General features: G+C 45.8%; 1 protein-coding gene across 1 annotated transcript; it reads right to left on the bottom strand.

The window, feature by feature from the left end:
• Window positions 1-38,937: 38,937 nt before the first annotated feature.
• On the bottom strand, window positions 38,938-43,591 carry LOC123408493 (ATP-dependent zinc metalloprotease FTSH 1, chloroplastic). The gene is made up of 5 exons (XM_045101591.1): window positions 42,261-43,591; window positions 40,393-40,639; window positions 40,126-40,309; window positions 39,853-40,024; window positions 38,938-39,338 (listed from the first exon to the last, which is right to left on the bottom strand). The coding sequence occupies exons 1-5, from the start codon at window positions 43,500-43,502 to the stop codon at window positions 39,117-39,119; spliced, it is 2,067 nt and encodes a 688-aa protein (XP_044957526.1). The 5' UTR covers window positions 43,503-43,591; the 3' UTR covers window positions 38,938-39,116.
• Window positions 43,592-72,089: the final 28,498 nt, after the last annotated feature.

Here is a 72,089-nt window from a genome sequence, read left to right as displayed (position 1 = left end):
ATCTCATGAATGACGACACCGTCGGATATCAGTTGTACTGTTTGGCCAGGCCACCATCTTCGACTATATGTGCTTTCCAAGGGTATGAGATAAATGGGAATACATTTTACACGGTTGCCTAAGATAAAAAGAGCACCAACCAAAATAGTGGTGTCCGCTTTGATGCAACAGACGAGAATGGGCACTGTTTGGAAACATATTACGGGTACATAGAGGAGATATGGGAACTTGACTATGGACCTACTTTTAAGATCCTTTTGTTTTGGTGCAAATGGGTGAAGCTGACAGGAGGCGGGGTAGTTGTAGACCAAAAGTACGGCATGACAACAGTGGATCTCAACAATCTTGCGTACATGGAGGAACCATTTGTCCTAGCCAATGATGTCGCTCAGGTTTTCTATGTGAAGGACATGTCTACAAAAACGAGAAAAATAAATCAGCAAAAGAAGATATCGTCCGATGAGCCAAAATGCCACATAGTTCTTTCAAAGAAACATCGTGGGAGTAGATGACAAGATAGACATGTCAGTAGATTATAATAAGTTTCATGAAATTCCGCCCTTCAAAGTGAAAACTGACCCAAGCATCCTACTGAATGATGAAGATTCTCCATGGCTACGACCCAGAAGAAAACAGAAATAATAGATAGGAATATTGGTGCAATAATGTAATAATGTATTAAACCTTTTATGTAATGCATGTATGGAATGTACTAAACCTTTTAGTTTTGAATTATTTATTCAATTTCAAACACTTTTCATTATCATAGTTTTGTCAAATTCTCAAATATGCAAAAAGAATTTTAATAAACATAGTTTTTAATTGAAAATAACAAAATAGTTAATAGTTTGGATAGTCAAAATAATTAATTTTGAAAATAGAAAATAGTTTTGAATTATTTATTCAATTTCAAACACTTTTCATTTTCATAGTTTTGTCAAATTCTTAAATATGCAAAAAGAATTTTAATAAACATAGTTTTTAATTGAAAATAACAAAATAGTTAATAGTTTGGATAGTCAAAATACACTTTTCATTTTCATAGTTTTGTCAAATTCTCAAATATGCAAACAGATAACTATTTATATTCTCAAATATGCAAAAACAAATAAAATAAGAAAACAGAAAATAGGCCTTTAGTCCCGGCCTGTACCACAGACCGGGACTAAAGGACCGAAGCAACCCTGCGACGACATTGATGTGTACCTAAGGGCATTAGTTGATGAACTTTTGCAGTTGTGGGCCCACCAGGTGTACGTGTGTGGGATGAGCACAAAGAACTGGAATTTGACCTATGAGCATTGTTGTTCGTAACTATCAATGATTGGCCTGCTCTTAGTAACATTTTAGGACAATCAAACAAGGGATACAATGCATGCACGTACTGTTTAGATAAGACTAAAGGTACATATTTGGGAAAATCTAAGAAGGTTGTCTACCTGGTGTGTCGTCAATTTCTTCCGACCAATCATACCGTAAGAAAGAAAGGCAAGCATTTCAACGGTGAGGGAGATCACCGGAAGAAGCCTAACCTCCCTACTTGTGATGAGTTATTGGCTATGGTCAAGGATTTGGATCAAATAGTAAACTTTGGAAATGGTACTCGCGGTCAATCTGTTCCGAAAGACGACTTACCGGACACGTGCCCATGTGGAAAAAGAAATCTTTATTTTGGGAGCTACCCTATTGAAAACACCTAGAGGTCCGGTCTTCAATCGACGTGATGCACGTGACGAAGAAAATCTTTGCGTGAACCTGCTAGGCTTCCTGGGAGTGTATGGAAAGACAAAAGATACAAGAGAAGCACGGGAGGAGCACCAACGTATGAAAGACCCATACGACACGAAGACTGATAAAGTGCGTCAATACTTAAGCAGCTACGCTCTTACCAAAGCAGAGAAGGAAATCTTTTTTGAATGCCTGAGCAGTATGAAGGTCCCCGCTGGCTTCTCGTCTAATATAAAGGGAATAATAAATATGGCAGAGAAAAAATTCCAGAACCTGAAGTCTCATAATTGCCACGTGATTATGACGCAGTTGCTTCTGGTTGCATTGAGCGGCTTCTATCGGAAAATGTTCGATTACCCATTGTGAAGCTATGTGCATTCCTCAATGCAATATCTCACAAGGTAATCGATCGAGAACTTTATGTGATGTGTACTAATGTATTAAACTTTATGTGATGTATTAAACTTTATGTGATGTAGTGCTTTTCAACATTTTCAGAGTTCATTCGTAGTGCTTTTCAATTTCAGGGTCAACTAGCTCAACAAAAATAAGTAAATGCACGAAAAATACCAAATGAAGTAAGAAATTATTGAAAATTTGTGATGTGCCTTTGAGTGGTGCATTTTGAACACACAAAAAGTATGGAGTTTAAATAAGTTCAAAAAAATGAAATCCCTTTGTAAGAGATGAGTTCTCGTTCGAAACCCTGATACTTCGAGAGAGATTGTCCGTTTTGTACACGAAGTGCATCCAGTTTTTGTCGTAGCCCTCTCAACTTTTTAACACATGCTATGTGGGTGAAATGATGATAGCATGTCAATTTTCAACATTTCCAGAGATCATTTGTAGTGCTTTTCAATTTTAGGGTCAACTAGCCCAAAAAAACAAAAGTAAATGCACGAAAAATACCAAATTAAGTCAGAAATTGTTGAAAATTTGTGATGTGCCTTTGAATGGTGCATTTTAAGCACACAAAAAGTATGGAGTTCAAATAAGTTCAAAAAATGAAATCCCTTTGTAATAGATGAGTTCTCGTTCAAAACCCTCATACTTCGAGAGAGATTGTCTGTTTTGTACACGAAGTGCATCCAGTTTTTGTCGTAACCCTCTCCACTTTTTAGCACATGTTATGTGGGTGAAATGATGATACCATGCCAACTTTTAACATTTTTAGAGTTCATTTGTAGTGTTTTTCAATTATAGGGTCAACTAGCTCAAAAAAATAAGTAAATGCAGGAAAAATAGCAAATGAAGTCAGAAATTGTTGAAATTTTATGATGTGCCTTTGAATGGTGCATTTTGAACACAAAAAAAGTATGGAGTCAAATAAGTTCAAAAAAATGAAATCCCTTTGTAACAGACGAGTTCTCGTTCGAAACGCTGATACATCAAGAGAGATTGTCCATTTTGTACACGAAGTGTATCCAGTTTTTGCCGTAACCCTCTCAACTTCTTAGCACATGCTATGTGCGTGAAATGATGATACCATGCCAACTTTCAACAGAGAGTTCATTTGTAGTGCTTTTCAATTTCACGGTCAACTAGCTCAAAAAAAAGTAAATGCACGAAAAATACCAAATGAAGTCAGAAATTGTTGAAATTTTGTGATGTGCGTTTAAATGGTGCATTTTGAACACACAAAAAGTATGGAGTTCAAATAAGTTCAAAAAAATGAAATCCCTTTGTAACAGATGAGTTCTTGTTCAAAACCATGATACTTCGAGAGATATTGTCCGTTTTGTACAGGAAGTGTATCCAATTTTTGCCGTAATCCTCTCAACCTTTTAGCACATGCTATGTGGGTGAAATGATGATACCATGCCAACTTTCAACATTTTCAGAGTTCATTTGTAGTGTTTTTCCATTTCAGGGTCAACTAGCTCAAGAAAATAAGTAAATGCACGCAAAATATCAAATGAAGTCAGAAATTTCATAAAGTTTTTTTGTTAAAATATTTAATAGAAAACAAAAAAAAGAGTCAACTAAAAAGAATCAACTAAAACATTAACTAAAATGAATGAATTAAGAATAATTTACTAAAATTTTCGAAGTGCTTATTTGTTAGAAAGAATCAAGTAAAACATTAACTAAAAAGAAACAAAAAAGATCAACTCAATAGAAAACTAAAATAGAAGAGAAAAAAAATATTGAATAGAAAAGAATTAAAATATAAACTAGGACTAAAACTTATTAAAGTAAAATAACAAATGCCGCCTATTGGGCCATCACGATGTGCATACGACTAGAAACCCTACCCGATAGGTGGACCAGGATGAAGGCCCGCGGGCCCAATAGGCCCAACAGGCAGCGAGATGAGAGTTAGGCCCACAGGCCTTCAATAGAGAGAAGCTCAATTGAGCAAGGCGCGATAGTGCTTATAAAGCACTGCCAGCGCCCCTCGCTAGGCGAGGTGGGACTAAAGGTTGCCTTGCGTCACCCCGGAGCTAGCTCAGGTCTTTAGTCCCGGTTCGGGGCTCGAACCGGGACTAAAGACCACCTTTAGTCCCGGGTGGAGCCATGACCCGGGACTAAAGCCCCTCGTTTCCCGCCTCCTCGCCTGCAGAAAAGGGGTCTTTAGCCCCGGGTCGTGGCTAGACGCGGGACTAAAGGGTGTCTTTAGTCCCGGTTCTAGCCAAGACCCGGGACTAAAGGTCCTTCTATATAAAACGACACTTCGAAGTTTCCAACCCCTCTCCTCTCGTTTTCTTTCTCATCTCGCTCTCGCCTGCGCACCGGACAATGACGCGATCGACGCCGTCAGGCTGCCGGACCTCCGCCTCGCTATCGCCGTCGCCGACACCCGCTGTCCTCCTTGCCGACACCGGATCTACGCGCGGGCCCCTCTTCTCCCCCGAGGTGAGCCACTCTCTCCTCTCCCTCTCCTCCTCAAGCCCATGGTCACCACGTTCGCCGTCGACCAGGCCGCCTTCTTAGACCAGTTCGTCAAGTCCATGGTGAAGATGGGGAACATCAACGTGCTCACTGGCAACCAGGGCCAGATCCGCACGGACTGCTCCGTGCCCAACGCCCCCCGCAGCGCCGGTGACGAGCTGCCGTGGTCCGTCGTCGAGACCGCCGTCGAGACCTTAGTGTTGTAGGTAGGAGGTCTAGTGCATGGATCTCAAGCTTGTTTTATGTTTGGCAAGGTTTGGACTTTGGAAGCCAAGCCAGAGTGCATGCGTGTATGGTTTGTTGAGCAAGACCGAACCAGTTGAATAATATCCTTCGTATGAACATTTGGTTGATGATTTGCTTTACGAATTTTTGGTTGATGATTTGTTTTAAAAGTTTACTAGCCAATTGCTCGCCACGCATGGGGATTCTGAAAATACCCATCAACATTTGATTGATGATCTTTTCTGAGGAATATTTCGTTAATGATATGATCTTTAAACACTTGATGGTTTTTTATAAGTTGTCATGTGTCAGAATTGATAATTCGTGCCTACCTTTTTTAGGAAATTAATTGCCACCATTTTTGTGTTAGTATAAAATCATCTAGCTTTCTTTTTTGAAATTGCCTGGAAATTCAATTTGGGTTAGTCGAATTTTAGGCCATTGATTTCTGATTCAAGATACATGCTCCGTTTTTGTTGTGAATCATGTCATGTTCCGGGCCTAATTGGAGGGCTTCGTTTTTAGATGTGTTTTTAAGTTTTGTTAGGGTTTGTGTCCTACTGAAAAAGATGAGGCGGCGGTAGCTTCTTGAAGATGGAAAAAGGTTCTTCTTTTCGCCTAGGCCCAGTTCAAGTGGTGCATCTAGCGTCGTTGGTATGCGTGTGGACGTGTGTCTATGGTGAATCTGACTTTGATGAATTTGTTTGGATCTGTTTATCGTTTGTCTACGTTCGTGTGTCTTCAGCTTGAATTCTTACGATCTATGCTCCTTTTCATCGGCGGCGATTGATGTTCTGGTGCGTGTGTCTATTTTCAAGTGCGTCTGGTCTTATGAGGCCTTAGCATAACGTCGTGTGTCTATTTTGAAGTGCGTCTGGTCTTATGGGGCCTTAGCATAACGACTTTCAAACTGTCTATTACAACAAGTTTTGCCTGACTCCCGCGAGGGAGTGACGATGACAGCGGCCCGTCTTTGACTCACTTCTGTGCTTGTAGTCGTCGCAAGGCGGTCTATGAATCTGAATTAATTTTTACTTAGAATTATTTAGTTAGAATTTATTTGCAAACAGAAATAGAATTATTTTGCATCATATATAGTTTGTTAGTTTATTAGTTAATCAAATATTCGTTTTTTGCAGAACTATGGATCCACATATCAGGAACCTCGAAGAGGAAGAACTTCTCGAAGATATAATCAAAGACGGCCCCGACGTTGAACCAGCTGAATCTCCGTCGTCATATCTAAACCCCTCCGGAGATGGAATATAGGTCGACTGACACGAAGATGAAGCCGATGGGGCAGGAGATAGCTCCAATGACGGAGAAGGTGATAGCTCCACTGATGGAGAAGCCGGTGGAGAAGCCGGTGGAGAAATAATAAAGTCCGGCGAGGTATACATATGAAGTTCGACAATCACTTGTAATATGTGAAAAATATTGGAGATAGCTTTATATTGTATACATATACATTCATTTGACGAATGTTTCTCCCTCTTAGGCCTCCGCATCGAGCAAAGCTACGAAACGAGGCCCGACTAAAAAGTTGGATGCACGGACGCATTACACCTTTGAGGTGATATTGCATACGGGCGAACCCAAGCTTCCTAAGAATGTTGCTGACACATTCAAGAAGCAATGCGGAGTTCTCGTTAGGGATAACGTCCCGATCAGCGTTCGGGAGTGGAACAAGCGCAAAGGGGCAGCCGATAGTGACTATGTCGCCGAAAGGTACAAAGATAATCTTTGGAATGATCTCATGTCACTTTTCAACCTGCCAGAATGTGAGAATGAAGACGCCGCAAAAAAATTGAGGGCCAAAGTCAAGCAGTGGACTCTAAAGAAGATGGCCGAACTGTTCCGTAGCTGGAAGAAGAAGCTATGAAAAAACTATCGGAAGACAAAGAAAGTGCCAGTATTCGAGGGGTATCTAGCCAAGCAGGCGAATCACTGGAAGGCATTTCAAGAGTACAAGGAGTCAGAAGATGCCAAGGCATTATCAGAAAAGAACAAGAAAAACGCCGACAAGAAGAAATATCACCACACACTGGGGCCAGGGGGCTATGAGACTGCCATCCCAAAGTGGGATAAGAAAGAGCAAGATCTGTTAGCTAAAGGCATCATACCTGAACCCATCCGTGATGAGTGGGAATTGAGAGCAAGAAATTGGTTCCTTGCGCATGGTGGTTCGTACGACGAAGAAACAGGGGACCTCATCTGCAGTGATGGTCTTAGGATACCCAGGGAGAATTGGAAAAAGATAGTGAAAGAAATTAAGGAGGGAAAAAGACAGTTCACTGCAGATAGAGAGAAAGATTTGCTCACACTGGTCCTCAGCAATGACGAACATGGAGGACGAACGCGAGGCTTCGGTCCTTCTTACCCGTGGTGGCTTGGGTTTGCCAGAGACCAAGACACTTACAGAAGCCGAGCGAGAGCAAAGAAGCTACAGCAGGATGAGGAGAATGACAAGTTCAACCAGTTGCTTGCCAGGCTTAACGAGCAAAAGAAGCAGATTGATGAGCTTAGAGGAGTAGCGCGCCAGGAAGATCCTGCACTCAATATTACCGGCGCCCCATCTAAGCGGAAAAGCAGTGTGGCTGAATCTGAGGCCCCGCCCGACGATGCACGAAGAATGATAGAGGGCGGTCCCGGCTACCCCGTGGATGGAATCAAGGAGTCAACATCATGTGAACTCCATCAGAAATTCAAGAACATATCCATGAAGGTGGCCGTTGGACAAGCTTTACCTTCTGGCCCTGATGCACGCTGGCATGGCCGTGAGATTCCAGCTGGCTTTGCTAAAGTCGGGGTGGATGAAATCATGGCGGGGTTTCATGATATGGAGCTCGACATAACTGGACCCGAAGATGAGAGGACACTCGGAGAAGTACTGGGTGGAGTCATCCTATGGGACAAGAACTACATCAAGCTACCAGGCTCGGCCCCAAGGACAACACCGCCTCCGAGTCGTTGCAGGTCACCTACACCTCCATCACCTCCAAGCCCTCCACATGACGATGGCCAGCACAACACGAGTCCATCTCGATCACTGCCGCCGGACTTGGGTCGTCCGTCTCCGCCGTCGCCCGCTAAGGATACTAAGCGGAAGCGTGCCAGCAAGAATGCTCCGTCGATGAGTTCTAAGCGACGGAGCTCCCCAAAGCGCAAACTGTCGCCCCTCCCAAAGGTACCTCATGCTAATCTTCCTATCATACCTTATGACCGTACCGACGAGGAAAACGCCAGGATAGCAAAGGAACATTATGATGCGCAGATGGAAAAGAAGGAACTCGAGCCCCGCCCGGAATACACCGAGAAGCAAATAGCATATGCAAAATACTTCACGACCCGTCCATCACAGTATGACTTACACCATAAGCCTGATGACTATACACGCACATTGCAGAAGGAAGGGAAAAAGAGAAGATCACGTGCAAGTGCAAGTGGGAGCAAATCAAGTTCAACTACAAGCAAAAAAAGATCAGACATTCCTCAGCTTGGACAACAGGCCAAACAGTCGATCCCACCCCTCAGGGTGTTACCCGAGAATGTTCCCTCTCTGGTGCAGGGGCAAGATTTGGAATTAGCAAAGAAGTGGGTGGATGAATGGGGTATCCCGGTTGAAGACGTTCTGGCTTCCCAAGACGACAGGTTACCCAAGGCTGTGGTAGCCCCTAAGCCACAGTTTGTCATGGGAGCGCCTTTGGTCAGCAAAGATAAGTTTGATGATCTCCCAACAAATATGGGTTACTTGCATACATGGTACTTAAGTGAATCAAAGAATGGGAGAATGATGATCGTGGCGTGTGTCCCACGGGAGTACTACGGCCGCCCCGAAGAAATCCATATCGACTTTGATGAATTCTTCCAGATGTACAATGTCGACGCCCTCGACAAATCGCTTATGAGTTGCTATTGTCTGTAAGTTTTTCAATTCGTTGTCTACGTATAACTTGTTTAGTTATTTCAATTCATGGTCTACATATAACTTGTACTCTATTATGCAGAATGAAGATTCTGGAATGTAAAAGTAGAAACATCCTAAATATTGGGTTTATTGACCCAGATAAAATACATATAGCGACGCTAACTGATAAACCCAAGGAGACGGAGGAAAACCTTCTAAGGTTTCTAACAGATCAAAATTTCTGTCACCACATACTGTTTCCATACAACTTCAAGTGAGGGTCTTTACTCTGTTGTGTCCATTCACTTATAAGTGTAATTGATAAGTTACTCACACACACATATATATATACATGTGCAGCTACCATTGGATTCTGTTGGACATTCAAATTGATAAGGGAAGAGTTGATGCCTTCGACCCATTATCGAGACCCTTGGAACAGTTTCAAAGCCTGCAGGACATGCTCCAAGGGTAATTTCAATCATTCTTGCGCTCTATTGGTCTCTTTCGATGATTTTCTGATATACCAATTAATGAAAAACTTAGCAAATCATTTTCCTTGTCGGGCAGGGTTTGGAAGCGGTTCAAGTGCGTGACTCCCCGTATCAAGCATGAGAAGCTGACCTTTAGAGCGGCTCAGGTAAGTAGTAGTATGATATACTTTTATTTTCAATACATTTATGATGCTAGATTATTATTTTGATTATATATATTCTATTCTCGTAAAGTGCGACTAGCAGCCACGGGGGACGCATCTATGCGGATACTATGTTTGCGAGACCATTCGCACCTTTACCTCTGAGCACAAGGATTACAGATACAACGTAAGCAATGAGCATTCACACCTCTATTTTTACCCGTCATTCTTTGTTATCATGATTGACATTCATATTCATCTCCTCTTCTTATATAGTACACGGCCATGAGGGAGAAGTACCTACCAGAGCAACGCGCGATTGCTGTTGCAGAGGAGCTTGCGACCTTTCTAAGGACGGAAGCTATAGATGACAAAGGACGATTTAGTGTAGCTAGGGGCCATTACTGATGTTGGTCCATGTAATCGAATAGACGGGCTCTAGTCCCGATAATTCAGATTTCCATATAATTGTATATATATGCTCGCTTGTAAGATAAGTTAATCTTGTATATATATATATGCATAAACATGTATATTTAGAATTATATGAAAACTAATTCCCGAACACCAAACGAGGCATCACGTTAATCTCCCGAACACCTAAACCCTAAAACCCTAAAACCCTAAAATAAACAAAATATGCAGAAACTCTTTAGTCTCGGTCCGTGTTAAGACCCGTGACTAAAGGGCCTGCCCCTGAGGGCGCTCCGAGGCGCCCACGTGGAGCACCTTTGGTCCCGGCTTGGAACACGGCTGGGACTAAAGGTTAGGCCTTTAGTACCGCCTCTTTGGTCCCGGTTGGTGAACCGGGACTAAAGCCCCTTACGGGCCGGGACTATAGGCCCTGTCCCCACTAGTGAAGCTCAAGAAGGCACTATACGGGTTGAAGCAAGTGCCAAGAGCTTGGAACTCAAAGTTAGACCGGAGTTTGGTCTCGCTCGGGTTCAAGAGATGTCCCCTCGAGCACGCAGTCTTTACAAAGAACTCCAAAGGCTCAAACCTGCTAGTTGTTGTTTATGCCGACGATCTGATTATCACCGGAGATAGCGTACAAGAAATTGAACGTTTCAAGGCGCAAATGAAGAACAAGTTTAGCATGTGCGATCTGGGATTACTCACCTATTACTTGGGCATCGAAGTGAAGCAAAGCTCCAGAGAGATTTCCCTATGTCAATCGGCTTATGCGGTCAAGTTATTGGAAAAGTGTGGCATGTCAGATTGCTACGAGACACAAGTTTCAATGGACCAACGTCACAAGTTGAGCAAGCGTAGCTCAAATCCGCCAGTGGACACCACAATGTATCGAAGCGTTGTGGGCAGCCTAAGATATTTGGTGCATACCCGACCTGACTTGGCTTATTCAGTCGGGATCGTGAGTCGTTTCATGGAGAATCCGACAACCGAGCACATGAGCGCGGTCAATCAAATCTTACGCTATGTGAAAGGCACCATTAATCTTGGTTGCACGTACAGAAAGGGAAAGGAATGATTGATCCTTCGTGGATATTCAGATAGTGACATGGCAGGTGATGTTGATGACCGAAAGAGCACAATGGGCATGGTTTTCTACCTTGGCCCAAATCCGATTAGCTGGAATTCTCAGAAGCAAAAGGTGGTGGCACTGTCTTCATGCGAGGCAGAATACATAGCGACAAGCACGGCGGCTTGTCAATCAGTGTGGCTGAGAAGACTCCTAGCTATTCTTGCAAAGCGGGAGGTGCAGAAGGTGTCACTGAAGATCGATAACCAAGCTGCAATCTCGTTGTGCTAAAATCCGGTTCATCACGAAAGGAGCAAGCACATAGATACCCGGTTTCACCATATCTGGGAGTGCATTGAAGAAGGGTTGATCGAGGTTCCACATGTGAACACGAAAGACCAACTTGCCGATATTGTCACCAAGTCCCTCGGTCGACAGAAGTTCATCGAGATGAGTAGGAAAGTCGGAATGCAAGAAGTGAAGTCAAGAAACAAGATTAAGGAGGTGAATGTAGAAGTTAATCATGTTGCTCATGTAGGATTAGGAAAGAAAGTCAAACCGAGTCCTAGTAGTATTAGGATTCCTAGTCCTAGTCTATTTTCATATCCCTTGTGGACGTGTATAAAAGACATCCTAGGGGTGTTGATTGTAACACCAAAAAAACAAAAAGCAATACAAAGCAAAGGCTCGACACGGGCCTTTAGCCATCAAATCCATCGATCAGTTTTATTCGTGACGTTAGTTACGCAAGTTTCGTCAAGTAGCCGGCCAAAGCAAGAATCGCGTAGGCATGCCTGTACAGCTACATACGCGCGTTCAAAAGCCAACAACCAATACTACATCTAAGCTCTGTTCTTGCTAGCTAGGTAGTTGCTCTATTTTATTCTATCCAAGTGATCCAGTTGGGGCATGCACTTGCTGCTCCGATGATCAAGGCTCTCAAGTGTTCAAGTGGTAGTACTATCTAATCGAGCTAGCTAGTTATATTAACTCAACTAGCTTAGTTAATTTATCTCAAACTAGCATGTCCTATGAATGTATTACTAGTAGTAGTAGTGCTAGCTAAGCAACATGTACTCATCAAGTTGCTCAGTTATCAACGGCAACTGGATGAAGCGCCAAGCATGTACTATGAATGTATCGATGGATCGGTTGGGTTGTCACAACCATGAGATTTGCACATATTCGTTGCACGCACGCTTGGCGCTTGGCTAGCTAGCTTGGGGATCGACCTGTCATGTCTCGGGTGATGTAGCTCTGATCTGATCTAGAGGAGACAGGCTGTTTGAGTGTGGATCAGACAAAGAAGATATATCGAGTAGGTCAGCTACCTCCATGTGTCCATGGCTGCTTGCAAGCTTCCTCTAGCCTCCCTAGGTCAAATCCTTGTGGAAATGCACATACCCGTCGTCCCTCGATTTGTAATCGGAAAGATTCACTGTCAAATTAAGTTTGGACTGAAATTACGTCCTTCTCAAACTACACAAAAACCCAAGAGGGCTTTGCGATCCATCTATTGACATGCCGCCACGCTCTTAATATGCAGCTACTAATCAGCACTGTCAAATGCGACACTTGGAATCTAAACAGCAAAGCTACATACTGGTCTAAGGTCCATCCTTGCCACTAGTTGTTGGTTTACTTGATCCAAGTTAAGTGACAGAGTCAAAGTCTAGCAGTCTGTAGTCTTTGCTAGTTTGATCTACGGTCTACTTAGCTTACCCCCCGGACTGATCTAGGGGGTTTTCTGTCACCAATAAACTAAATTAATGTATGTATGTTCCAGTCGAGCTGTGACAAGATACGTTCTCCATTAGGCAAACTTATCCAAGAAAGGTGAAAGACTTTCTCGACCGATCTATTGACTGGTCATACGTCGTTTCGCCTAATAGTGTGGGTCGGTCTAGGGTCTTACAGCTGATCAACACTGTCAAGCTCGACACAAGGAATTAACCTAAACAGCATGACGAGTACTACATCTAAGCTATAGCCTTGCTAACTACTCCCTCAATTCCCTAAATTTAACTTTTTTTAAAGATTTTACTAGATGACTACATGCGGAGCAAAATGAGTGAATCTACATTCTAAAGTATGTCTACATACGGGCGATGAGACATTCTAAAGTAGGTAATTGCTCTAGTTAATTGTATCCCAGTGATCAAGTTGGGGCATGCACTTGCCCATCTCTCGAGTCACCAAGTTGCTCAGTTAATTATTCACACTTGGATCAAGATAAGCATGTGGTACTATGAATGTAGTAGTACTAGCTAAGGAACACAAGTTACTCTCAGTTAATGAATCGCAAGTGGATGAAGCTAATAAGCATGTCCTATGAATGTGCATCGATGGATCGATCGGTTGGGTTGTCACGGCCATGAGATTTGCACTTGCACACGCATGGCTAGCCTGGGGACCTGTCATGTCTCATCACCGTGGACATTGTGAGCCTGAAAGGTCGAGCGATGTAGCCATGATCTGACCTAGAGGAGACAGGCTGTTCGAGTGTGGATCAGACAAGCAAGACACAACGAGTAGGTCAGCCACCTCCATGTCCATGGCTTGTAAGCTTCCATGCGCACGCAAATGTACACATCCTCTGAGCGATTTGTAATCCGAGAGATTCGCTCGTGCTTCTTATTTTAGGCGGAGCGGTCACCACCGGCAGCGCGGCGACATCCGTAGCTGGCATGGTGCCCGCCAGCATAGCAAGCATCTCCGACGTTGTCGTCTTCACCAAAGTCGTCGTCCCTCTCGATCTCGGCTCAGATTCTCGGCTCGCAGAGATCTGGATCATGCCATCACTTCGGCGCGGCTGGCCTCAGATCCGACGGCCTCCAGACCGCCATGTTGGTTGAGCCCAGGCACCGCTCCTTCGCTGCAATGCCGATCTGCATGTGGAAGCCGATCTTGTGCGCGCGCACGCGTATGCACAGCGGCTGCGCTCCATGCATGTGAGCCGTACGTCCACTTCATCTTCACCGAAGCTTCCGTGTGCATGAGCTCGCCCACAGTCGCCACGAGCACGACACCTCATCTACTCCGGACGGCGACCGTACTACCATGGCCGGCGGCCTATATATACCCCGCACGCGCACACTTCCCCACTCATCGACGGACCGACCGACCTCTCTGCCTTCCAACATCACAAGACGAAAGCTCGCTAGACGATCGCCCATCGACAATGGCGCCGACGATGACGATGATGAAGAGCGGCGGCAGGGCGGGCGGGCACGTGCGGTCGGCGAGCGTGCCGAGCCAGAGGCACCCGCTGCTCACCCACGTCGACGACCAGCTGCGCGCGCTCCGGTCCTGGACCTCCCACCCGGGCCAGAACCCGCTGGCGCTCGCCCACGTCCGGGCGCTCCTCTGCGTCCTCGACGAGCTGCTGGACCACTCGTGCCTGCCGCTCGCGCTCGCCTCGGCCGACGCCCTGCTCGACGGCTTCCTCGCCCTCGCCGACGCATACGGCTCCTTCCTGCCCGCCCTGCTCGCGCTCCGCGGCCATACCGCCGATCTCCGCGCAGCCGTTCGCCGCCGTGACCCCGTCAAGCTCGCATCCGCGGCCCGCGCGCAGCGCCGCGCCGCCAAGGACCTTGCCGGCCTCGCCGCCGCCGTCTCCCGCTGCGTGCCCGTGCATACCCACGCCTCCTCCTCCTCATCCGGGCTAGAGGTGGCGCGCACGGTGGCCCAGGCCGTGGGCGACACGGCGGCCGCATCGGCGTCCGTCTTCCTCCAGGTCGCCGCCCTCGCCGACGCGGCCGCGGCCACGGCGCTGGCGTCCTCCTCCGCCACCTCGCCCAAGACGAGACTGACGCTGGTGGGCGGCAAGAGGCCTGCCGCCGCCGCCGGCGAGGACACGCACAGGGACGCGGCGGCGAGGCTGCAGGAGCTGGAGCAGTGCGTGGGCGAGCTGGAGAGCGAGAGCGAGAAGGTGTTCAGGAGCCTCCTGCAGACCAGAGTGTCCCTGCTCAACATCCACACGCCAACTATTTAGTTTCCATACACACGCATACACACAATATTAATTAAGAGATTTAGATTATTCGTTTAGAATATAATCAATAATCGGAGCTTAATTAAGCCTCCTGCCCAGCAGAGATCCCATCTCAGGGTAAAAGGATTACTAGCTGCAATATATTTGGCACACATCCATATTGGACATGTAACCAATGTTTTGCATTTCATCTTTCATGTTTTTTTTCTAGGAAGCTACGACGGGCCATTTTCATTGACTTACGCCGGCCTAAATCATTTTTATTATCGTAATTAAGACACAAATGTAGCATCCAAACCCCACAAGAAGGAAAAGCAACAACACAAAAGAACGAAAAAATGAGCTACGGCAAACAGCCAACACCAAGAATTTAGCACCGATCACCACAAGGCAAACCTGGAACAACCCAACCACACACCAAATAGACCAATCGCACTCGGGCCGAGAGCACCAACGAACCACGGCGGCTCAATGGCTACAAAGACAGCACCCTCAAGGGGGTAATGACGTCAAAGACCTCGTTGATGTCCAGTATACTGATGGATCTAGGCTTCCGCGGGGGTACATTAGATGAGGTAATGCGGGAGCTTCACGATGACGCCTCCAAGGAGGAAAAGGGCGGTCGAAGGTGTCGCCATCATTGATGCCGGAAAGGTTGGCACAAGGCTTTTTGCGTGAAGCATCGCACACCGAGCTTCTCCGCATACCTTCATCCTCCTGCAACTCCACGGCGAGCATCGTCACCGAAGCCAGCAGAATGTATCTTCATTGACATAGCTGCTCACCTCGATCACCGGTACAAACATGAGCGGAGATTGAGCCAGACCGCCACAAGTCCCCCTCCACCAACTCCAACCCCCAAATCTAGTTCCTCATCCTAGCTCGTGGGACTATGAGCCATCCCACACGAGCCAACGAGGTGAGCGCCTCCGATGCTCACCCTGCACAACATCACTAGAGCTTTCTAGCCCAGCATCGTGCTCCTGCAGCTGAAAAGAGAGCCAGGTGCCACTCCAACCGAAGCCCGTAGCTAGGGAGTAGACCAGTGAGGGCCCGAATCTTGTCCTCCCGTCTGCCCATGTGCGCCTGCCGCCACACACCCTTCCACCATGAGACCGACAAAGCCGCTAGATACGAGCAAGACGACACATTTGAGAGAAGCCGCCGCCGTATGGAACAACGGACCCTGCCCTAATGGGTGGCCGATGCACCTGAGTACCACCGCAATCGGATGGCGAAAGGTGTATCCATTCGACACCAATTGCGCATGCATGGGCTTCGTCGGCGTCCCTTCCGATGGTGGCGGCACGAATAGGGTTTTCCCCGATTCGGTAGAGAGGGCGACACGGTTTATGAGTTTTGATGTGAAAAAAGCCTGGGGGGCTGTGCCCCCCCCCCCCCCCCCCCCCCCCCAAAAAAAAACTTTGGACCAAACTGTGAAAGAAATTTTTGAGAGGAAGCTAGATGATTTTTTTTGGAGATTTACACCCTCAAACAGTCATGTTTTAACTTTGCCCCCCCCCCCCCCAAGACCAATTTCCACCTAGCTCCGCGACTGGTATTGCACATCTAAATCTACTATTATTGAATTTTTTTTCTACGGAGATGCTAATTATGAAAGCTTTGATGCTTGCTCCAAATTTTAGTGCCATCGTAATTTCACATCACAATAGTATTGACACAAGATTTGTATTATACACACACACACACCATGTTCACGTGGTGCTTATACTGTCGCTGGTAAAAGGGACCGCTGCAAGAGTACAACACATTGCCATAGCCAAGGAGCCCAGGTTTCACCGAAAGACGAAGCACATCAAACGCCGCTACAACTCTATCCAGGACCATGTCTAGAGTGGAGTGATAGATATTTGTAAAGTACACACGGATCTGAATATTGCAAACCCGTTGACTAAACCTCTTCCACGAGCAAAACATGATCAACACCACAATGCTATGGGTGCTCGATACATCACAATGTAACTAGATTATTGACTCTAGTGCAAGTGGGAGACTGTTGGAAATATGCCCTAGAGGCAATAATAAAATGGTTATTATCATATTTCCTTGTTCATGATAATCGTCTATTGTTCATGCTATACTTGTATTAACAGGAAACAGTAATACATGTGTGAATAGATAGATCACAATGTGTCCCTAGCAAGCCTCTAGTTGGCTAGCTCGTTAGTCAATAGATGATCATGGTTTCCTGATCATGGGCATTAGATGTCATTGATAACGGGATCACATCATTGGGAGAATGATGTGATGGACAAGACCCAATCCTAAGCCTAGCACTAGATCGTATTGTTCGTATGCTAATGCTTTTCTAATGTCAAGTATCTTTTCCTTCGACCGTGAGATTGTGCAACTCCCGGATACCGTAGGAGTGCTTTGGGTGTATCAAACGTCACAACGTAACTGGGTGACTATAAAGGTGCACTACGGGTACCTCCGAAAGTGTCTGTTGGGTTGGTACGAATCGAAATCGGGATTTGTCACTCCGTGTGACGGAGAGGTATCTCTGGGCCCACTCGGTAGAACATCATCATGAGCTCAATGTGACTAAGGAGTTAGTCACACGATGACGTGCTATGGAATGAGTAAAGAGACTTACCGGTAACGAGATTGAACAAGGTATAGGTATACCGACGATCGAATCTCGGGCAAGTTCTATACCGACACACAAAGGGAATTGTATACGAGATTGATTGAATCCTTGACATCGTGGTTCATCCGATGAGATCATCATGGAGCAAGTGGGATCCACCATGGGTATCCAGACCCCGCTGATGGTTATTGGCCAGAGAGGTGTCTCGGTCATGTCTGCCTGTCTCCCGAACCCGTAGGGTCTACACACTTAAGGTTCGATGACGCTAGGGTTATAGGGAATTATTATACGAGGTTACCAAAAGTTGTTCGGAGTCCCGGATGAGATCCTGGATGTCACGAGGAGCTCCGGAATAGTCCGGAGGTAAAGATTTATATATAGTACGGATGGTTTTGGATACCGGAAGTGTTTCGGGCATCACCGGTAACGTAACGGGACCACCGGGACCACCGGAGGTGGCCCCGGGGGACCACCGAAGGGGGGCAACGACCCCGGGAGGTAAGGTGGGCCAAGTGGGGGTGGGAACCAGCCCTTATGTGGGCTGGTGCGCCTCCCCACTCAGCCCATTGCGCAAGGGAGAGAAAAGGGGGGGGGCAAACCCTAAGCGAGGTGGGCCTAAGGCCCACGAGTTGGTGCGCCACCCCCTCCTCCCCCTCTGGCCGCCGCACCTCCCATCTGGGGGGGCTGCCGCACCCCCTCTACCCTCCCCCTATATATAGTGGGCACTTTTGGCCATTGGAGATCAGACTTTTCCCTCTCCCTCGGCGCAGCCCTGCTCTTCTTTCTCCTCCTCTCTGGCGGTGCTTGGCGAAGCCCTGCCGGGAGACCTCGTCTCTCCATCGACACCACGCCGTCGTGCTGCTGGAGTTCTTCCCCAACCTCTCCCTCCTCCTTGCTGGATCAAGGTGCGGGAGACGTCACCGGGCTGCACGTGTGATCAACGCGGAGGTGCCGTAGTTCGGCACTAGATCGGAATCGCTGCGAGTACGACTCCATCAACCGCGTTCTAGCAACGCTTCCGCTTAGCGATCTTCAAAGGTATGAAGATGCTCTTACCCCTCTCTCGTTGCTGGTCTCTCCATAGGAAGATCTGAATATGCGTAGGAAATTTTTAAATTTATGCTACGTTACCCAAAAGTGGCATCCGAGCCAGGTTTTCTATGCGTAGATTCTATGCACGAGTAGAACACAAAAGTTGTGGGCGATGATTTGTCAATTTGCTTGCCGCTACTAGTCTTATTCTTTTCCGGCGGTATTGTGGGATGAAGCGGCCCGGACCGACTTTACACGTACGCTTATGTGAGACTGGTTCCACCGACAGACATGCACACCGTGCATAAAGGTGGCTAGCGGGTGTCTGTCTCTCCTACTCTAGTCGGATTGGATTTGATTTAAAGGGTCCTTATGAAGGGTAAATAGCTTTGGCATATCATCATTGTGGCTGTCACGTAGGTAAGAAGGCGTTATTGCTAGAAACCCAAATCAGCCACGTAAAACTTGCAACAACAATTAGAGGATGTCTAACTTGTTTTTGCAGGGTTTGACATTTGATGTGATATGGCCAAAGTTGTGATGTTGCATGTATGATGTATGAGATGATCATGTTATTGTAATAGGTTTCACGACTTGCATGTCGATGAGTATGACAACCGGCAGGAGCCATAGGAGTTGTCTTAATTTATTGTATGAGATGCAACGCCATGTGCTTACTACTTTTACTTCATTACTAACGGTTAGCTATAGTAGTAGTGATAGTAGTAGTTGGCGTGACGACTTCACGGAGACACGATGATGGAGATCATGGTGTCACGCCGGTGACGATGATGATCATGCGATGCCTGAAGATGGAGATCGAAAGAGCAAAGATGATAATGGCCATATCATGTCACTATATGATTGCATTGTGATGTTTATCATGTTTTACATCTTATTGCTTAGAACGACGGTAGCATAATAAGATGATCCCTCTTAAAATTTCGAGAACGTATTCCCCTAAGTGTGCACCGTTGCGAAGGTTCGTTGTCTCAAAGCACCACGTGATGATCGGGTGTGATAGATTCTAACGTTCGCATACAACGGGTGTAAGCCAGATTTACACACGCGAAACACCTAGGTTGACTCGACGAGCTTAGCATGTACAGACATGACCTCGAATACAAGAGACCGAAAGGTCGAACATGAGTCATATGGTTGAATACGATCAGCATGCAGTTGCTCACCATGGTGACTAGTCCGTCTCACGTGATGATCGGACATGGGTTAGTCAACATGGATCATGTATCACTTAGATGACTAGAGGGATGTCGATTTAAGTGGGAGTTCATACTTAATTTGATTAAATGAACTTAATTGTCATGAACTTAGTCTAAAAGTTGTCTTTATAAATATTGTAGATGGCCAACGTCAACCTCAATTTCAACGCATTCCTAGAGAAAAACAAGCTGAAAGATTATGGTAGCAACTATGCGGATTGGGTTTGCAACTTGAAGCTCATCCTTGAAGCAGCTAAAAAGGCTTATGTCCTTGATGCGCCGCTAGGTGACCCTCCCGCTCCCGCAACAGCCCAGGACATTCTGAACGTCTGGCAAACGCGGAGTGGTGACTACTCTCTGTTTAGGTGTGGCATGTTATACAGTTTAGAAACGGGGCTCCAAAGGCGTTTTGAGCAACACGGGGCATATGAGATGTTCCAGGAGCTGAAGCCAATTTTTCAAGCTCATGCCCGTGTCGAGAGATATGAAGTCTCCGACAAGTTCTTTAGCTGTAAGATGGAGGAGAACAGTTCTGTCAGTGAGCACATACTCAAAATGTCTGGGTTACACGGTCGTCTGACTTCACTTGGAGTCGAACTTCCGGATGATGCTATAATTGACAGAATCCTCCAGTCTCTCCCACCAAGCTACAAAGGCTTTGTGCTTAACTACAACATGCAAGGGATGGAGAAGACCATTCCTGAGTTGTACTCGATGCTCAAGTCTGCAGAAGTAGAAATCAAGAAAGAGCATCAAGTGTTGATGGTCAACAAGACCAGTAGTTTCAAGAAAGGCAAGGGTAAGAAGAACTTCAAGAAAGACGGCAAAGCTGTTGCCGCGCCCGGTAAGCCAGATGCCGGGAAGAAGAAAAAGAACGGACCCAAGCCTGAGACTGAGTGCTTCTATTGCAAGGGAAAGGGTCACTGGAAGCGGAACTGCCCCAAATACTTAGCGGACAAGAAGGCCGGCAACGTTAAAGGTATATGTGATATACGTGTTATTGATGTGTACCTTACCAGCGCTCGTAGTAGCTCCTGGGTATTTGATACCGGTGCTGTTGCTCACATTTGCAACTCAAAGCAGGAACTGCGGAATAAGCGGAGACTGGCCAGGACGAGGTGACGACGCGCGTCGGGAATGGTTCAAAGGTCGATGTGATCGCCGTCGGCACGCTACCTCTACATCTACCATCGGGATTAGTTTTAAACCTTAATAATTGTTATTTAGTACCAGCTTTAAGCATGAACATTGTATCAGGGTCTTGCTTAATGCGAGACGGCTACTCATTTAAGTCAGAGAATAATGGTTGTTCTATTTATATGAGTGATATGTTTTATGGTCATGCTCCGCTGGTGAATGGTTTATTCTTGATGAATCTTGATCGTGATGTTACACATATTCATAGTGTGAGTACCAAAAGATGTAAAGATGATAATGATAGTCCCACATACTTGTGGCACTGCCGCCTTGGTCACATCGGTGCTAAGCGCATGAAGAAGCTCCATACTGATGGATTATTAGAGTCTCTTGATTTTGAATCATTTGAGACATGCGAACCGTGCCTCATGGGCAAGATGACTAAGACTCCATTCTCGGGAATAATGAAGAGAGCAACCGACTTATTGGAAATAATACATACTGATGTGTGTGGTCCAATGAACGTTGAAGCTCGCGGTGGTTATCGTTATGTTCTCACTCTCACCGATGATTTGAGTAGGTATGGATATATCTACTTGATGAAGCACAAATCTGAGACGTTTGAAAAGTTCAAGGAATTTTAGAGTGAGGTTGAGAATCAACGTGACAGAAAAATTAAATGTCTACGATCTGATCGTGGAGGAGAATATTTGAGTCACGAGTTTGGCACACACCTAAGGAAGTGTGGAATCGTTTCACAACTGACGCCGCGTGGCACACCGCAACGCAACGGAGTGTCTGAACATCGTAATCGCACTTTATTAGATATGGTACGATCTATGATGTCTCTTACCGACTTACCGCTATCATTTTGGGGATACGCATTAGAAACTGCAGCATTCACTTTAAATAGGGCACCGTCTAAATCCGTTGAGACGACTCCGTATGAACTATGGTTTGGCAAGAAACCTAAGTTGTCGTTTCTTAAAGTTTGGGGTTGCAATGCTTATGTGAAGAAACTTCAACCAGAAAAGCTCGAACCCAAAGCGGAGAAATGCGTATTCATAGGATACCCTAAGGAAACTATTGGGTATACCTTCTATCTTAGATCCGAAGGTAAAACCTTTGTTGCCAAGAACGGATCCTTTCTAGAGAAAGAGTTTCTCTCGAAAGAAGTAAGTGGGAGGAAGGTAGAACTTGATGAGGTAATTACACCCCCTCTCGAACAGGATAGTAGCGCAGCGCGGGAAGTTGTTCCTCTGGCACCTACACCGACTGAAGAGGAAGTTAATGATGATAATCATGAAGCTTCGGATCAAGTTACTACTGAACCGCGAAGGTCCACAAGGGCACGCTCCGCACCAGAGTGGTACGGCAACCCTGTGATGGAAATCATGTTGTTAGACAACGGTGAACCTTCGAACTATGAAGAAGCGATGGCGGGCCCGGATTCCAACAAATGGCTTGAGGCTATGAAATCCGAGATAGGATCCATGTATGAGAACAAAGTATGGACTTTGGTGGACTTGCCCGATGACCGGCGAGCCATAGAAAATAAATGGATCTTCAAGAAGAAGACTGATGCAAACGGTAATGTAACCGTTTACAAAGCTCGACTTGTCGCAAAGGGTTTTTGACAAATTCAAGGAGTTGACTACAAAGAGACTTTCTCTCCCGTAGCGAAGCTGAAATCAGTCCGAATCATGTTAGCAATTGCCGCCTTTTATGATTATGAAATTTGGCAAATGGACGTCAAAACAGCGTTCCTTAACGCGAACCTTAAGGAAGAGTTGTATATGATGCAACCAGAAGGTTTTGTCGACCCTAAGGGTGCTAACAAAGTGTGCAAGCTCCAGCGCTCCATCTATGGGCTGGTGCAAGCATCTCGGAGTTGGAACATTCGCTTTAATGAGGTGATTAAAGCGTTTGGGTTCATACAGGTTTACGGAGAAGCCTATCTGTACAAGAAAGTGAGTGGGAGCTCTGTAGCTTTCCTCATACTGTATGTGGATGACATATTATTGATGGGGAATAATATAGAGATGTTGGAGAGCATAAAGGCCTATTTGAACAAGAGTTTTTCAATGAAGGACCTTGGAGAAGCTGCATACATATTAGGCATCAAGATCTATACAGATAGATCAAGACGCCTCATAGGTCTTTCACAAAGTACATACCTTGACAAGATATTGAAGAAGTTCAATATGGAAAACTCAAAGAAAGGGTTCTTGCCAGTTTTGCAAGGTATGAGATTGAGTAAGACTCAGTCGCCGACCAAAGCAGCAGATAGAGAGAAGATGAGTTCTGTCCCCTACGCTTAAGCCGTAGGCTCTCGAATGTATGCCATGCTGTGTACCAGACCTGATATAAACCTTGCCATAAGTTTGGTAGGGAGGTACCAAAGTGATCCAGGTATGGAACACTGGACAGCGGTCAAGAATATCCTTAAGTACCTGAAAAGGACTAAGGAAATGTTTCTCGTTTATGGAGGTGACGAAGAGCTTGTCGTAAAGGGTTACGACGACGCTAGCTTCAACACAGATCCGGATGACTCTAAATCACAGACCGGATATGTATATGTGTTGAATGGTGGGGCAGTGAGCTGGTGCAGCAGCAAGCAAGAAGTCGTGGCAGCATCTACATGTGAAGCGGAGTACATAGCTGCTTCAGAAGCAGCTCATGAAGGAATTTGGATGAAGGAGCTCATCACCGACCTTGGAGTGGTTCCAAGCGCGTCGGGTCCAATGACACTCTTCTGTGATAACACTGGGGTCATTGCCATAGCCAAGGAGCCCAGGTTTCACCGGAAGACGAAGCACATCAAACGCCGCTCCAACTCTATCCAGGACCAAGTCCAGAGTGGAGTGATAGATATTTGTAAAGTACACACGGATCTAAATATTGCAGACCCGTTGACTAAACCTCTTCCACGAGCAAAACATGATCAACACCATAATGCTATGGGTGTTCGATACATCACAATGTAACTAGATTATTGACTCTAGTGCAAGTGGGAGACTGTTGGAAATATGCCCTAGAGGCAATAATAAAATGGTTATTATCATATTTCCTTGTTCATGATAATCGTCTATTGTTTATGCTATAATTGTATTAACATGAAACAGTAATACATGTGTGAATAGATAGATCACAATGTGTCCCTAGCAAGCCTCTAGTTGGCTAGCTCGTTAGTCAATAGATGATCATGGTTTCCTGATCATGGGCATTAGATGTCATTGATAACGGGATCACATCATTGGGAGAATGATGTGATGGACAAGACCCAATCCTAAGCCTAGCACTAGATCGTATTGTTCGTATGCTAATGCTTTTCTAATGTCAAGTATCTTTTCCTTCGACCGTGAGATTGTGCAACTCCCGGATACCGTAGGAGTGCTTTGGGTGTATCAAACGTCACAACGTAACTGGGTGACTATAAAGGTGCACTACGGGTACCTTCGAAAGTGTCTGTTGGGTTGGTACGAATCGAGATCGGGATTTGTCACTCCGTGTGACGGAGAGGTATCTCTGGGCCCACTCGGTAGAACATCATCATGAGCTCAATGTGACTAAGGAGTTAGTCACATGATGACGTGCTACGGAACGAGTAAAGAGACTTACCGGTAACGAGATTGAACAAGGTATAGGTATACCGACGATCGAATCTCGGGCAAGTTCTATACCGACACACAAAGGGAATCGTATACGGGATTGATTGAATCCTTGACATCGTGGTTCATCCGATGAGATCATCGTGGAGCAAGTGGGAGCCACCATGGGTATCCATACCCCACTGATGGTTATTGGCCAGAGAGGTGTCTCGGTCATGTCTGCGTGTCTCCCGAACTCGTAGGGTCTACACACTTAAGGTTCGATGACGCTAGGGTTATAGGGAATTATTATACGAGGTTACCGAAAGTTGTTCGGAGTCCCGGATGAGATCCCGGATGTCACGAGGAGCTCCGGAATGGTCCGGAGGTAAAGATTGATATATTGGACGGATGGTTTCGGATACCGGAAGTGTTTCGGGCATCACCGGTAACGTACCGGGACCACCGGGAACACCGAAGGTGGCCCCGGGGGACCACCGAAGGGGGCAACGTGTTGGAATTATGCCCTAGAGGCAATACTAAATATAGTTATTATTATAATTCCTGTATCAAGATAATCGTTTATTATCCATGCTATAATTGTATTGAATGAAGACTCATTTACATGTGTGGATACATAGACAAAACACTGTCCCTAGTAAGCCTCTAGGTGGCTAGCCAGTTGACCAAAGATAGTCAGTGTCTTCTGATTATGAACAAGGTGTTGTTGCTTGATAACTGGATCACGTCATTAGGAGAATCACGTGATGGACTAGACCCAAACTAATAGACGTAGCATGTTGATCGTGTCATTTTGTTGCTACTGTTTTCTGCGTGTCAAGTATTTGTTCCTATGACCATGAGATCATATAACTCACTAGCACCGGAGGAATACTTTTTGTGTATCAAACGTCGCAACGTAACTGGGTGACTATAAAGATGCTCTACAGGTATCTCCGAAGGTGTTCGTTGAGTTAGTATGGATCAAGACTGGGATTTGTCACTCCGTGTGACGGAGAGGTATCTCGGGGCCCACTCGGTAATACAACATCACACACAAGCCTTGCAAGCAATGTAACTTAGTGTAAGTTGCGGGATCTTGTATTACGGAACGAGTAAAGAGACTTGCCGGTAAACGAGATTGAAATAGGTATGCGGATACTGACGATCGAATCTCGGGCAAGTAACATACCGAAGGACAAAGGGAATGACATACGGGATTATATGAATCCTTGGCACTGAGGTTCAAACGATAAGGTCTTCGTAGAATATGTAGGATCCAATATGGGCATCCAGGTCCCGCTATTGGATATTGACCGAGGAGTCTCTGGGTCATGTCTACATAGTTCTCGAACCCGCAGGGTCTGCACACTTAAGGTTCGACGTTGTTTTATGCGTATTTGAGTTATATGGTTGGTTACCGAATGTTGTTCGGTGTCCCGGATGAGATCACGGACGTCACGAGGGTTTCCGGAATGGTACGAAAACGAAGATTGATATATAGGATGACCTCATTTGATTACCGGAAGGTTTTCGGAGTTACCAGGAATGTACCGGGAATGATGAATGGGTTCCGGGAGTTCACCGGGGGGGGGGGGGCAACCCACCCCGGGGAAGCCCATAGGCCTTGAGGGTGGCGCACCAGCCCTTAGTGGGATGGTGGGACAGCCCAAAAGGGCCATATGCGCATTGGAAGAAAAATCAAAGAGAAAAAAAAGGAGGAGGTGGGAAAGGAAAGAAGGACTCCACCCACCAAACCAAGTAGGACTCGGTTTGGGGGGGAGTCCTTCCCCGCTTTGGCTCGGCCGACCCCCTTGGGGCTCCTTGACTGGCAAGTGTCGGATTCTCAAACTTTAGTTGAATCGGACTTGACAGAGGAGGTCCTTGGATGAGGTTAAATAGCAACTCATATATCTCCGTTGTGGTGTTTGCGTAAGTAAGATGCGATCCTACTAGATACCCATGGTCACCACATAAAACATGCAACAACAAAATTAGAGGACGTCTAACTTGTTTTTGCAGGGTATGCTTGTGATGTGATATGGCCAACGATGTGATGTGATATATTGGATGTATGAGATGATCATGTTGTAATAGATAATATCGACTTGCACGTCGATGGTACGGCAACCGGCAGGAGCCATAGGGTTGTCTTTATACTAATGTTTGTGCTTGCAGATGCGCTTACTATTTTGCTAGGATGTAGCTTTAGTAGTAATAGCATGAGTAGCACGACAAACCCGATGGCGACACGTTGATGGAGATCATGGTGTGGCGCCGGTGACAAGAAGATCGTGCCGGTGCTTTGGTGATGGAGATCAAGAAGCACGTGATGATGGCCATATCATGTCAGTTATGAATTGCATATGATGTTAATCCTTTTATGCACCTTATTTTGCTTAGAACGACGGTAGCATTATGAGGTGATCTCTCACTAAAATTTCAAGAAGAAATTGTGTTCTCCCCGACTGTGCACCGTTGCTACAGTTCATCATTTCGAGACACCACAACGAACGAACGATTTGAACCTTGTTCCTACACGGCCTGATCAAATCGATCAGGCACTTGCCATCTATCTTCATTGTTCAACTCTTTGATGAAAAGATGAAAAAACCAAAAAAAAGCCATGCCCTCCTTTCAGTCAAGAATTGGGGCTTCACAATTACTAGCCAATATTTATCTCATGCCTTTCCTCGTTCATGGTTCGATATTCTGGTGTCCTAGGCGTAGAGGAACCACACCAATCCATCCCGAATTTGGTGGTTACGCTTTTGGGATGCTTCTAATAACCAACGAATGGCAAGTGCTCTTCCTTGTTTAGATCCTATTTCAATCGGAACTTTCCGCGTCGATCCTTTTTTATTACGTCTTGTTTTTACTCCTATATTGGGAGTTACTCTACGTATTGCTTGACGTAAAACCAATAGTGGATTTGTTTCTGTCTTTTGTTGAATCTTTTTCACGGCTCGATAGAGAATTTGATAAGCCAATGATTTTTTTCCGTCTTTCATAATACGGTTAACCACCATGTTAACTAATCGATTACTGATGATCGGGTGTGATAGATTCAACGTTCACATACAACAGGTGCAAAACAGTTGGGCACGCGGAACACTCGGGTTAAGCTTGACGAGCCTAGCATGTGCAGACATGGCCTCGGAACACATGAGACCGCAAGGTCGATCATGAATCATATAGATGATATGATTAGCATAGGGATGCTTACCACTGAAACTATACTCAACTCACGTGATGATCGGACTTGAGCTAGTGTAAGTGGATCATGAACCACTCAAATGACTAGAGAGATGTACTTTTTGAGTGGGAGTTTAGCGAATAATTTGATTAAGTTAAACTCTAATTATCTTGAACATAGTCTAAGTCCACTTTGAATATATTTGTGTTGTAGATCATGGCTCACGCGACAGTCACCCTGAATTTTAATACGTTCCTAGAGAAAGCTAAGTTGAAAGATGATGGAAGCAACTTTGTAGACTGGGCTCATAATCTTAAGCTAATCTTACAAGCTGGGAAGAAGGATTATGTCCTTAATGCTGTGCTAGGAGATGAACCACCCGCTACGGCTGATCAGGATGTTAAGAACACTTGGTTAGCACGTAAGGAGGACTACTCAGTAGTTCAATGTGCAGTCTTGTATGGCTTAGAACCGGGACTTCAACGTCACTTTGAGCGTCATGGAGCATTTGAGATGTTCCAGGAGTTGAAGTTTATCTTTCAGAAGAACGCCCGGATCGAGAGGTATGAGACCTCCGATAAATTCTATGCTTGCAAGATGGAGGAGAACTCGTCTGTCAGTGAACATGTGCTCAAAATGTCTGGGTACTCAAACCGTCTAGCTGAGCTGGGGATTGAACTCCCGCAAGAGGCTATCACTGACAGAATCCTTCAATCACTGCCGCCAAGCTATAAAGACTTTGTGTTGAACTACAGCATGCAAGGGATGAACAAGTCACCCGGCGAGTTGTTTGCGATGCTGAAAGTTGCAGAGTCTGAACTCCGTAAAGAGCATCAAGTGTTGATGGTGAATAAGACCACTAGTTTCAAGAGAAACGGCAAAGGCAAGAAGGGTAATTCAAAGAAGAGCGGCAAGCCTGTTGCCAATCCGACGAAGAAACCCAAAGCTGGACCTAAGCCTGAAACAGAGTGTTACTATTGCAAGGGTATGGGTCACTGGAAGGGCAATTGCCCCAAGTATCTGGCAGATAAGAAAGCGGCCAAAGAAAAATCAGGTATATTTGATATACATGTTATTGATGTGTACTTAACCGGCTCTCGTAGTAGTGCATGGGTATTCGATACCGGTTCTGTTGCTCATATTTGCAACTCGAAACAGGAACTGCGGAATAGACGAAGGCTGGCGAAAGATGAAGTGACGATGTGCGTAGGAAATGGTTCCAAGGTTGATGCAATCGCCGTCGGCACTGTTTCACTTCAGTTACCATCAGGATTAGTTATGAACTTGAATCATTGTTATTTAGTGTCTGCGTTGAGCATGAACATTATATCTGGATCTTGTTTATTGCGAGACGGTTACTCTTTTAAGTCAGAGAATAATGGTTGTTCTATTTCTATGAGTAACATCTTTTATGGTCATGCACCCAATGTGAGAGGATTGTTCATATTGAATCTTGATAGCGATACACACATACATAACATTGAGACCAAAAGAGTTAGAGTTAACAATGATAGCGCCATATTTTTGTGGCACTGCCGCTTAGGTCATATTGGTGTAAAGCGCATGAAGAAACTCCATGCCGATGGACTTTTGGAGTCACTTGACTTTGATTCACTTGACACGTGCGAACCATGCCTCATGGGCAAGATGACTAAAACTCCGTTCTCTGGAACAATGGAGCGTGCAAGTGACTTGTTGGAAATCATACATACCGATGTGTGTGGTCCGATGAGCATAGAGGCACGCGGTGGATATCATTATTTTCTCACCTTCACTGACGATTTGAGTAGATATGGTTATGTCTACTTAATGAAGCACAAGTCTGAAACATTTGAAAAGTTCAAGCAATTTCAGAGAGAAGTTGAAAATCATCGTAACAAGAAGATCAAGTTCCTACGATCTGATCGTGGGGGTGAATATCTGAGTTTCGAGTTTGGTGCTCACTTAAGACAATGTGGAATTGTTTCACAGTTGACACCGCCTGGAACACCACAGCGTAATGGTGTGTCCAAACGTCGTAATCGTACTTTATTAGAGATGGTGCGATCTATGATGTCTCTTACCGATTTGCCGTTATCGTTTTGGGGTTATGCATTAGAAACAGCTGCATTCACTTTAAATAGGGCATCATCAAAATCCGTTGAGACGACACCATACGAACTGTGGTATGGCAAAAGGCCAAAGTTGTCGTTTCTTAAAGTTTGGGGATGTGATGCTTATGTCAAAAAGCTTCAGCCTGAAAAGCTGGAACCCAAAGCGGAAAAGTGCATCTTCATAGGTTACCCAAAAGAGACAGTTGGGTACACCTTCTATCTCAAATCCGAGGGCAAAGTGTTTGTTGCTAAAAACGGAGCTTTTCTCGAGAAGGAGTTTCCCTCGAGAGAATTGAGTGGGAGGAAGATAGAACTTGACGAGGTTGTCGAACCTCTCATCCCTGTGGATGGTGGCGCAGGGCAAGGGGAAACCTCTGTCGTTGCGACGCCGGTTGAGGAGGAAGTTAATGATGATGATCATGAAACTCCGGTTCAAGTTTCTGTCGAACCACGCAGGTCAATGAGACCACGTGCTGCTCCAGAGTGGTACGGTAATCCCGTCTTATCAATCATGTTGTTGGACAACAATGAACCTGCAAATTATGAAGAAGCAATGGTGGGCCCAGATTCTAACAAATGGCTAGAAGCCATGAGGTCCGAGATAGGATCCATGTATGAGAACAAAGTGTGGACTTTGGAGGGATTGCCTGAGGGCCGCAAGGCTATTCAGAACAAATGGATCTTTAAGAGGAAGACGGACGCTGACGGCAATGTGACCGTTTATAAAGCTCGACTTGTGGCAAAGGGTTTTTCACAAGTTCAAGGAGTTGACTACGATGAGACATTCTCACCCGTAGCGATGCTTAAGTCCGTCAGAATCATGTTAGCAATAGCTGCATTTTTCGATTATGAAATCTGGCAGATGGATGTCAAAATGGCGTTCCTTAACGGTTTCCTTAAGGAAGAATTGTATATGATGCAACCCGAAGGTTTTGTCGATCCTAAGAATGCTAACAAGGTGTGCAAGCTCCAGCGATCCATTTATGGACTGGTGCAAGCATCTTGGAGTTGGAACAAACGCTTTGATGAGGTGATCAAAGCATTTGGGTTTATACAAGTGGTTGGAGAATCTCGTATTTACAAGAAAGTGAGTGGGAGCTCTGTGGCGTTTCTAATATTATATGTGGATGACATATTGCTGATTGGAAACAACGTAGAGTTTTTGGAGAGCATAAAGGATTACTTGAATAAAAGTTTCTCTATGAAGGACTTAGGAGAAGCTGCTTACATTCTAGCCATTAAGATCTATAGGGATAGATCAAAACGCCTGATAGGACTTTCACAAAGCACATACCTTGATAAAGTTTTGAAGAGGTTCAAAATGGAACAGTCCAAGAAGGGGTTCTTGCCAGTTTTACAAGGTACGAGATTGAGTAAGACTCAGTGCCCAGCAACTGATGAAGATAGAGAGCATATGCGGTCCGTCCCCTATGCTTCAGCCATAGGTTCTATCATGTATGCAATGTTGTGCACTAGACCGGACGTTAGCCTGGCCATAAGTATGGCAGGTAGGTTCCAGAATAATCCAGGAGTGGATCACTGGACAGCGGTCAAGAATATCCTGAAGTACCTGAAAAGGACTAAGGAGATGTTTCTCGTGTATGGAGGTGATGAAGAGCTCGCCGTAAAAGGTTACGTCGATGCAAGCTTTGACACAGATCCGGACGACTCTAAATCGCAAACCGGATACGTATTTATTCTTAATGGGGGTGCGGTAAGCTGGTGCAGTTCCAAGAAAAGCGTCGTAGCAGATTCTACATGTGAAGCGGAGTACATGGCTGCCTCGGAGGCGACTAAGGAGGGTGTCTGGATGTAGCAGTTCATGACGGATCTTGGAGTGGTGCCAAGCGCACTGAATCCAATAACCTTGTCCTGTGATAACACGAGTGCCATTGCCTTAGCAAAGGAACCACGGTTTCACAAGAAGTCCAGACACATCAAACGACGCTTCAACCTCATCCGCGACTACGTCGAAGGAGAGGACGTAAATATATGCAAAGTGCACACGGATCTGAATGTAGCAGACCCGCTGACTAAACCTCTTCCACGGCCAAAGCATGATCAACACCAGAACTGTATGGGTGTTAGATTTATTACAATGTAATTCGCATGATGATGTGAGGGCTAGATTATTGACTCTAGTGCAAGTGGGAGACTGTTGGAATTATGCCCTAGAGGCAATAATAAATATAGTTATTATTATAATTCCTGTATCAAGATAATCGTTTATTATCCATGCTATAATTGTATTGAATGAAGACTCATTTACATGTGTGGATACATAGACAAAACACTGTCCCTAGCAAGCCTCTAGTTGGCTAGCCAGTTGATCAAAGATAGTCAGTGTCTTCTGATTATGAACAAGGTGTTGTTGCTTGATAACTGGATCACGTCTTTAGGAGAATCATGTGATGGAATAGACCCAAACTAATAGACGTAGCATGTTGATCGTGTCATTTTGTTGCTACTGTTTTCTGCGTGTCAAGTATTTGTTCCTATGACCATGAGATCATATAACTCACTAACATCGGAGGAATACTTTGTGTGTATCAAACATCGCAACGTAACTGGGTGACTATAAAGATGCTCTACAGGTATCTCCGAAGGTGTTCGTTGAGTTAGTATGGATCAAGACTGGGATTTGTCACTCCGTGTGACGGAGAGGTATCTCGGGGCCCACTCGGTAATACAACATCACACACAAGCCTTGCAAGCAATGTAACTTAGTGTAAGTTGCGGGATCTTGTATTACGGAACGAGTAAAGAGACTTGCCGGTAAACGAGATTGAAATAGGTATGCGGATACTGACGATCGAATCTCGGGCAAGTAACATACCGAAGGACAAAGGGAATGACATACGGGATTATATGAATCCTTGGCACTGAGGTTCAAATGATAAGATCTTCGTAGAATATGTAGGATCCAATATGGGCATCCAGGTCCTGCTATTGGATATTGACCGAGGAGTCTCTCGGGTCATGTCTACATAGTTCTCGAACCCGCAGGGTCTGCACACTTAAGGTTCGACGTTGTTTTATGCGTATTTGAGTTATATGGTTGGTTACCGAATGTTGTTCGGAGTCCCGGATGAGATCACGGACGTCACGAGGGTTTCCGGAATGGTCCGGAAACGAAGATTGATATATAGGATGACCTCATTTGATTACCGGAAGGTTTTCGGAGTTACCAGGAATGAACCGGGAATGACGAATGGGTTCCGGGAGTTCACCGGGGGGGCAACCCACCCCGGGGAAGCCCATAGGCCTTGAGGGTGGTGCACCAGCCCTTAGTGGGCTGGTGGGACAGCCCAAAAGGGCCCTATGCGCATTGGAAGAAAAATTAAAGAGAAAAGAAAAAAAAAGGAGGAGGTGGGAAAGGAAAGAAGGACTCCACCCACCAAACCAAGTAGGGCTCGGTTTGGGGGGGAGTCCTTCCCCCCTTTGGCTCGGCCGACCCCCTTGGGGCTCCTTGAGCCCCAAGGCAAGGCCCCCCCTCTCCCACCTATATATACGGAGGTTTTAGGGCTGATTTGAGACGACTTTCCCACGGCAGCCCGACCACATACCTCCACGGTTTTTCCTCTAGATCGCGTTTCTGCGGAGCTCAGGGCGGAGCCTTGCTGAGACGAGATCATCACCAACCTCCGGAGCGCCGTCACGCTGCCGGAGAACTCTTCTACCTCTCCATCTCTCTTGCTGGATCAAGAAGGCCGAGATCATCGTCAAGCTGTACGTGTGCTGAACGCGGAGGTGCCGTCCGTTCGGCACTAGATCGTGGGACTGATCGCGGGATAGTTCGCGGGGCGGATCGAGGGACGTGAGGACGTTCCACTACATCAACCGCGTTCACTAACGCTTCTGCTATACGGTCTACAAGGGTACGTAGATCACTCATCCCCTCTCGTAGATGGACATCACCATGATAGGTCTTCGTGCGCGTAGGAAAATTTTTGTTTCCCATGCGATGTTCCCCAACACAATGACCCCGGGAGGTAAGGTGGGCCAAGTGCGGGTGGGAACCAGCCCCTAGGTGGGCTGGTGCGCCTCCCCACTCAACCCATTGCGCAAGGGAGAGAAAAGGGGGGGCAAACCCTAAGCCAGGTGGGCCTAAGGCCCACCAGTTGGTGCGCCACCCCCATGATAGGTCTTCGTGCGCGTAGGAAAATTTTTGTTTCCCATGCGACGTTCCCCAACACAACGACCCCGGGAGGTAAGGTGGGCCAAGTGGGGGTGGGAACCAGCCCCTAGGTGGGCTGGTGCGCCTCCCCACTCAGCCCATTGCGCAAGGGAGAGAAAAGGGGGGGCAAACCCTAAGCCAGGTGGGCCTAGGGCCCACCAGTTGGTGCGCCACCCCCTCCTCCTCCCTCTGGCCGCCGCACCTCCCATCTGGGGGGGCTGCCGCACCCCCTAGGGTGGGAACCCTAGGGGTGGCACCCCCTCTCCCCTCCCCCTATATATAGTGGGCACTTTTGGCCATTGGAGATCAGACTTTTCCCTCTCCCTCGGCACAGCCCTGCTCTTCTTTCTCCTCTTCTCTGTCGGTGCTTGGCGAAGCCCTGCCGGGAGACCTCGTCTCTCCATCGACACCACTCCGTCGTGCTGCTGGAGTTCTTCCCCAACCTCTCCCTCCTCCTTGCTGGATCAAGGTGCGGGAGACGTCACCGGGCTGCACGTGTGTTGAACGCGGAGGTGCCGTAGTTCGGCACTAGATCGGAATCGCTGCGAGTACGACTCCATCAACCGCGTTCTAGCAACGCTTCCGCTTATCGATCTTCAAAGGTATGAAGATGCTCTTACCCCTCTCTCGTTGCTGGTCTGTCCATAGGAAGATCTGAATATGCGTAGGAAATTTTTGAATTTATGCTACGTTACCCAACATTAACATCCATAAAAATTTGTTGTTATTATTTTTTGAATGCATACATATGGATAGCTCATTTTCTTCGTTCTATATCCTTTCTAGTGTCAACGATGAGGCATATATGTCAACTATGGGTGTTGGCTCCAACAATTCTCATTGGTCTCAAACCAATGACATGCATTTCGATGACCATGAGTTCGAGGTGGACGAGGATGGTGAGGGCATTGTCTATGCACCAAAAGGAAGAGGAGGCAACTACACCAACGATGAAGACATGTTGCTATGCAATACTTGGTTGCAAGTGTCGAGAGATCCATCCATTGGAGGTGATCAAAGTAAAGATGCATATTGGAACCGGATGAAGGAGCACTTTGATCTACACAACAAGAGTGGAATTGACCGCTCGGCACGATCTCTTCGCTCCCGGTGGTCGACAATCAACCGAGATAGTCAAAAGTGGGCGGCCGCACAAAAGGCGGTTGACAAGTTGAACCCAAGTGGCACTAATGATATAGATATGGTAAGTGCCATTTCATCCATGTTCATCATGCTTGTTCTTGGTGTTTGTAGTGCTAACTTGTTTTGTTTTTTGTAGTTCAATATTGCACAAAACTTGTTCAAAGGAAAGGAGAAGAAGACCAAGAAAGGGAACATCAAGAAAGGGGGGCCATTTACCTTGCCTCATTGCTATGAAGAATTGAAGGATGATGAGAAGTGGAAGAAGCGTGACGGCATCGATGATGTTGATGAGAGCAACAAACGCAATAAAATAATTGAGTTGGATCATGATGAGGAGGAGGCATCAAGTAATGACGGCAAGAGAATCCCTACACCAAACTCGGTTTCATACTCGAAGCCAAAATGACCGAATGGGTGCAAGAAAGATGCAAAAGAAAAGAAGAAGAGGAAAGGGGGTGATGAGCTCAAAAATGCTATGGAAGCTATTGTGAAGGCAAGAAAAGAAGCGAACGAGGTGAGGAAGATGGCAAGGACCCAAGATGCCGCGGCCGAGGAGAGGAGGTTGGCGGACGAGGAGAGGAGGGTGGCTGTCGAGGAGAGGAAGGTGACATTGGAGGAGAGGAAGGTGGCCATGGAGGAGCGATCTAGGTTGTTGGAATGGGAGAAGTATTTGTTCTTCTTGGACACATCTACTCTCAATGAGGTGCAGAAGGAGTATATCAATCTTACCCGTGAAGAGGTCTTGATACAAAAAAGAGCGATGCTTCACAGCAAGGGTGGTGGTGGCATTGGCGACATGGGTGGCGGTAGCATAGGCGGCATGGGTGGCTTCGGAGCACCTCCGGGCGGCATTGGCGGCATGCATGGGGTGGCGGTGGCATGGGCGGCATGGGAGGCATGGATGGCTTCGGAGCACCTCAGGACAGCATTGGCGGCATGGGAGGCGGTGGCATTGGCGGCATGGATGGCTTCAGAGCACCTCCGGGCGGCATTGGCGTCATGGGAGGTATGAGTTTTGCGTCTATCATGGGAGGCATGGGAGCACCCCGGGCGGCATGGGCGGCATGTCTTTCGGTGTGCCAACACCTTCGCATGATCTTGCCAACAACCGTGAAGAGGAGGAGGAAGAATCCGCTTCCGATGATGAATCGGAGGAGGAGGAAGAGGAAGATGAAGATGAAGACGAGGACGAGGCTTGATGTGGGCATGGAATTTGAACTAGTGGGCATAAACTTGGTTGGATGATTTTATGGGCATGAATTTTTTATGTCATCATGAACTTGTTTCTATGATTTAAATTATGCCATGTCTTTGTTTTGATGTTTGAATTTCATTTTCTGCTCAAAATGAGTCAAAAATGCAACACATCGCAAGCGCCGACTGTTCGGGCGTGCTGCATTTTAGCGTGCCTGCTGGAGCTACGTGCATGCGCTGCATTTTAGCGCGTCTGCTGGAGCCAGCGTTGGCTGTCGCACCAAAACAGGCAAACCACGCGTTGTAAACTATATTTTACCGCGCCGCGGGTAGCGCGGCTGTTGGAGATGCTCTTATAGGAGGTATCCTTGTAGTGCGGGTATTTTGTAATTTAACTTTGAACATGAGTTTGGCTGACAATACATATGCATCTAATAAACCGTTACTTCCTTCTGTCCTTTTTAGTTTGCATAAAAGATTTGTCTAAAATTAAACTTTGTGAAATTTGACCAACTTTTTAGAAAAAATATCAACATTTTTAATATGAAATCAACATTATTAGATGCGTCATGATAATTTTTGTATCGTATAAGTTTATCATTGAAGATGTTGATATTTTTTCGTATAAGTATGGTTAAACTTTACGGAAATTGGCTTTGGACAATTCTTATATGCAGAGTAAAAAATCGGAGGGAGTACGTAATATATTTTTTCAACCAAGTGAATACCTTTTAATTAATAATGACATAATCGAAATACGAATCACATAGATGAAGAAGGTAACTGGAAAGAAAGAGGGTGAGTTGCAAAAGTCCATGTTAGAGCTTGGGTTCCATGGTGCTCTTTTTCTGAAAAAAGATTAATCAAAATCACATTTTTGAAGTTTCAACATAGTGTAAAAAATAAATAATATACATGTTTTGTATGGAGATATACTACATGTCTCTAAAGTTTTATGATGATATACATGGTTTTAAAAGCGATGGACAGTAAACGATGTTATCTCGCAGGAGAAAAAAAACATTACACGCTCTTCACTATGAAAAATCCAAGAATTCATCTTTTTTCAGTCACATTTCATCGTGGAACTTTATATACTTCTTGCAAAAAAAAGCTTCACATACTTGTAGAATACAACAACATGAATATATATATATATATATATATATATATATATATATATATATATATATATATATATGTTTCCAGGAAAAAATGAAACTTTAAACTATGGTTTCCGAATTTTTCAAAAAGAAGATCCAAAATGCCACACTCGACGACTTGTGCAATGCCAGAGAATAACTACAGCAAATCAAAAAATCAAAACTAGAGGTTTTTCTTTAGGGAACGAGAAGAAACTGCAGACGCACACCATCACAAGAGATGCCTGACCAATTCTTTCGGTGGCTTCCAAAATTCTGTTGGGAAGGAGACAACTTATTTAGAAGCCCCAACGCAAAATCACACTTCTAGCGAGACAAAGTGTATGCTTGCCTGAAGCGATGCAGTAATGGCGCAGCCTAGAGACGTTGTTCGCTTGATCGTTTTTCCTTCGTTCACTAGATTAAGTTTGTTTTCCATTTTATTTTATTTTTTATACTTTTTATATTTTTTTCAAAAAAATCCTATATAAACATATATTACAAAAAGTAAAAATACTTAAGTTGAAAAAAGGTGTGTGCAGTGTTAAGGAAATGTTGATGCAACTATAAAGAAATGTTGATTGCATCTAAAAACATGTTTGTGAAGTGTGAAAAAATTGTTTGTGCAGCGTTAAAAAAATGTTGATAGCATCTGGAAAAAATGTTTGTGTTGTGTTAAAAAACGTTAGTGGAGGACACGCAACAGCTTCCTCTCGCCCCCCCCCCCCCCCCCATCTCCAAAGAAATGTGTACGATTCCTAGAAATTTTCATGTATATATATATATATATATATATATATATATATATATATATATATATATATATATACAAGTTCATAATGTATAAGAAAAATGTTAAATGTGTGCAGGGGAAAAAACATGTGTTCAGCAAATAAGCTGATAAAAACGACAAAAGACACAGGAAAATGAAGAAAACCAAAAAATTGAAGACTGATAAAAAAAACCAATGCAAAAGAACAAAACAAAGAAAGTAAACAAATAAATGAAGAAATAGAGACAAAACAAAAAACACTGAAAACTAAGAAAGAACCAAACCATTATAACAAAGAAAAAACTGAAAAAACTACAAATTAACGAAGAAATTTGGTGAAAACAAAGAAACCCCGAAAAAAGAACAGTGAAGAAAGAAAAGAAAACAGAAAGAGAAAAAATGAACACAAAAAAACAGAACGTATGAAGATCGAGCGAGTGATCAGAAGAGCTAAACTAATTTTATACCATAAGCCACTAAAAAAACTTGGCCTAATTAGGAGGGGCACTCTTTTCCGATATGAATTCAATTGTATGAGTCTGGTGACACAAGTTTTAAATTGATGGTCAAACACGAACCTGAAAATGCATGGACGCTACATAAACTGGAATGATGGGAGTAGCCTGCATTGCAATGCACTGTGATATTTGAATCCAAAATAAGCAAACTGAAATTCAAATGCATACTTAAGACTTAGCAAACAGGACATGCAAACAAGGAAGCAAAAACAATTATTTTTTTCTGAATTTAATCAGAACATGCAAACAGGCGAAAACTAGCAACAATTTGTATTAATCGACGCACTCAGTGTCAGTACATTTTTACAAGGAACTATACAAACATGTTTGCGGCAAAAACAACATTTTTACTAGATCAATGTGGTTCCTACAAGCTGGACCCTCGTCGATGAAGAGGCTCATGAACATACAGGGCATGACGGGGCGACTTATGCGACAAACAGCTCCGCCTGCCCGTCGATGAAGAGGCTCATGAACTCCTCCCCGTCCACGGTCTCCTTCTCGATCAGGAGGTTGGCGAGCCTGTGGAGGATGTCGATGTGGGTGTTGATGATCTGCGTCGCCCGCGAGTAGGCCGTCTCCACGAGTTCCCTGACCTCGGCATCTACGATGTCCGCCGTGGCCATCGAGTAGTCCTTCTGGCTCGACATCTGCGACCAAAATACAATGCAGAAATGTCCGGTTAGTACCCACGATAGTTGCTCGTTGTTAGTGACAGAGATTTCTGAGAAGTAAAGCTAATCAGACATTCAGAGGTCTACTCACAGCTACACCAAATGAGATACTAGCGTAATTGGACTATTTTCAAGTATGAATAGACCTTCGATTAACCCAAACATGGATGATGACTAGATTGGAAGTATATATAGGAGTGACGTGTTGCAGGAATGCAGTAAGCTGGAAGCAAGAGTGTAGTGTAATAGTCATCTGAGGTAAACTGACACTTAGATAATGATCACCAATTGATAATGACCTTCGACAGAGGCTGGTAGAGACTTCATCAATCAGGATACTAAGCAAAAAAGGACAAGAAATGCTGGGAAGATCCAATTTGTAGTTGAAGTTTGCACGTCTAGTTCCTTGGTTAATTTTGACAAATTATGCTTTTAGAATAACATTATTTTGTTTCTCTTGCAACAATCTACTCCCGTCTTACTGGCATACCTGCTGGCCCAAGAAAGGGTTTCCACCAGATGACCCAATCGCAACTTGCCCGATCTTCTTGCTGAACCCAAATCTTTCAACCATTTGTCTGGCGACACGTGAGACCTGCATGAAGTCGCTGGATGCCCCAGTTGTCACGTTGTCTTGGCCAAAGATCACCTCCTCGGCAACCCTGCAAAAGTGGTTATCCGTGTTAGCACACAAGACATCTCTGTGAAAAATTGCAGTAACTAGTGGATGCATAAATAAATACAATTTCCACAAAAAACGCACCTGCCACCAAGTGCCACAGCCATTTGGTTCTCTAGGTAGCTCCTGCTGTACAGTCCAGACTCGAGCCTCTCTTCGCTTGGAGCAAAGAACGTGAGACCACCAGCCTGACCTCGAGGAATGATGGAAATCTTGGCAACAGGGTCATATTCAGGCATCAGGGCACCGACGAGGGCATGTCCAGCCTCTGCAAATCCAAAAGTTTACATACAAATATTAGGAATCTGTTCACTCCAGGATCATTTCAACAACTGATGGTGACAAAATTACCATGGTAAGCCACAAGCTTCCTCTTCTGTTCTGAAACAACTGCATTCTTCTTCTCAGGCCCAGCAATGATCCTCTCCAGAGCATCAGAGATCTCGTCCTTGCTTATCTCCTTCAGATCACGACGAGCGGCAAGGATGGCAGCCTCATTCATCAAGTTCTGAAGATCAGCACCGGTGAAACCAGGTGTCCTTCTGGCAACCTTATCAAAGTCCACATCCTTCGCCAATGCCTTTCCTCTGGAGTGAACCTATTAGATGAAAAATGATTTGTAAGCTGCAGCGCAGAACCAATATGATCAATAAAACTCATCAAGCAGGGGAAGCGAAAGAAAACTCAGCACACCTTGTGCCTAGAAGGTTAGCAGAACTTAATACATTAAAATTCCTACTGTTATGAACCAGCCAGGGTTGATAAATGATTAAATATGAAGTCGTAGACACAGACACACGGTAGAAAGGTGAGCTGTGTTACAGAAGTAATATATTAAAAAATGTGATAGATACAAAACAATTTAAAGGAGGCTTAGGTGGTCTTGACCACATATGGCAATAAGTGAAAGTTTTCTCCACCTTGATGTTATTATACTGTACAGCAATATTAACATCTTGAAGTGTATTTTTTACATGCTCTTAAACTTCCAAAATTATGCACGTTGTGTTGTTAACATGCTACCTATCATACCCATTCTGAACTGGATTGTTGGCAATTGATTTTGGCTGATAATACTAAAGATTTTTTGCCACTAGTGTAGTGCCAAAAACGCTCTTATATTACGGGACGGAGGGAGTAATAACTTTCATGGAAATGGTAAATACACAACCGAAAGCACAGATAATACTAGTGTCAATTTTGTGATTTACAGAACTATGAAGAAACAACTTGAAGAAAAAAGAAAATATATCTTATAGAATATTATTTAGCTAGGAAGATCAAGTTAGGTTGCATTCATATTCCGCCTGGAACAGATTATGAAGAAATTTTGCATATCAATTCATAGTCTTTAAATGATGACCCACTGAGTTCATTTTCGGATCATATTCAGTAAAGTCTCTGAGATCAAAACTTGTTTAGCTCAAGTTAAACTAAGAAAGTAAGAAACAAGTGCATAACTAAAGCCTAGAAATGCTGACCAAACTAGTTATGTAAAGATCTATAGTTTTGGACAAATTATGTAAGTAGCAAGAAACTGAAAATGATCTCTAGGGTAAACTAAGAAAGGGATTAGCAACTGCAAATCGAAAAAGCACAAAAAAGGGACAAACTTAGTTGTCTAAGCAAAATAATCAGTGGTCATTAGGAATGTAAGGTCAAAGATATTTAGTTGTTTTTGCATCAATGCAAGAAAGTGCCTTATCAAGAGGCCGGATTTGCAGTCAGTGCAGTTGTATCACCTAGTAGATGCGATGATTGAATGAAATTCCCACTATAATTATTTTTCAGAAAAGGGCTGATAGACTAGTAAACTACAAAGCTCCAACTGTACTAAGGATATAGTGGCAAATGATTTAGCAGGCTACCCTTCGGCTGGCTTTATCAAAGCAAGTTGCACTACACTTGTGATTATCTACACCACTTCACCATACAGATTGAGTTATATACCCAAGCATTTCTGAAAATTTTACTATTTGGGATGAAACATGTCAGGTAAATTGTCCAAGGTTTATACTTGAAACAAAGTTCATCATGTTGCAAGAATGTAAGTATTCCTTGCGCAGTCAGCAACTAGCTGCAGCAATTAAGTCTTCAGAGAATAGCAGCAACTAAGTTTGTGGGTTGGGTTTTCAGAATTCAGAACAATATGAACTAAGCAAAGCAAAGCAATCATAATTCTTCACAAGTAAGTATGATAAGCACCAGGGATTGCTCACCTCAAGGATCCTGACACGGCCGGCTACATCCGGACGGTCGACGGTGACCTGCCGATCGAACCGCCCTGGCCGGAGAAGCGCGGAGTCAAGCACATCCGGCCTGTTGGTCGCGGCGAGCACGATGACACCGCTGTTTCCGGAGAAGCCGTCCATCTCCGTGAGCAGCTGGTTAATGGTCTGCTCCCTCTCATCGTTCCCCCCACCCATTCCCGCACCACGCTGCCTCCCGACGGCGTCAATCTCGTCGATGAAGACGATGCAGGGCGCCTTGGCCTTGGCCTTCTCGAAGAGGTCCCTCACCCTGGAGGCACCCACGCCGACGAAGAGCTCGACGAACTCAGACGCGGCGCAGGAGAAGAAGGGCACCCCGGCCTCCCCGGCGACGGCACGGGCGAGGAGCGTCTTCCCGGTCCCGGGCGGGCCGACGAGCAGGCATCCCTTGGGGATCTTGGCCCCGAGCGCGGTGTACTTGTCGGGGTTCTTGAGGAAATCGACGACCTCCTGCAGCTCGAGCTTGGCCTGGTCGGCGCCGGCGACGTCCTGGAAGGTGACCCCGGTCTCGGGCACCTCCTGGAACTTGCTCTTGGAGCGGCCGAAGTCCATGGGGCCGCCCATCCCGCCGGGGCCGCCGCCGGGGCCGCCCTGGGCGCGGCGGAAGAGGAAGAAGAGCCCCGCGAAGGCGATGAAGGGGAAGAGCAGGTTGCCGACGAAGGCGAGGAAGCCGCCGGGCCCCGCGGCGTCGCCCTCGGCGACGGAGATGTCGACGCCGTTGGTGGCGAGGATGTCGATGAGGTCGGGGTCGTTGGGCACGACGACGGAGGCGCGGCGGCCGTCGACGGCCGTGAGCTGCAGCATGCCGCCGTCCTTGGAGAAGCGCACGCGCTCGACCTTGCCCTTCTTGACGGCCGCGAGGAACTCGCTGTAGCGCCACTGGCCGCCGTCGGGGATATCTGCGGCGGCGGAGCCGGGCTTGGGCGCGGTGAGCAGGGTGTCGGCGAAGGGGTTCGCGGCGGGCGTCGGCGCCTCGGCCTGCATCTGCAGCTGCGGGGCGGCCTCCTGGGGCGGCAGCGGCGAGGGGGCATCGACGGCGAGGGCGGGAAAGGCCGGCGAGGCGGCGAGCGCGAGGAGCAGGGCGGGCACGGGCTTTGAGGAGACCGGGAGGCGCGGCGGGCGGATGGAGGAGGGCTTGGGGAGGGAGGCGGTGATGAGGAGGTGGGAGGAGGAGAGGGAAGGGGGCGCCATGGCTGCTGGTTGCGTGCTCGGTGATTCACCCACCGGTGGAGGAGGAGGAGGAGATATAAGGGAAAGATTGGTTTTTTGTGGACGTGGAGGCGACGGCGGCCATAGATGGCTTTGGGGTTGTCATATCTCCACCAATTCTCTCAACCTCTTCACTCCACACTCTGACTGAGAGCCTCCTAATTTATCGTTTTGATCACCATTTGCCATGGCTGGAAACAAATTATTATATGAAAAGAAAAAACTGATCATGTTTTGGTTTCAACAAATTTATTATGCTTTGTGCAATTAAGCATGACAAGATCAGGTCCGTTTTAATTTCATTCAAGGAACCATCACAGTCTAAATAGTCAGTGAAGTGTGTGTAGGTGCAAAGGGACATCTGCCTACTTTGTGAGGGTGAAAATTAAGATGGTCTTTTTTTTTAGTTTGTTTGTTTGAACTAGAAAGAGAGAAAGAAATGGGGGGTTTGGTTGTTTGTGTGAGGTGTGAGGATTGGGGCCGTGGAAGAAGAACTGAACAAGAGAGTTCCACCGAGGGAAGGGACTACATTCACCTGCCCACCTCTACATCTTCTTTTCTTTCTCCTCTCTCTCCCCTAAACTCTTTTGTTTTTCTTTTTACTTTTTTTTGTCAGGAGCTTTTAGCAGCTTGCTACTGTTACCTTTGTTTGCGAAAAGCGGCCAAATGAAAAACGTGTTAGAATTAATGGGTTTGGCCATCTACAAAATTCTGAAATCTCAAATTGAGCACATGAATAAAATGACAAGTGGTGGTGTGGTGGTGCTAAAGTTTAGTCCCATACCGTTAGTGGAGGAAGTGTTGGACCTCTTTATATAGTGAGTTCTCCCCACTACTCTAAGTGTGTGCTGAGAAGAGAAAAGAGAGAACCACACGCGCTTGCTCGCCTTGCCTGGCAGGGCGCGTATGTGCGACATGCGCGTGAATGGTCCGCCAAATTCCGGTCTGATGCCTTGCGGGGGCGCGGCTACCTTTTGCCGTTTTATTTTTATGTCTTGGCACACAAGTTAATTTCTTGTCTGGTAAGTATATGACTTGGAAACCAAGTCGGTTTGAGACGTGGTCGCGACACGGAACCGACCTTGGTCCTCCTATATATACAACTTATCGGGGTCGGTCAAAGACACACCGAAAACCATCTAGGGTTTTGACTCGCCTCACAACTTGCGCCGCCATCGTAGTCTACCTCATCCCGAGCGCCGGCGTCCAACGGCGAACGGGAGAGCAGGTTTTCGGAACCAGTCGCCTTTGCGATCCTGTACGGGAGAAGGCGAATTAGATTTTTGGGAAGCGCTTTGCGGGACTGCTCGCTGCCTCCACGATGGGTCGTCTACCAAGCAAGTCGGGCGGTGTTGCGTACCGCCGCCTAAAGCGTCGTCTACTTCGTCCCGTCATCGTCAACAACGTGTCTGCACCGAACACATATGCTTCCTCTACAAACGTTCGGTACGTGCGTCGTGTTTCCATTAGCCTGATGAACATGTTAGATGCGTACATGTTTTGCTATACGGTCTTGCTGCTATTCATGTTGTATGCTGCATCTAGTATGTTAGAGTTTCACATGTTAATGGCTGGTATCGTCATGCTTTATATTCTCGAATTAATCATGGAAATTGTGCCTAATTATTCAACAATCCAAAAACCTAATTGTAGGCAATTTCCTGAGTTAACTATGGCTGGATTTTCTAATGCACTGAAGCCGGATAAGTTTACCGGTGTACACTTTAAGAGGTGGGAAGTCAGATCCACGCTCTGGCTTACTGCTCTGAAAGTTTTCCATGTTAGTGCTGGCATGCCAGAGGGAGCTTCTGATGAAGATCAGAGGAAGTTCCAGGAAGCCAACACTATGTTTGTGGGATGCATTTTGAGTGTTCTTGCTGATCGTCTGTGTGATGTGTACATGCACATACAAGATGGAAAGACACTGTGGGATGCACTGAAGGCCAAATTCGGTGCTACAGATGCAGGCAGTGAATTGTACATCATGGAGAATTTTCACGACTACAAGATGGTGAATAACCGTTCTGTGGTTGAACAAGCTCATGAGATACAGTGTATTGTGAAGGAACTGGAACTCCTTAAGTGTGATCTACCTGATAAATTTGTGGCTGGGTGCATTATTGCAAAGTTGCCTTCTTCATGGAGGAACTTCGCCACTTCTCTGAAACATAAGAGACGGGAGATATCAGTTGAAAAACTGATTGCATCTCTTGATATTGAAGAGAAAGCTCGGGCTAAAGACACTACTGAGAAAGGAGGTGAGGTTCAACCTACTGCCAACATGGTACAAAGGTTCCCATAGAACAAGAACAAAGGAAAGAACAAGCATGTTTTCAACAAGCCTATAAAGACTATTACCTTCAAGAAGAAGAAGCTCAACAAGGCTGAGCTAGAGTGCTATGCCTGCGGGAAGCTCCGACACTTTTCCAAGGAATACCCAGATCGCGCAGACCGCAGAGGGAAAACCAGCTCCAAGACAGTCAACATGGTGACCGCTAGCAATACTGATGGGTATGGTAATTTACCTATTGTGCTTTCAGTATTTCAATCATCTTCATGGTGGATTGATTCAGGAGCTAACGTTCATGTGTGTGCTGACGTCTCTTTGTTTACTTCTTATCAGGTCGCAAGGGATTCTTCCATCCTAATGGGGAATGGGTCGCATGCTTCTGTTCGTGGCATTGGCACGGTGGATTTGAAGTTTACTTCGGGAAAGATCGTGCAACTAAGGAACGTGCAGCATGTCCCTACTATGAACAAGAATCTAGTTAGCGGCTCCCTTCTATGTCGAGATGGGTTTAAGGTAGTTTTAGAGTCAAATAAAGTAGTCGTGTCGAGATTTTGACAATTTATAGGTAAAGGCTATGAGTGCGGAGGCTTGTTCCGCTTTTCCCTTTCAGATTTCTGCAATAAGTCAGTAAACCAAATTTGTGCTAGTATTAATGATTACACAAGTGTTTGGCATTCTCGTTTGTGTCATATTGATTTTGGTTTAATGTCTCGACTATCCAGTATGAGTTTAATTCCTAATTTCACACTTGCGAAAGGTTCTAAGTGCCATAGTTGTGTGCAATCGAAGCAACCTCAAAAGCCTCACACGACTGCCGAAGAGAGAAACTTGGCACCTCTAGAACTCATACATTCTGATCTATGTGAGATGAATGGTGTGTTGAAAAAAGGTGGAAAGAAATATTTCATGACTTTGATTGATGATGCGACTAGATTTTGCTATGTTTGTTTGTTGCAAACTAAAGATGAAGCTCTCGATTACTTTAAGATCTATAAAGCAGAAGTTGAAAATCAACTAGAGAGAAAGATCAAGCGTCTTAGGTCGGATCGTGCTGGAGAATATTTTTCCAAAGTTTTTGATGAATTTTGTGAGGAACATGGTATTATTCATGAGAGGACGCCTCCCTATTTGCCCCAATCAAACGGGATTGCCGAGAGGAAAAACCGCACGTTGACTGACTTGGTGAACGCCATGATAGACACTGCTGGTTTATCTAAGGCATGGTGGGGGAGGCTTTGTTGACTGTATGTCATGTCCTGAATAGAGTTCCTAATAAAAATAAAGAGAAAACCCCTTATGAAGAGTGGGTTGGGAGAAAACCATCACTTTCTTATTTGCACACTTGGGGATGTTTGGCAAAGGTCAATATTCCTATCCCCAAGAAACGCAAACTTGGACCAAAGACAGTGGATTCTATTTTTCTGGGTTATGCTCAGTGGAGCATTGCTTATAGATTTTTAGTAGTTAAATCTAAGGTTCGTGATATGCATGTAGATACTGTAATGGAATCTCGTGATGCAACATTTTTTGAGAATATGTTTCCTATGAAAGATATTTATAGCATTGCTAGATTTTCTTCTGAGTTAAATTCTAAATCTAGTACACTTGATGATTATATTGAACAAACACCCGAGGAAGTCCATGAGAAGGGTAACGATGAAGCTCCTGTAAGGAGCAAGAGACAAAGGGTTGCAAAATCCTTTGGTGATGACTTCATTGTATACCTTGTGGACGATACTCCCAAGTCTATTGAAGAGGCATATGCGTCTCCAGATGTAGATGATTGGAAAGAAGGTGTTCATAATGAGATGGACTCAATTCTTTCTAATGGAACTTGGGAGTTAACTGAACGACCTTATGGTTGTAAACCTGTGGGTTGTAAATGGGTGTTCAAAAAGAAGTTAAGGCCTGATGGTACCATTGATAAGTACAAGGCGTGACTTGTGGCCAAGAGCTACACTCAGAAAGAAGGCGAAGATTACTTTGACACCTATTCACCTGTTGCTAGAATAACCACCATTCGGGTGCTACTTTCCCTGGCTGCCTCTTATGGTCTGATCATTCATCAAATGGATGTAAAGACAACTTTCCTAAATGGAGAGTTGGAAGAGGAAATTTATATGGATCAGTGATACGTCTCCAACGTATCTATAATTTTTGATTGTTTCATGCTATTATCTTCTCAAACTTTGGATGTTTTGTATGCCTTTTATATCTTTTTTGGGACTAACTTATTAACTCAGTGCCAAGTGCCAGTTCCTGTTTTCCCATGTTTTTGACCTTTTTCAGAGGAAGATTTGAAACGGAGTCCAAACAGAATAAAATCCCCAAAAAGATTTTTTCTGAAACAGAAGAAGATTGGGAGACTTGAGAACCAAGGCAGGGGGTCCCCAGGGACCCCACAAGCCCCCTAGCCTCGGCCAGGGGGGAGGTCGGGACTCCCTGGATTGTGGGCCCCCTGGACCTCCTCTGCCCTAGGTTTTGCACCTATATATTTCCTAAAATCCCAGAAAAAATCAGGAGATCATCGAAAGTACTTTTCCGCCACCGCAAGCTTCTGTCTTCGCAAGATCCCATCTGGGGCACGTTCTGGTGCCCTGCCGGAGGGGGGATTCGGATACGGAGGGCTTCTTCATCAACACCATGACCTCTCCGATGATGCGTGAGTAGTTCACCATAGACCTACGGGTCCATAGCTAGTATCTAAATGGCTTCTTCTCTCTCTTGGATCTTCAATACAAAGTTCTCCATGATCTTCATGGAGATCTATCCGATGTAATCTTCTTTTGCGGTGTGTTTGTCGAGATCCGATGAATTGTGGATTTATGATCAGATTATCTATGAATCTTATTTGAGTTTCTTCTGATCTCTCCTATGCATGATTTCATATCCTTGTAATTCTCTTCGAGTTGTGGGTTTTGTTTGGCCAACTAGATCTATGATTCTTGCAATGGGAGAAGTGCTTGGTTTTGGGTTCATACCGTGCGGTGACCTCACCCAGTGACAGAAGGGGTAGTGAGGCACGCATCGTATCGTTGCCATCAAGGGTAAAAAGATGGAGTTTTCATCATTGGTTTTAGATTATCCCTCTACATCATGTCATCTTGCTTAAGGCGTTACTCTGTTCGTCATGAACTCAATACACTATATGCATGCTGGATAGCGGTCGATGTGTGGAGTATTAGTAGTAGATGCAGAAAGTATCGTTCTACTTGTCTCGGATGTGATGCCTATATGTATGATCATTGCCTTAGATATCGTCATGACTTTGCGTGGTTCTATCAATTGCTCGACAGTAATTTGTTTACCCACCGTGATATTTGCTATTCTGAGAGAAGCCTCTAGTGAACACTATGGCCCCCGGGTCTACTCCACACCATATTTTCAGCCTTACACTTTTTCTTCGTTTCACTTTCCGCCTTCAGATCTCACTTTGCAATCAATCTTGAAGGGATTGACAACCCCTTTATAGCGTTGGGTGCAAGCTCTTTGTGTTTGTGCAGGTACTGTGGACTTGACGAGATTCTCCTACTCGATTGATACCTTGGTTCTCAACTGAGGGAAATACTTACTGCTCCCGTGCTGCATCACCCTTTCCTCTTCAAGGGAAAAACCAACGCAAGCAAGTCTCCGTCAACGTGTCAATTTCTAGCGCTGTTGTTTGAGAAGTAGCAATCAGCCTGATGGGTTTGTGGTAAAAGGAGAAGAGAAAAAGGTGTGCGAGTTGCTAAAATCTTTGTATGGTCTGAAACATTCACCTAAGCAATGGCATGAGAAGTTTGAAAGAACTTTGACTCGTGCGGGATTTGTCATTAATGAGGCTGAGCTTGCAAGTTCTGGCGTGGCCTCAACTATTTGACACTGAGGCACCAAATAGAAGTCCCCTTCTAAACTAATTTTATACCATAAGCCACTAAAAAAACTTGGCCCCCTAGCCCCGGCCAGGGGGGAGGTCGGGCCTCCTTGGATTGTGGGCCCCCTGGACCTCCTCTGCCCTAGGTTTTGCACCTATATATTTCCTAAAATCCCAGAAAAAATCAAGAGATCATCGAAAGTACTTTTCCGCCACCTCAAGCTTCTGTCTCCGCAAGATCCCATCTGGGGCACGTTCTGGTGCCTTGCCGGAGGGGGGACTCGGATACGGAGGGCTTCTTCATCAACACCATGACCTCTCCGATGATGCGTGAGTAGTTCACCATAGACCTACGGGTCCATAGCTAGTATCTAAATGGCTTCTTCTCTCTCTTGGATCTTCAATACAAAGTTCTCCATGATCTTCATGGAGATCTATCCGATGTAATCTTCTTTTGCGGTGTGTTTGTCGAGATCCGATGAATTGTGGATTTATGATCAGATTATCTATGAATCTTATTTGAGTTTCTTCTGATCTCTCTTATGCATGATTTCATATCCTTGTAATTCTCTTCGAGTTGTGGGTTTTGTTTGGCCAACTTGATCTATGATTCTTGCAATGGGAGAAGTGCTTGGTTTTGGGTTCATACCGTGCGGTGACCTCACCCAGTGACAGAAGGGGTAGCGAGGCACGCATCGTATTGTTGCCATCAAGGTTAAAAAGATGGGGTTTTCATCATTGGTTTTAGATTATCCCTCTACATCATGTCATCTTGCTTAAGGCGTTACTCTGTTCGTCATGAACTCAATACACTATATGCATGCTGGATAGCGGTCGATGTGTGGAGTATTAGTAGTAGATGCAGAAAGTATCGTTCTACTTGTCTCGGATGTGATGCCTATATGTATGATCATTGCCTTAGATATCGTCATGACTTTGCGTGGTTCTATCAATTGCTCGACAGTAATTTGTTTACCCACCATGATATTTGCTATTTTGAGAGAAGCCTCTAGTGAACACTATGGCCCCCGGGTCTACTCCACACCATATTTTCAGCCTTACACTTTTTCTTCGTTTCACTTTCCGCCTTCAGATCTCACTTTGCAATCAATCTTGAAGGGATTGACAACCCCTTTATAGCGTTGGGTGCAAGCTCTTTGTGTTTGTGCAGGTACTGTGGACTTGACGAGATTCTCCTACTAGATTGATACCTTGGTTCTCAACTGAGGGAAATACTTACTGCTCCTGTGCTGCATCACCCTTTCCTCTTCAAGGGAAAAACCAACGCAAGCAAGTCTCCGTCAACGTGTCAATTTCTAGCGCTGTTGTTTGAGAAGTAGCAATCATCCTGATGGGTTTGTGGTAAAAGGAGAAGATAAAAAGGTGTGCGAGTTGCTAAAATCTTTGTATGGTCTGAAACATTCACCTAAGCAATGGCATGAGAAGTTTGAAAGAACTTTGACTCGTGCGGGATTTGTCATTAATGAGGCTGAGCTTGCAAGTTCTGGCGTGGCCTCAACTATTTGACACTGAGGCACCAAATAGAAGTCCCCTTCTAAACTAATTTTATACCATAAGCCACTAAAAAAACTTGGCCCCCTAGCCCCGGCCAGGGGGGAGGTCGGGCCTCCCTGGATTGTGGGCCCCCTGGACCTCCTCTGCCCTAGGTTTTGCACCTATATATTTCCTAAAATCCCAGAAAAAATCAGGAGATCATCGAAAGTACTTTTCCGCCACCGCAAGCTTCTGTCTTCGCAAGATCCCATCTGGGCACGTTTTGGTGCCCTACCGGAGGGGGGATTCGGATACGGAGGGCTTCTTCATCAACACCATGACCTCTCCGATGATGCGTGAGTAGTTCACCATAGACCTACGGGTCCATAGCTAGTATCTAAATGGCTTCTTCTCTCTCTTGGATCTTCAATACAAAGTTCTCCATGATCTTCATGGAGATCTACCCGATGTAATCTTCTTTTGCGGTGTGTTTGTCGAGATCCGATGAATTGTGGATTTATGATCAGATTATCTATGAATCTTATTTGAGTTTCTTCTGATCTCTCCTATGCATGATTTCATATCCTTGTAATTCTCTTCGAGTTGTGGGTTTTGTTTGGCCAACTAGATCTATGATTCTTGCAATGGGAGAAGTGCTTGGTTTTGGGTTCATACCGTGCGGTGACCTCACCCAGTGACAGAAGGGGTAGCGAGGCACGCATCGTATCGTTGCCATCAAGGGTAAAAAGATGGAGTTTTCATCATTGGTTTTAGATTATCCCTCTACATCATGTCATCTTGCTTAAGGCGTTACTCTGTTCGTCATGAACTCAATACACTATATGCATGCTGGATAGCGGTCGATGTGTGGAGTATTAGTAGTAGATGCAGAAAGTATCGTTCTACTTGTCTCGGATGTGATGCCTATATGTATGATCATTGCCTTAGATATCGTCATGACTTTGCGTGGTTCTATCAATTGCTCGATAGTAATTTGTTTACCCACCATGATATTTGCTATTCTGAGAGAAGCCTCTAGTGAACACTATGGCCCCCGGGTCTACTCCACACCATATTTTCAGCCTTACACTTTTTCTTCGTTTCACTTTCCGCCTTCAGATCTCACTTTGCAATCAATCTTGAAGGGATTGACAACCCCTTTATAGCGTTGGGTGCAAGCTCTTTGTGTTTGTGCAGGTACTGTAGACTTGACGAGATTCTCCTACTCGATTGATACCTTGGTTCTCAACTGAGGGAAATACTTACTGCTCCCGTGCTGCATCACCCTTTCCTCTTCAAGGGAAAAACCAACGCAAGCAAGTCTCCGTCAACGTGTCAATTTCTAGCGCTGTTGTTTGAGAAGTAGCAATCAGCCTGATGGGTTTGTGGTAAAAGGAGAAGATAAAAAGGTGTGCGAGTTGCTAAAATCTTTGTATGGTCTGAAACATTCACCTAAGCAATGGCATGAGAAGTTTGAAAGAACTTTGACTCGTGCGGGATTTGTCATTAATGAGGCTGAGCTTGCAAGTTCTGGCGTGGCCTCAACTATTTGACACTGAGGCACCAAATAGAAGTCCCCTTCTAAACTAATTTTATACCATAAGCCACTAAAAAAACTTGGCCCCCTAGCCCCGGCCAGGGGGGAGGTCGGGCCTCCCTGGATTGTGGGCCCCCTGGACCTCCTCTGCCCTAGGTTTTGCACCTATATATTTCCTAAAATCCCAGAAAAAATCAGGAGATCATCGAAAGTACTTTTCCGCCACCTCAAGCTTCTGTCTCCGCAAGATCCCATCTGGGGCACGTTCTGATGCCCTGCCGGAGGGGGGATTCGGATACGGAGGGCTTCTTCATCAACACCATGACCTCTCCGATGATGCGTGAGTAGTTCACCATAGACCTACGGGTCCATAGCTAGTATCTAAACGGCTTCTTCTCTCTCTTGGATCTTCAATACAAAGTTCTCCATGATCTTCATGGAGATCTATCCGATGTAATCTTCTTTTGCGGTGTGTTTGTCGAGATCCGATGAATTGTGGATTTATGATCAGATTATCTATGAATCTTATTTGAGTTTCTTCTGATCTCTCTTATGCATGATTTCATATCCTTGTAATTCTCTTCGAGTTGTGGGTTTTGTTTGGCCAACTAGATCTATGATTCTTGCAATGGGAGAAGTGCTTGGTTTTGGGTTCATACCGTGCGGTGACCTCACCCAGTGACAGAAGGGGTAGCGAGGCATGCATCGTATTGTTGCCATCAAGGGTAAAAAGATGGGGTTTTCATCATTGGTTTTAGATTATCCCTCTACATCATGTCATCTTGCTTAAGGCGTTACTCTGTTCGTCATGAACTCAATACACTATATGCATGCTGGATAGCGGTCGATGTGTGGAGTATTAGTAGTAGATGCAGAAAGTATCGTTCTACTTGTCTCGGATGTGATGCCTATATGTATGATCATTGCCTTAGATATCGTCATGACTTTGCGTGGTTCTATCAATTGCTCGACAGTAATTTGTTTACCCACCGTGATATTTGCTATTTTGAGAGAAGCCTCTAGTGAACACTATGGCCCCCGGGTCTACTCCACACCATATTTTCAGCCTTACACTTTTTCTTCGTTTCACTTTCCGCCTTCAGATCTCACTTTGCAATCAATCTTGAAGGGATTGACAACCCCTTTATAGCGTTGGGTGCAAGCTCTTTGTGTTTGTGCAGGTACTGTGGACTTGACGAGATTCTCCTACTGGATTGATACCTTGGTTCTCAACTGAGGGAAATACTTACTGCTCCTGTGCTGCATCACCCTTTCCTCTTCAAGGGAAAAACCAACGCAAGCAAGTCTCCGTCAACGTGTCAATTTCTAGCGCTGTTGTTTGAGAAGTAGCAATCAGCCTGATGGGTTTGTGGTAAAAGGAGAAGATAAAAAGGTGTGCGAGTTGCTAAAATCTTTGTATGGTCTGAAACATTCACCTAAGCAATGGCATGAGAAGTTTGAAAGAACTTTGACTCGTGCGGGATTTGTCATTAATGAGGCTGATAGGTGTGTCTACTATCGCCATGGTGGAGGCAATAGTGTCATATTATGTATGTGGATGACATATTGATCTTTGGTACAAACATTGTTGTGATCAATGAGGTCAAGACTTTCCTATCAAAGAGTTTTTACATGAAAGATGTGGGAGAAGCCGATGTGATCCTAAACATCAAACTTATTAAGGATGAGAGTGGGATTACTCTAACGCAATCTCACTATGTTGAGAAGGTCTAGAGCCGTTTCGGCTTTATGGATAGCAAGCCTTCTCCAACACCTTATGATCCCAGCATGACACTTAGAAAGAACAAGAAAGAAACGAGAGAGCAATTAAGATACTCTCAAATTGTCGGTTCACTCATGTACCTAGCTAGCGCTACAAGACCAGACATCTCTTTTGCTGTGAGCAAACTGAGTAGGTTCATGTCCAACCCGGGTAATGATCATTGGCATGCACTAGAAAGGGTCTTACACTATCTGAGAGGTACTATGAGTTATGGAATTCACTATTCAGGGCACCCCGCTGTGCTAGAAGGATATAGTGATTCAAATTGGATCTCTGATGTTGATGTACTCTATGTTACAAGTGGGTATGTATTTACTCATGGAGGTGGTGCAGTGTCATGGAGGTCTTGCAAGCAAACCATATTGACAAGGTCAACTATGGAAGCAGAACTAACTGTGTTAGACACAGCTACTGTAGAGGCAGAATGGCTGCTTGAACTCTTGATGGACTTGCATGTGGTTGAAAAACCTGTACCGGCTATTCTTATGAATTGTGACAACCAAACGGTTATCGCTAAAGTGAATAATTCTAAGGATAACGCGAAGTCATCAAGACACGTGAAGAGACGTTTAAAATCTGTCAGTAAGTTGAGAAACTCCGGAGTAATAACTGTTACGTATATTCAAATAGACAAAAACCTGGCAAATCCTTTTACAAAGGGACTATCACGCAATGTGATAGATAGTGCATCTAGGGAGATGGGTATGAGACCCATATACGTTACACCATAGTAGTAACCCAACCTTTGTGATCGAAGATCCCGTGAATTAGGACCTGGGAAGAACAAACTATTGGTTAACAGAGGAGAGTAATAAGTGACTGTCTCTAAGTGAAGATGCAAAACTCTCAGAGATGTAAGGCTTAAGTATTGTTAGGCAGGTTGGCAACATGCCTTAATGTGATTCTATTGGCTATTATAGCAAAGATGTTGTCCTACAGAACAATCTTGAAAGAACACACATATATGAGCTCCGATTGTAAAACGTCGCAATCTAGGAGATTTGGGTAATCTCTAGTAAGCTCACGAAGAGACCAGGGAGTACGACGTATATGCTCCAAACCGTGGGGGTAGCCTACTGGTAGCCAGGTACTGGTTAAGACTTTGAGTGAAACCTGTTCACACAAAACTAGCAATTCAAGGCATAGTCCATTGTCAAGTTGTGGATGGATGTAGCTTAAAGTTCTAGACAGAAGTTCAACTTAACAGTCTCTCCTGAAACACTAGTATATTAACAAGTGGAGAGACAAGGCAAATCTCTAAATGGGTATTTGAGATCTGGTGGGGGATTGTTAGAACTAAATGGGCTTGGCCCATCTACAAAATTCTGAAATCTTAAATTGAGCCCATGAATAAAATGGCAAGTGGTGGTGTGGTGGTGCTAAAGTTTAGTCTCATACCGCTAGTGGAGGAAGTGTTGGACCTCTTTATATAGTGAGATATCCCCACTACTCTAAGTGTGTGTTGAGAAGAGAAAGGAGAGAACCACACGCGCGCGCTCGCTCGCCTCGCCTGGCCGGGCGGCGCAGCGCGGCACGGCTCGTACGTGCGACATGCGCGTGAATGGTCCGCCAATTTCCGGTCCAATGCCTTGCGGGGGCACGCCTACCTTTTGTCGTTTTATTTTTATGTCTTGGCGGACAAGTTAATTTCTTTTTCGGTAAGTATACGACTTGGAAACCAAGTCGATTTGAGACGTGGTCGCGTCACGGAACCGACGTTGGTCCTCCTATATATACAGCTTATCGGGGTCGGCCAAAGACACACCAAAAACCATCTAGGGTTTTGCCTCGTCTCACAACTTGCGCCGCCATTGTAGTCTACCTCATCCCGAGCGTCGGCGTCCAACAGCGAACGGGAGAGGAGGTCTCCGGAACCAGTCGCCTTTGCTATCCTGTACGGGAGAAGGCGAATTAGGTTTTTGGGAAGCGCTTTGCGCGACTGCTCGCTGCTTCCACAACGGGTCGTCTACCAAGCAAGTCGGGCGATGCTGCGTACCGCCGCGTCAAGCGTCGTCTACTTCGTCCCGTCATCGCCAACGTCATCGTCAACAACGTGTCTGCACCGAACACATCTACTTCCTCTACAAACGTTCGGTACGTGCGTCGTGTTTCCGTTAGCCTGATGAACATGTTAGATGCGTACATGTTTTGCTATACGGTCTTGCTGCTATTCATGTTGTGTGTTGCATCTAGTATGTTAGAGGTTTCACATGTTAATTGTTGGAATATGTGGGCCTAGGAGGCGCCTTGGCACGGTTAGGTGCTAGACATCAATGAAATGCCACGTCTAGCTAGGGCATAAGCAAAACTCTAGAAACAACAAGAAGGGAATTTTTCACTCAAGTTATAAATCATGTCATATTGCGCAGGCAGACCATATTTCAATGACAGTATTGACAATGATAGTATTAACAGTTTACTCATTTAGAGCAACTTCAATGGGGCGACACATTTCGTCCGCCGTCGTCCGTTTGGGTCGACGCGGATAAAAATGATGGTTCAATGCGTCGACCCATTGCCAAAACGCGTCCGCTTCTCGTCTGCGCCGACCCATTTCCGGCCCAAATTTGGGACTGAAATGCGTCGGCGCGGGCACGCACACCATCTCGGTGTCCGCCCCCAACCACTACGGTCAACATTATTTATGACGGCCGCCATCCTCGGGTCCACGCGTCAGCGATCATGGGCGGCCTTTTTTAATCCGAGCATGCGGTGGGTTCCGCCATCTGCTTTCAGAACCCCGCCCGTCCACATCCATCCACCTCCTCGGCGACCAAAACCCTAGCACCATGGCCGGCGGCTTCCCAAACAAGGGCAAGGCCCCGCTCTACCCCCGCGCCATCTCCCCGCCGCCGTCTTCCCACCGACCTAGCCAGCGTGTGAGCGTCCCGGTGCACCAAGCGCGGTGGCACTGGGAGCATCGTGTGCCGCTCCCTTACCCTGATGTCATGCTGCCGCACGGCTGGCATCCTGGATTCGGAGAGGATTCCGGTGTCGGTCGTGCCGCGGTTGGCGCGGGTGCATGCGAAGGAAGTGAGCCACTGATACGTCTTCGTCGTATCTACTTTTCCAAACTCTTTTGTCCTTGTTTTGGACTCTAACTTGCATGATTTGAATGGAACTAACCCAGACTAACGTTGTTTTCAGCAGAATTGTCATGGTGTTGTTTTTGTGCAGAAATGAAAGTTCTCGGAACGTCCTGGAAATTTACGGAGAATTTTTCTGGAAAATATGAAAAATACCTGCGCAAAGATCCACCAGAGGGGGTGGGCAGTGGGCCACAAGCCCTGTTGCCGCGGCCACCCCCTGGCCGCGGCAACCAAGCTTGTGGGGCCCACGTGGCTCTGCCGCCCCCAATCTCAGGTCTATAAATTCACTTTCGCCCAGAAAAAAATCAGAAGAGAAGATTTCGTCGCGTTTGCGATACGGAGGCGCCGCCACATCCTGTTCTTCATCTGGAGGACAGATCTGGAGTCCGTTTTGGGCTCCAGAGAGGGGAAATCGTCGCCATCGTCATCATCAACCTTCTTCCCTCTCCAGTTCCATGAAGCTCTTCATCGTTCGTGAGTAATCTATTCGTAGGCTCGCTAGGCGGTGATGAGTAGGATGAGATCTATCATGTAATCGAGTTAGTTTTGACGGGGATTGATCCCTAGTATCCACTATGTTCTGAGATTGATGTTGCCACTACTTTGCCATGCTTAATGCTTGTCACTAGGGCCCGAGTGCCATGATTTCAGATCTGAAATTATTATGTTGTCACCAATATATGTGTGTTTTAGATCCGATCTTGCAAGTTGTAGTTACCTACTATGGTTTATGACCCGGCAACCCCGGAGTGACAATAACCGGAACCACTCCCGGTGATGATCATAGTTTGAGGAGCTGATGCGTTCACCAAGTGCTAATGCGTTGTTCCGGTTCTTTATTAAAAGGAGAACCTTAATATCCCGTAGTATCCTTTTGGACCCCGCTGCCACGGGAGGGATGGACAATAGATGTCATGCAAGTTCTTTTCCCTAAGCACGTATGACTACACACGGAATGCATGCCTACATCAAATTGACGAACGGGAGCTAGCCACATATCTCTCCGTGCTATAACTGTTGCATGATGAATATCATCCAAACGAATCACCGACCCATTGCCTACGAGTTTGTCCCACTGCTGTTGTTACATGTTTTGCTCTGCTGCTGTTACTTGCTTTGCTCTGCTGTTGTTACTACTGTTGCTACTTGTTGCTGTTGTTACTCGCTACTGTTGCTACTTGCTACTGCTGTCACTACTATTGTTCCTTGCCACTGCTGTTACTTGTTTCTGGCACCGTTGCTATCATACTACTTTGCTGCTTATACTTTGCTTGCAGATACTAATCTTTCAGGTGTCGTTTAATCTGACATATTCAGCTGCTAATACTCGAGAGTATCCTCTCACCTCCTGATCGGTGAATCAACAAATTTGGGTCGAATACTCTAACCTCGAAAACTGTCGCGAACCCACGCGCTGGTGGGCCATTGCAAGACAATTGCTAACTGTTGAGCAATTGGGAGCAGTTCTGGCTCTGTTGTCGCGAAGGCATCAAGTCAGGGACTCGTCAACAACATTCTTCTAGTGTCATTGTCGGGGACTTCTAAGCAGCCACCATCGGCGTCTGCTGATGACGGAGCAGCGGAGAGACCCTACGTACGCGGCCGACTCCCATAACTGGGAGGTGTTGTTCGCGGTGGAGCACGAGGAGCAGCGCCGTCGTGGCGTGCGCGAAGTGCAGCCAGGAGGCCCTCCGCCGCCCCCGCCTGTCGTCAGCGACGAGGACCAGGAGGCTGAGGCCGCCTACCAGGCGGCGCTCACAGTTGTTCTCTGCGACAGCGAGGAGGAAGTGTGGCGCAGGGCCGACGAGGAGGCGGCATACCAGCAGCAGCTCGCGGAGGCCATCACGCTGTCGGCCGTAGGCGACTTCGTCATGCCACCTCCGCTGAAGCCCGAGCTCACAGAGCTACGGGAGGTCTACGAGTGGACCGACATCGTCCACGAGTTCGTCACTGCGCCGCTCATCTGGCTGGGTGTGACACCGCAGCAGGAGCAAGCCTACCTCGAGCATTGGAGGGCGCAGCACCTGCGGGTGGAGCGCGTTGAAGGCCTTCGGCTGATGGAGCTGGACAAGGAGGCAAAGGAGGAACGACAGGAGGCGGGGAGGAGGAGCGTGCCCTTGCTGCTGTGCTGTCACCGCCACCAGCACAACCCGCGCCGGCGGGACAAACGACGGAGGCGCAGGCAGCTGCGCTCTGGAACACGGCGTTCCCCTGGGCCGGCTCTACGCCTACATTGGTCGACCTCACCGGTCCCGACGATGACGACGCCTAGGGCTGCCCTCGTAGTTATAGGTTTTTTTTATGTTTTAGCTAGTGTAATGCGGACGCGTGGACTCTGATAACCCACAAGTATAGGGGATTGCAACAGTTTTCGAGGGTAGAGTATTCAACCCAAATTTATTTATTTAACTCAAGGGGAAGCCAAAGAATATTCTCAAGTATTAGCAGTTGAGTTGTCAATTCAACCACACCTGAAAGATTTAGTATATGCAGCAAAGTATCAGTAGCAAGGTAGTGTGATAGCAGCAGTAGCAATAGTAACCAGTAGCAGCAAAGTGACAACAGTAGCAACAAAGTAACAGCAGTAGCAACAGAGTAACAGTAGCAGCGGTGACAATAGTAGCGGCAAAGTAACGTAGCAAGGACCAGTAGGAAAAAACTCGTAGGCATTGGATCGGTGATGGATGATTATGTCGGATGCTATTCATCATGCAATAGTTATAACACGGAGAGATACGTAACTAGCTCCAGTTCGTCAATGTAATGTAGGCATGTATTCTGTATGTAGTCATACGTGCTTAGGGAAAAGAACTTGCATGACATCTGTTGTCCATCCCTCCCGTTGCAGCGGGGTCCTAATGGAAACTACGGGATATTAAGGTTCTCCTTTTAATAAAGAACCGGACCAACGCATTAACACTTGGTGAATACATGAACTCCTCATATTATGGTCATCTCCGGGAGTGGTTCCGTCTATTGTCACTCCGGGGTTGCCGGATCATAACACATAGTAGGTGACTACAACTTGCTAGATAGGATCAAGAACACACATATATTGGCGACAACATAATAGGTTCAGATCTGAAATCATGGCACTCGGGCCCTAGTGACAAGCATTAAGCATGGCAAAGTAGTAGCAACATCAATCTCAGAACATAGTGGATACTAGGGATCAATCCCTGTCAAAACTAACTCGATTACATGATACATCTCATCCAACCCATCACCGTCCAGCAAGCCTACGATGAGATTACTCACGAACGGTGAAGAGCATCATGAAATTGGCGATGAAGGAACGTTGGTGATGACGATGGCGACGATCTCCCCTCTCCGGAGCCCAGAACGGACTCCAGATCTGACCTCCAGATGAAGAACAGGAGGTGGCGGCACCTCCGTATCGTAAAACGCGATGAACACTTCTCCCTGATTTTTTTCCGGGCGAAACGGACTAAATAGAGCTGGATTTGGAGGCGGTGGAGTTTTGTGGGCCCCACAAGCCTGCCAGGCACGGCCAGGGGGGGCCCGCACCTGGTGGGCTTGTGGGCTCCACGCTCCACTTCCTCCGCTGATTCTTGCGCCAGTATTTTTCATATAGTCCACAAAAATTCTCCGTAAATTTTCAGGTCATTCCGAGAACTTTTATTTCTGCGCAAAAAAACACCATGACAATTCTGCTGAAAGCAGCGCTAGTCCGGGTTAGTGTCATTCAAATCATGCAAATTAGAGTCCAAAACAAGGGCAAAAGAGTTTGGAAAAGTAGATACGATGGAGACGTATCAACTCCCCCAAGCTTAAAACCTTGCTTGTCCTCAAGAAATTCAGTTGACAAACTAAAAGAGACAAAAGAAAAACTTTTACGAACTCTGTTTGATCTTGTTGTTGCAACTATGTCTAACTCATGTCAAGAATTTCGGCAAGATCACAAGCTAACCACATAAGAAAATGACATCTAGGTCTCACGGTAAACTCATATCAATGGCATAATCAACTAGCGAGCAAATAATAATAAGTCTCAAACGTCAACACTTCAATCAAAACAATCATGAAGCAGTACGAACAGATGGTTTCTCGCTAGCTCTTTCTGAGATCGCAAAACATAAATGCAGAGCACCTTCAAAGACCAAGGGCTGACTAAACATTGTAATTCATGGCAAAGAAGATCCAGTCACAGTCATACTCAATTACAGTTAAAAGCAAAGCATAAAAATGACAGAGGTGCTCTCTAATTGGTGCTTTTATAAGACACTAGTGGGGACAGGGCCTATAGCCCCGGCCCGTAAGGGGCTTTAGTCCTGGTTCACCAACCGGGACTAAAGGGGTGGGACTAAAGGCCTAACCTTTAGTCCCGGCCCTGTTCCAAGCCAGGACCAAAGGTGCTCCACGTGGGCACCTCGGAGCGCCCTCAGGGGCAGGCCCTTTAGTCCCGGGTCTTAACACGAACCGGGACTAAAGAGTTTCAGATTTTGTTTATTTTTGGGTTTTAGGGTTTTAGGGTTTAGGTGTTTGGGAGATTAACGTGATGCCTCGTTTGGTGTTCGGAAATTAGTTTTGATATAATTCTAAATAGAAATAATTATGCATATATATATAAGATTAACTTATCTTACAAGCGAGCATATATATACAATTATATGGAGATCTGAATTATCGGGACTAGAGCCCGTCTATTCGATTACATGGACCAACATCAGTAATGGCCCCTAGCTACACTAAATCGTCCTTTGTCATCTATAGCTTCCGTCCTCAGAAAGGTCGCAAGCTCCTCTGCAACAGCAACCGCGCGTTGCTCTGGTAGGGACTTCTCCCTCATGGCCGTGTACTATATAAGAAGAGGAGATGAATATGAATATCAATCATGATAACAAAGAATGACGGGTAAAAATAGAGGTGTGAATGTTCATTTCTTACGTCGTATTTGTGATCCTTGTGCTCGGAGCTAAACGTGCGAATGGTCTCGCAAACATAGTATCCGCATAGATGCGTCCCCCGTGGCTGCTGGTCGCACTTTACGAGAATAGAATATATATAATCAAAATAATAATCTAGCATCATAAATGTATTGAAAATAGAAGTATATCATACTACTACTTACCTGAGCCGCTCTAAAGGTCAGCTTCTCAGGCTCGATACCGGGAGTCACGCACTTGAACCGCTTCCAAACCCTGCCCGACAAGGAAAATGATTTGCTAAGTTTTTCATTAATTGATATATCAGAAAATCATCGAAAGAGACCGATAGAGCGCAAGAATGATTGAAATTACCCTTGGAGCATGTCCTGCAGGCTTTGGAACTCTTCCAAGGGTCTCGATAATGGGTCGAAGGTATCAACTCTTCCCTTATCAATTTGAATGTCCAACAGAATCCAATGGAAGCTGCACATGTATATATATATGTGTGTGTGTGTGTGTGTGTGTGTCTGTGTGTGTGTGTGGGTAACTTATCAATTACACTTATAAGTGAATGGACACAACAGAGTAAAGACCCTCACCTGAAGTTGTATGGAAACAGTATGTGGTCACAGAAATTTTTATCTGTTAGAAACCTTAGAAGGTTTTCCTCCGTCTCCTTGGGTTTATCAGTTAGCGTCGCTATATGTATTTTATCTGGGTCAATAAACCCAATATTTAGGATGTTCCTATTTTTACAATCCAGAATCTTCATTCTGCATAATAGAGTACAAGTTATGTGTAGACAATGAATTGAAATAACTAAACAAGTTATATGTAGACAACAATTGAAAAACTTACAGACAATAGCAACTCATAAGAGATTTGTCGAGGGCGTCGGCATTGTACATCTGGAAGAGTTCATCAAAGTCGATATGGATTTCTTCGGGGCGGCCGTAGTACTCCCGTGGGACACTCACCAGGATCATCGTTCTCCCATTCTTTGATTCACTTAAGTACCATGTATGCAAGTAATGCATATTTGTTGGGAGATCAGCTTTGCCGACCAAAGGCGCTCCCATGACAAACTGTGGCTTAGGGGCTACCACAGCCTTGGGTAACCTGTTGTCTTGGGAAGCCAGAACGTCTTCAACCGGGATACCCCATTCATCCGCCCACTTCTTTGCTAATTCCAAATCTTGCCCCTGCACCAGAGGGGGGACATTCTCGGGTAACACCCTGAGGGGTGGGATCGACTGTTTGGCCTGTTGTCCAAGCTGAGGAATGTCTGATCTTTTTTTGCTTGTAGTTGAACTTGATTTGCTCCCACTTGCACTTGCACGTGATCTGCTCTTTTTCACTTCCTTCTGCAATGTGCGTGTATAGTCATCAGGCTTATGGTGTAAGTCATACTGTGATGGAAGGTTCGTGAAGTATTTTGCAAATGCTATTTGCTTCTCTGTGTATTCCGGGCGGGGCTCGGGTTCCTTCTTTTTCATCTGTGCATCATGATGTTCCTTTGCTATTCTGGCGTTTTCCTCGGCGGTACGATCATAAGGTCTGATAGGAAGATTAGCATGAGGTACCTTTGGGAGGGGCGACAATTTGCGCTTTGGGGGGCTCCGTCGCTTAGAAATCATCGGAGGAGCGTTCTTGCTGGCACGCTTCCGCTTAGTATCCGGAGCGGGCAGCGGCGGAGACGGACGACCCAAGTCCGGCGGTGGTGATCGAGATGGACTCGTGTTGTGCTGGCCGACGTCATGTGGAGGGCTTGGAGGTGATGGAGGTGTAGGTGACCTGCGATGACTCGGAGGCGGTGTTGTCCTTGGGGCCGATCCTGGAGGCTTGATGTAGTTCTTGTCCCATAGGATGACTCCACCCAGTACTTCTCCGAGTGTCCTCTCATCTTCGGGTCCAGCTATGTCGAGCTCCATATCATGAAACCCCGCCATGATTTCATCCACCCCAACTTTAGCAAAGCCAGCTGGAATCTCACGGCCATGCCAGCGTGCATCAGGGCCAGAAGGTAAAGCTTGTCCGATGGCCACCTTCATGGATATTTTCTTGAATTTCTGATGGAGTTCACATGATGTTGACTCCTTGATTCCATCCACGGGGTAGCCGGTACCGCCCTCTATCATTCTTCGTGCATCGTCGGGCGGGGCCTCAGATTCAGCCACGCTGCTTTTCCGCTTAGATGGGGCGCCGGTAATATCGAGTGCAGGATCTTCCTGGCGCGCTACTCCTCTAAGCTCATCAATCTGCTTCTGTTGCTCGTTAATCCTGGCAAGCAAATGGTTGAACTTGTCATTCTCCTCATCCTGCTGCCGCTTCTTTGCTCTCGCTCGGCTTCTGTAAGTGTCTTGGTCTATGGCAAACCCAAGCCACCATGGGTAAGAAGGACCGAAGGCTCGCGTTCGTCCTCCATGTTCGTCATTGTCGAGGACCAGTGTGAGCAAATCTTTCTCTCTATCTGCAGTGAACTATCTTTTTCCCTCCTTAATTTCTTTCACTATCTTTTTCCAATTCTCCCTGGGTATCCTAAGACCGTCACTGCAGATGAGGTCCCCTGTTTCTTTGTCGTATGAACCACCATGCGCAAGGAACCAATTTCTTGCTCTCAATTCCCACTCATCACGGAGTGGTTCAGGTATGATGCCTTTAGCTAGCAGATCTTGCTCTTTCTTATCCCACTTTGGGATGGCAGTCTCATAGCCCCGTGGCCCCAGCTTGTGGTGATATTTCTTCTTGTCGGCATTTTTCTTGTTCTTTTCTGATAATGCCTGGGCATCTTCTGACTCCTTGTACTCTTGAAATGTCTTCCAGTGATTCGCTTTCTTGGCTATATACCCCTCGAATACTGGCACTTTCTTTGTCTTCAGATAGTTTTTCCATAGCTTCTTCTTCCAGCTACGGAACAGTTCGGCCATCTTCTTTAGAGTCCACTGCTTGACTTTGGCCCTCATTTTTTTGCGGCGTCTTCATTCTCACATTCTGGCAGGTTGAAATGTGACATGAGATCATTCCAAATATTATCTTTGTACCTTTCGGCGACATAGTCACTATCGGCTGCCCCTTTGCGCTTGTTCCACTCCCGAACGCTGATCGGGACGTGATCCCTAACGAGAACTCTGCATTGCTTCTTGAATGTATCAGCAGCATTCTTAGGAAGCTTGGGTTCGCCCGTAGGCAATATCACCTCAAAGGTGTAATGCATCTGTGCATCCAACTTTCTAGTCGGGCCTCGTTTCGTAGCTTTGCTCGATGTGGAGGCCTAAGAGGGAGAAACATTCGTCAAATGAATGTATTGTTGGAATTATGCCCTAGAGGCAATAATAAATATAGTTATTATTATAATTCCTGTATCAAGATAATTGTTTATTGTCCATGCTATAATTGTATTGAATGAAGACTCATTTACATGTGTGGATACATAGACAAAACACCGTCCCTAGCAAGCCTCTAGTTGGCTAGCCAGTTGATCAAAGATAGTCAGTGTCTTCTGATTATGAACAAGGTGTTGTTTCTTGATAACTGGATCACTCATTAGGAGAATCACGTGATGGACTAGACCCAAACTAATAGACGTAGCATGTTGATCGTGTCATTTTGTTGCTACTGTTTTCTGCGCGTCAAGTATTTATTCCTATGACCATGAGATCATATAACTCACTGACACCGGAGGAATACTTTGTGTGTATCAAACGTCGCAACGTAACTGGGTGACTATAAAGATGCTCTACAGGTATCTCCGAAGGTGTTAGTTGAGTTAGTATGGATCAAGACTGGGATTTGTCACTCCGTGTGAACGGAGAGGTATCTCGGGGCCCACTCGGTAATACAACATCACACACAAGCCTTGCAAGCAATGTAACTTAGTGTAAGTTGCGGGATCTTGTATTACGGAACGAGTAAAGAGACTTGCCGGTAAACGAGATTGAAATAGGTATACGGATACTGACGATCGGATCTCGGGCAAGTAACATACCGAAGGACAAAGGGAATGACATACGGGATTATATGAATCCTTGGCACTGAGGTTCAAACGATAATATCTTCGTAGAATATGTAGGATCCAATATGGGCATCCAGGTCCCGCTGTTGGATATTGACCGAGGAGTCTCTCGGGTCATGTCTACATAGTTCTCGAACCCGCAGGGTCTGCACACTTAAGGTTCGACGTTGTTTTATGCGTATTTGAGTTATATGGTTGGTTACCGAATGTTGTTCGGAGTCCCGGATGAGATCGCGGACATCACGAGGGTTTCCGGAATAGTCCGGAAACGAATATTGATATATAGGATGACCTCATTTGATTACCGGAAGGTTTTCGGAGTTACCGGGAATGTACCGGGAATGACGAATGGGTTCCGGGAGTTCACCGGGGGGGCAACCCACCCCGGGGAAGCCCATAGGCCTTGAGGGTGGCACACCAGCCCTTAGTGGGCTGGTGGGACAGCCCAAAAGGGCTCTATGCGCCAAGAAGAGAAAATCAAGAGAAAAAGAAAAAAAAAGGGGAGGAGGTGGGAAGGAAGGGGGACTCCCTCCCACCAAACCAAGTCCAACTCGGTTTGGGGGGGGGGAGTCCTCCCCCCTTGGACTCGGCCGACCCCCTTGGGGCTCCTTGAGCCCCAAGGCAAGGTCCCCTCCCTCCCACCTATATATACGGAGGTTTTAGGGCTGATTTGAGACGACTTTTCCACGGCAGCCCGACCACATACCTCCACAGTTTTTCCTCTAGATCGCGTTTCTGCGGAGCTCGGGCGGAGCCCTGCTGAGACAAGGTCATCACCAACCTCCGGAGCGCCGTCACGCTGCCGGAGAACTCTTCTACCTCTCCGTCACGCTTGCTGGATCAAGAAGGCCGAGATCATCGTCGAGCTGTACGTGTGCTGAACGCGGAGGTGCCGTCCGTTCGGTACTAGATCGTGGGACTGATCGCGGGATTGTTTGCGGGGCGGATCGAGGGACGTGAGGACATTCCACTACATCAACCGCGTTCACTAACGCTTCTGCTGTACGATCTACAAGGGTACGTAGATCACTCATCCCCTCTCGTAGATGGACATCACCATGATAGGTCTTCGTGTGCGTAGGAATTTTTTTGTTTCCCATGCGACGTTCCCCAACAGTGGCATCATGAGCTAGGTTCATGCGTAGATGTCTTCTCGAGTAGAACACAAAAGTTTTTGTGGGCGGTGATGTGCGTTTTTCTGCCCTCCTTAGTCTTTTCTTGATTCCGCGGTATTGTTGGATTGAAGCGGCTTGGACCGACATTACTCGTACGCTTACGAGAGACTGGTTTCATCGTTATGAGTAACTCCGTTGCTCAAAGATGACTGGCAAGTGTCGGTTTCTCCAACTTTAGTTGAATCGGATTTGACCGAGGAGGTCCTTGGATGAGGTTAAATAGCAACTCATATATCTCCGTTGTGGTGTTTGCGTAAGTAAGATGCGATCCTACTAGATACCCATGGTCACCACGTAAAACATGCAACAACAAAATTAGAGGACGTCTAACTTGTTTTGCAGGGTATGCTTGTGATGTGATATGGCCAATGATGTGATGTGATATATTGTATGTATGAGATGATCATGTTGTAATAGAAATATCGACTTGCACGTCGATGGTACGGCAACCGGCAGGAGCCATAGGGTTGTCTTTATACTAACGTGTGTGCTTGCAGATGCGTTTACTATTTTGCTAGGATGTAGCTTTAGTAGTAATAGCATGAGTAGCACGACAACCCCGATGGCAACACGTTGATGGAGATCATGGTGTGGCGCCGGTGACAAGAAGATCGTGCCGGTGCTTTGGTGATGGAGATCAAGAAGCACGTGATGATGGCCATATCATGTCACTTATGAATTGCATGTGATGTTAATCCTTTTATGCACCTTATTTTGCTTAGAACAACGGTAGCATTATGAGGTGATCTCTCACTAAAATTTCCAGATGAAATTGTGTTCTCCCCGACTGTGCACCGTTGCTACAGTTCGTCGTTTCGAGACACCACGTGATGATCGGGTGTGATAGACTCAACGTTCACATACAACGGGTGCAAAACAGTTGCGCACGCGGAACACTCGGGTTAAGCTTGATGAGCCTAGCATGTGCAGACATGGCCTCGGAACACATAAGACCGAAAGGTCGATCGTGAATCATATAGTTGATATGATTAGCATAGGGATGCTTACCACTGAAACTATACTCAACTCACGTGATGATCGGACTCGGCCGACCCCCTTGGGGCTCCTTGAGCCCCAAGGCAAGGTCCCCTCCCTCCCACCTATATATACGGAGTTTTAGGGCTGATTTGAGACGACTTTTCCACGGCAGCCCGACCACATACCTCCACCGTTTTTCCTCTAGATCGCGTTTCTGCGGAGCTCGGGCGGAGCCCTGCTGAGACAAGGTCATCACCAACCTCCGGAGCGCCGTCACGCTGCCGGAGAACTCTTCTACCTCTCCGTCTCTCTTGCTGGATCAAGAAGGCCGAGATCATCGTCGAGCTATACGTGTGCTGAACGTGGAGGTGCCCTCCGTTCGGTACTAGATCGTGGGACTGATCGCGGGATTGTTCGCGGGGCGGATCGAGGGACGTGAGGACGTTCCACTACATCAACCGCGTTCATTAACGCTTCTGCTGTACGATCTACAAGGGTACGTAGATCACTCATCCCCTCTCGTAGATGGACATCACCATGATAGGTCTTCGTGTGCGTAGGAAATTTTTTGTTTCCCATGCGACGTTCCCCAACATGTATATGTATACAATATAGAGCTATCTCCAATATTTTTCACATATTACAAGTGATTGTCGAACTTCATATGTATACCTTGCCGGACTTTATTATTTCTCCACCGGCTTCTCCACTGGCTTCTCCATGAGTGGAGCTATCACCTTCTCCGTCATTGGACCTATCTCCTGCCCCATCGGCTTCATCTTCGTGTCGGTCGACCTCCATTCCATATCTGGAGGGGTTTAGATATGACGACGGAGATTTAGCTGGTTCAACGTCGGGGCCGTCTTTGATTATATCTTCGAGAAGTTCTTCCTCTTTGAGGTTCCTGATATGTGGATCCATAGTTCTGCAAAAAACGGACATTTGATTAACTAATAAACTAACAAACTATATAAGAGGGGTTGGAACCTTCGAAGTGTCGTTTTATATAGGAGGACCTTTAGTCCCGGGTCTTGGCTAGAACCTAAACTCTAAAATATGTCTAACGGATTCTCTTAACCTTTAAGGATTTAACAAAATGGCGACATTCTAGATGTGTAGAAAATGATCCTATTTTTCCTGATCTCATCTACCCTTCTATATGTCACACTGTCTAGTGTCAAAGGACTTTGTTGAACTTTGTACCAAAAAAGAATTATTCTATCAGGAACTCCGTTCCAAAACAACTTTAGTCCCGGGTCGTGGCTCCACCCGGGACTCCTAGATTTATGCATAGTATTCAAAGTAGGAGTACTTTTCCAATTTGAGCATTCAATAAGCAAAACCAAATCGTAAAATAAAGTAGTATTCAAATTAGCATGCATTCAATTATAAGCAAAACTACATCATCTCTTTTGTACGTACATCGTCGAATATTATCACTAATACTCCTCGAATACTATCATACATATAGCATCACTGATACAGCTAGAACCGTAGCGCCCAAAGGGTATCGTCGCGGGCGGTGGACACCCAAAGAGAAGGAACCAATACATGATCATAGCTCCAGTGAGATCCCTGAAGAACCTGTCAGGTATGCTCGAACCTGCCCTCCAACGCAACCATGTAGCGACGGACGTGCTCATCCTCCTCACTGACACGGTGACGTACCACCTCCGCGGTGTCCGGAAGCCTCGGCACCGTCACTAGCCCACGCGACCGCCACCAAACAAGGATCGGGTCAACAACGGGCTGGCTCCTCACCAACCTACGCCCCCTGGAAGGTAGCACCTCCCAATACCAGCCGGGCGGAGCCCACTCCCGGACATGGTCCCTCTGATCAAGCAGGTGTCCTCCGCCGAGTCGACGACGAGGATGCGGGATAGGCATCGTAAAATGAACTAAAAAAATAAACTAGTTCTATTAATTTTCTTGCTAAAAATAAACTAATTGTATATATAGTAAAATAAACTATTAACACTTAAGCATATACAATAGCAAAATTAAGCAATAATCTAAGAAACACTAATTAAGCATCTATATACGTAGAAATGTCTTCTTCTTCTTCTTCTTCTTCTTCTTTCTTATTTTCTTCTCCGCTTCTTCTTCAACTTCTCTTCTTCTACTTCTCCTCTTCTTCTATTTTTCCTCTTCTTCTCCTCTCCTCCTCTTCTTATTCTCCTTTTTCTTCTTTTCTTCTCCTCCTCTTCTTATTTTCCTTTTTCCTAATCTTATTTTCTTATTTTTGTTCATCTTTCTTCTTCTTGTAACCCTAACCTAATTCTAAATATTACTAACCCTAATAATCTAGCACAAACCTAATAACAATAGGAATTAAATGACAAAAAAAAATCTTTTCTTCTCCTTTTTCTTCTTTTCTTCTCTTTTTTTTTCTTTTCTTCTCCTTTTTCTTCTTTTCTTCTCCTTTTTCTTCTTTTCTTCCCTTTTTCTTCTTTTCTTCTCCTTTTTCTTCTTTTCTTCTCCTTTTTCTTCTTTTCTTCCCTTTTTCTTATTTTCTTCTCCTTTTTCTTATTTTCTTCCCTTTTTCTTCTTTTCTTCTCCTTTTTCTTATTTTCTTCTCCTTTTTCTTCTTTTCTTCTACCGGCCGGAGTGTTGGGGAGGAGGGGGCGGGGGGCTTACCGGCCGGAGGCGTCGACGACGGCGAGGAGGACGGCAGGCGGCGGCGAGGAGGACGGCGGCGGCGAGGAGGACGACGACAACGAGGAGGAGGACGTCAGGCGGCGGCGAGGAGGACGGCGGGCAGCCTGACGGCGTCGTCGAGTTCGTCGCGGTGCCGCGCCGGGCAGGAGAACGAGGAAGAAGAGAGAACGAAATGCGATTTGAGTTGGAAATTTTCTAACTCCCGCTTATATAGGTGGACCTTTAGTCCCGGTTCGGGGCTCGAACCGGGACTAAAGACACCCTTTAGTCCCGGGTGGAGCCACGACCCGGGACTAAAGACCCTTTTTCGGCAGACCAAAAGGCGGGAAGCAGGGGCCTTTAGTCCCGGGTCGGGGCTCGAGCCGGGACTAAAGACACCCTTTAGTCCCGGGTGGAGCCACGACCCGGGACTAAAGGCCCGTGCTCGGCAGGCGGCAGGCGAGGGGCTTTAGTCTCGGGTCGTGGCTCCACCCGGGACTAAAGCCCCTCCGATGGCTGCACTATAAGTTTAGTCCCACCTCGCCCAGCGAGGGGGACTAACACTAGTTTATAAGCCCCGTCGCAGCATCTCCATCGAGCTCCTCTCTAAAGCAGGCTTACGGGCCTAAACTGACTGTAAATTTAAAAATTGAAACTATATTTGAAATTATGGAGAAAATTAAACCTGAATTCAAAGTGATGTCACTTTGAATTTAGGTTTAATTTTCTTTATAAATTCTCATATAGTTTCAATTTTTTTTATTTTCAAAATTAACTATTTTGTTATTTTCAATTAAAAACTATGTTTATTAAAAAAAAATTGCATATTTGA

This window comes from Hordeum vulgare, chromosome 7H, assembly GCF_904849725.1.
Source record: "Hordeum vulgare subsp. vulgare chromosome 7H, MorexV3_pseudomolecules_assembly, whole genome shotgun sequence".
NCBI lineage: Eukaryota > Viridiplantae > Streptophyta > Magnoliopsida > Poales > Poaceae > Hordeum > Hordeum vulgare.
This window is presented reverse-complemented; position numbering and strand designations above follow the sequence as displayed.

Coding starts and splice junctions, on each gene's coding strand:
- LOC123408493 (XM_045101591.1), bottom strand. CDS start 43,502: ATGGCGCCCCCTTCCCTCTCCTCCTCCCACCTCCTCATCACCGCCTCC. Junction 40,025..40,125: donor GCTGTGGCACTTGGTGGCAG/GTGCGTTTTTTG, acceptor CCACTTTTGCAG/GGTTGCCGAGGAGGTGATCT. Junction 39,339..39,852: donor ACCCTTTCTTGGGCCAGCAG/GTATGCCAGTAA, acceptor TTTTGGTCGCAG/ATGTCGAGCCAGAAGGACTA.